This window comes from Pseudorasbora parva, chromosome 1 (genome assembly GCF_024679245.1).
Source record: "Pseudorasbora parva isolate DD20220531a chromosome 1, ASM2467924v1, whole genome shotgun sequence".
NCBI lineage: Eukaryota > Metazoa > Chordata > Actinopteri > Cypriniformes > Gobionidae > Pseudorasbora > Pseudorasbora parva.
Window position 1 is genome coordinate 3,369,774 of NC_090172.1, and position 72,089 is coordinate 3,441,862.

At 41.3% G+C, this 72,089-nt stretch overlaps 4 protein-coding genes across 4 annotated transcripts; all 4 read left to right on the forward strand.

Moving 5' to 3' along the window:
- The first annotated feature begins 8,735 nt into the window (after positions 1–8,735).
- LOC137082507 (uncharacterized PE-PGRS family protein PE_PGRS20-like) lies at positions 8,736–9,776 on the forward strand. The gene has a single exon (XM_067447729.1). It carries the CDS (start codon positions 8,736–8,738, stop codon positions 9,774–9,776), a length of 1,041 nt encoding a protein of 346 aa, XP_067303830.1.
- Positions 9,777–21,888: 12,112 nt separating this feature from the next.
- On the forward strand, positions 21,889–42,336 carry dpep1 (dipeptidase 1). The gene is made up of 10 exons (XM_067447743.1): positions 21,889–22,007; positions 22,695–22,821; positions 23,156–23,288; positions 30,590–30,740; positions 35,209–35,278; positions 37,151–37,327; positions 39,299–39,383; positions 39,493–39,568; positions 41,447–41,582; positions 42,163–42,336. Exons 1-10 carry the CDS (start codon positions 21,889–21,891, stop codon positions 42,334–42,336), a joined length of 1,248 nt encoding a protein of 415 aa, XP_067303844.1.
- A 5,228-nt stretch (positions 42,337–47,564) lies between these two features.
- kcng4b (potassium voltage-gated channel, subfamily G, member 4b) lies at positions 47,565–59,489 on the forward strand. Its single transcript, XM_067448195.1, has 3 exons — positions 47,565–47,742; positions 55,887–56,695; positions 58,542–59,489. Exons 2-3 carry the CDS (start codon positions 55,949–55,951, stop codon positions 59,364–59,366), a joined length of 1,572 nt encoding a protein of 523 aa, XP_067304296.1. The 5' UTR covers positions 47,565–47,742; positions 55,887–55,948; the 3' UTR covers positions 59,367–59,489.
- Positions 59,490–66,652: 7,163 nt separating this feature from the next.
- Positions 66,653–67,702, forward strand: LOC137082520 (beta-1,3-galactosyltransferase 2-like). Its single transcript, XM_067447756.1, has one exon. It carries the CDS (start codon positions 66,653–66,655, stop codon positions 67,700–67,702), a length of 1,050 nt encoding a protein of 349 aa, XP_067303857.1.
- Positions 67,703–72,089: the final 4,387 nt, after the last annotated feature.

Here is a 72,089-nt window from a genome sequence, read left to right on the forward strand (position 1 = left end):
ACATAATTGTACAAGAAATGTTTGAAATTAATGTGGGAACAAATAAATACTCAGAACCACAAGTGGATTTACACAAACTGAGAAGGTCAAAAAGTGTTAGGTTTGTGCCCCGCTCTCTCCTATATTAAAAGACTTATAAATTCTCTGGTTGCTTTTAAGACTTAAATACTCATTTTTATGAAGTTGTGGATTTGGATATACAGTGGGTACGGAAAGTATTCAGACCCCCTTACAATTCTCATTCTTTGTTATATTGCAGCCATTTGCTAAAATCATTTAGTTCATTTTCCCCCTCATTAATGTACACACAGCACCCCATTTTGACAAAAAAACAGAGAACTGTTGACATTTTTATTTATTAAAAAATAAAAACTGAAATATCACATGGTCTTAAGTATTCAGACCCTTTGCTGTGACACTCATATATTTAACTCAGGTGCTGTCCATTTCTTCTGATCATCCTTGAGATGGTTCTACACCTTCATTTGAGTCCAGCTGTGTTTGATTATACTGATTGGACTTGATTAGGAAAGCCACACACCTGTCTATATAAGACCTTACAGCTCACAGTGCATGTCAGAGCAAATGAGAATCATGAGGTCAGAGGAACTGCCTGAAGAGCTCAGAGACAGAATTAAGGCAAGGTATGGACCTGGCCATGGTTACAAAAAACTTCTGCTGCACTTAAGGTTCCAAAGAGCACAGTGGCCTCCATAATCCTGAAATGGAAGACGTTTGGGACGACCAGAACCCTTCCTAGAGCTGGCCGCCCGGGCAAACTGAGCTATCAGGGAAGAAGAGCCTTGAGCCCCTTTCACACTGCGATTCCGGCAAATACACGGATAATGCGACCCGGCATTTGTTCCCGGGCCGCTAGATTTGGTCCATTCGTAACGGTCCCGGATCGAGTTGACACGTGACACCCTGATGTGACGTATAACGGCGAGCGATGTCCGCTTCAGCGCGGATAGTAAGGAGCTCCGTGGTCTCGACCAGTTTGCACACATTTCTGCTTGTTTAATTTCAGTTTCTTTTGTAAACTAACACACTCTGCGTTTAAAACACAGACGAGCTCTTCTGGCACTGCAGGGTTGTGTTATTGAAAAAACAAGCTCTAGGAGTCGCACGATAACTACGTACACGTTGCAGCATTAGTTTTGGCTTTTGTTCACACAGCGCTCGTCCTGGATCGAATCCCGCAATATTACTAGGTCCCCGACCCGGGTTCAATTCGGTAATCAATGCCGGGACGTGGTTGCTTTCACACAGAAGGCGACCCGGCAATGCTCCGGGAATATTGCGGGTCCGACAGGCAGTGTGAAAGGGGCTTTAGTGAGAGAGGTAAAGAAGAACCCAAAGATCACTGTGGCTGAGCTCCAGAGATGCAGTCAGTCGAGGGGAGAAAGTTGTAGAAAGTCAGCGATCACTTCAGCCCTCCACCAGTCGGGGCTTTATGGTGGCCCGACGGAAGCCTCTCCTCAGTGCAAGACACATGACAGCCCGGATTGAGTTTGCTAAAAAAAACACCTGAAGGACTCCAAGATGGTGAGAAATAAGATAATCTGGTCTGATGAGACCAAGATAGAACTTTTTGGCCTTAATTCTAAGCGGTATGTGTGGAGAAAACCAGGCACTGCTCATCACCTGTCCAATACAGTCCCAACAATGAAGCACGGTGGTGGCAGCATCATGCTGTGGGGGTGTTTTTCAGCTGCAGGGACCGGACGACTGGCTGCAATCAAGGGAAAGAGGAATATGGCCAAGTGGGATATCCTGGATGAAAACCTTCTCCAGAGTGCTCAAGACCTCAAACTGGGCCGAAGGTTCACCTTCCAACAAGACAATGACCCGAAGCACACAGCTAAAATAATGAAGGAGTGGCTTCACAACAACTCCGTGACTGTTCTTGAATGGCCCCGACCAGCCAAAAGAGCCCCGACTTAAAACCAATTGAGCATCTCTGGAGAGACCTGAAAATGATGTGAAAAACTTGTTGCATCTTTGCAAAGGGTCTGAATACTTAGGACCATGTGTTATTTCATTTTTTTTTTTATATATAAATCAGCAAAAATGTCAACAATTCTGTGTTTTTCTGTCAATATTGGGTTGTGTGTACATTAATGAGAGAAAAAAACTTAATGACTTTAGAAAATGGCTGCAATATAACAAAAGGTGAAAAATGTAAGAAAGTCTGAATAATTTCCGTACCAACTGTATATTTAGACATTCTCAAAGACTACATTTGGTCATGGTTTAGATTTAAAATGTTGATTAATTTTACTTCAGTCAAACATAAACGCAGAGAAACTTTTTTACTCTTACAGTTTTTGCCCTTTGCTCGATCACATTTTGCAAAACTTCGCTCGTTGTGCCAAAACTCTACACACAAGTACACATGACACAACACTGGGAAATATACCATTCACATCTGTGTCAAATTGAAACTCTGCTATCAAAACCTAACATTCCTTTGTCAAAATGTAACTCTGTTGACAAAATGATACACACTTGCATCATATGAATACACTTTCACTTTAACTAAGTTGGCTGATTGGTAACTTTGTGGTTGGCTGATTGGTATTCAGTTTTGCAAGTAAGTGCCTTAAGGTGTGTATTTGAGGGGTTGCAATTGCCTGATGTGTGTTGTATTTTGGATACATGTGTTTTCCAAATGGCACCCTTAAATTTCATTTTTAAACGAAGTGTCTTATGTATGAAATAGAGTGTAGTATGCAGGACCGAGTGTGTTGCATAAAGGCGTAAGTGTGTTGCAGAATTGCAACCAGAGTGCAAAGCAGCGCTTTTGTTTAAGGAATGGGTACATGTGTTTGAGGTATGGTAATAAAAGCTTCAAGTTGTGTTACTTTAGTCTAAGCATGGGTCTATAGTGTTCAAGCAAAGGGGCAAAAACTGTAACATCAAAATTCAATAAAAATGAAACAAAACTGAACAAGAGCTTCTTCGACTGAAGTAATGGCGCTGGAAATACTAGAGGAGATTCGCCTGATATGAGGTAAAAAATAACTCAAATACTGTTGTGTTTCTGGCAGAAAGCGATCGTTTCGTGTCTTAAGACATCAGTGTGTCTCCATGAGCCTCAGGGTTTAATATGGATTCGTATGTGTGTGTGTGTTTTACTCTCATAGAAATACACCCCATTGACACGCATTATACGAGCAACGGCTGAGTTAAAAATCTTCATTTGTGTTCTCCTGAAGAAACAAACACACCTATGATGCCCTGGGATCAGCAGCTAAATGAGCCTGTGTTGTTTATCTGCTGATCCCAGGGCGTCCGAGATGTAGGTGTGTGTGTTATAACATCACAGGCTCATTTTTGGGTGAACTATCCCTTTAATAAACCTGATTTCAACCTCTTATTTGAGTCTTTTGCTCAGTTGTGCCATATTGTTACAGCCACACCAGTTAAATTGAGTTTGTGTGTGTGTGTGTGTGTGTGTGTGTGTGTGTGTGTGTGTGTGTGTGTGTGTGTGTGTGTGTGTGTGTGTATGTGTGTGTGTGTGTGTGTGTGTGTGTGTGTGTGAGCCTGTTTATGTGGTTTATGAGGACACAAATTTGTATAACTACATGGGTATTACACTGGTATTACACTATAAATGTGGTTTATGAGGACATATCAAATGTCCTCATAATTCAAATGGCCTTAAAAACATACGAAATGATGTTTTTTTGAGAAAGTAAAAATGCAGAATGTTTCCTGTGATGGGTAGGTTTAGGGGCAGTGTAAGGGGATAGGATGTACGGTTTGTACAGTATAAAAACCATTACGCCTATGGAGAGTCCCTGTAAACCACATAGACCAACATGTGTGTGTGTGTGTGTGTGTGTGTGTGTGTGTGTGTGTGTGTGTGTGTGTGTGTGTGTGTGTGTGTGTGTGTGTGTGTGTGTGTGTGTGTGTGTGTGTGATGGGTAGGTTTAGGGGCAGGGGCAGTGTAAGGGGATAGAAAATACGGTTTGTACGGTATAAAAACCATTACGCCTATGGAGAGTCCCTGTAAACCACATAGACCAACATGTGTGTGTGTGTGTGTGTGTGTGTGTGTGTGTGTGTGTGTGTGTGTGTGTGTGTGTGTGTGTTTTGTACTCTTGACGTTTTAGATCGGGGTGTCCAACCTTGGTCCTGGAGGGCTACCACCCTGCAGATTTTTCATGCAAAGCTCTTACTGGCCTCCCCCCTAAAGCTTGGTTTATATTTTTTGTAACTTTCCAAGCAGTTTCCAAGTTGTTGGTTTTAAATCCCAGGCTGAAAATGGCCACCATTGCGCATCATAAGTGGGCTGGCTGCATATCAGCTGACATAGATGTGGATAGTATGATTGTGGCTGTATATGTGTGTGTGAATAACAGCAACATCATTACAAATTGTTATCATTCACATATAGGCTGCTTTCCTCATATAATAAAATAATGATGCATAAATACCTGATATATCTTCCATCTCATTCATTATCCACATCACTTACTATAACATTATAAACTTTATAACTCTGAACATTGTAGATTGACAGATAAGCTGTTAGAACTAGCACAGGTTAATTAGCATTGTCATGTAATATTACACAGCCGACAACTGATAATAATCAAAAATCAGCGAACAAAAGGATATTATTAACAGTACTCACCTTTATAGGACGCACACGAACACAAGATTCATCAAATCTGAGGCTGAAAGGGACATTGATGTACGTCTTCAGCGCTCCTGAATTTAACTGACCCAATAGCTAGCAGTCAGGACCAATTTGCTGCCCTAGGCAAGATTTTACTGCATCGCAGCCAATCCCTGATCAATGAGATACACTGAGAAACTGATATATTACAGTTTTTTCTGAATGCTTAAGCGCTAACCGTGATTCTTGTAGCACAATTTCTAAAACTATTACAGTTTTTTTCAATCGCTAACAAGCGCTTAGCTATACTTCAGATATAAACTCTGAACTCTTAACACAGACTCACACCTACAAAACACAGTTGGCCAAATGGATAATTTTCTTCTCAAAAGAACACTTTGTTAAATATACACTAACTCTTCATTTCAAAACAGAACACATTTTTATCTGCACACACTAACTTTACCAAAACACTGGAATTCTGACTCAAAATGAAATTATTCTCTCAAAGAATAACACTTCTTTTCACTTCACAAGGTACATGCAGTCAATCAAAGTATACCAGGTTTCAAAATACTGGCTATTGTTAACGTTACCAAAATTGCATAGACTTTTATGTTTCAGTTTTACAGGTATTTGCATGAAAAACATGCAGTCCACCATTTTTACACTACATTTCTTGGTTGGGAACTGTATGTCCACATGTACAGTAATGTTCAAATTCAAAAGCATTACAGTAAACCACATTAGTTTTTCCCCCCTTTACTATTTACTACAGGAGGTAAAGTAGAAACACGCTATGATAGAACAGAAAAAGTTTTACAGAAATGTACTGTATCCAATCTCTGTGATCTTCAGGGATAGGCCACATGTTTTAATCAACATCACATCTGATTTTATCCAAGGGTGTTATGCACCTGGGATAAAACTGCTTGGTAAGTCCACCCTTGGATCCTGCACCTCTCACTGGGCCTGCTCTTCTCCTCGGCCCTTTGCTCTTACTCTTCCTTATCCAGACATTACCGTGTTTGTCTTTTTCTGTTTCTGTTTCCAAAAACATTACTCCTCAAAGTCCTCCTGTTACTGTATAAGTGTCAATGTAATATAAAAAAACCCTGTCACTGTGTCTAAGCCAGACTGGAATCAGCTGTGTTTTTAAAGCTACACTGTGTAACTTTTTTAGTTTATTCTTAGCTAAAATATATGTGCTCATTAATGTATATTTACTTCTTTCAAGTAATAATGCATTCTCGTAATTTTATAATATACCATTGAAAATACATACGTGTTGAGGGTTCGGATGGCGGTCTCCATGTTGCTCCTCCATCTTGAAAGTACATTAGCCAAAGAGGGACGTACCCGTAAATTCAAGCTTCGCCTTTCGCGTTTTTACACTCGATGGCACCGTGTCGAATGTGAAGAGGAGGATTGCTTGAGGCTGCTCTATGATGATGGAGGATCACTCTTAAGCCCCTTTCACACTGCACGTCGGACCCGCAATATTCCCAGAGCATTGCCGGGTCGCCTTCTGTGTGAAAGCAACCACGTCCCGGAACTGATTACCGAATTCGACCCGGGTCGGGGACCTAGTAACATTGCGGGATATGTATCAGAGTCGCCAAGGAAGCGGAAAAGAGAATTAAGACGGCAACGCAACGGGCAAATCAACAAGACAAAAGTAAATATTGGAGTGGCCTTTCCAAGATTGAAAGAGCTCATGAGGAGCAACGATTTTAAAAAGGACGCCGACGTTGCCTGCTTTCTTCTCGACAGGTAATATTAATTCAACCTATTTGTGTATATTGGAAGTTTTATTGTTGCTTGGCTAATTATATCATGGTGTGCTGTGCATAACACTAGAACGACGTCTAGGATAGTTTTCCTCGCGTCAATGATGAAAAAGTATTGTTTACCTTATTGCATAAATCCGTGTTCTATGACGGATAACATGAGATTAATATTTTAATTGCATTATAATTTGTTTGCCTTACGCTAGTGGTGTCGTACAATATACAGAATAACGATAGCACTGATAAAAGTTACTTTACTAAGAGCTTGCATTCGTCTGGGAACCTGATAGCTGATGTTAGCAATGAACTGGTTACTATTCAGTTCTATTATTCATTTTACATAGATTAATTTGATCATAGATCATTTGGTAAATTAAATAACTGCAAATTATAATAGTTTTCAAAAATTACCTCATCACTTGAGTTGAAGCAACACTCACCGAAGAGGTCGAACTGGAAGCCATGACTAAATCGGCCACCGTAGGAGTTGAAACGAAATCAAAATTGAGAGGAACAGAAACTATTATTCACTGGATGGTCATATACCTTTACAACGCTAGATGGGGGAAAATATCACACATTGTAGCCTTAATTATTGAATTGTTTGTTTATTATCAGCTGATATATTGTTTTTTAACTGATATCTTTGGAGAAGCAGGGTTTTTATACTGTATCTAAGGTTTGGAATATTGTTTTTTCTATTGTGGGATGTTGTGTGTTAGCATTCGTAAATGCTACAAAACAAATCCATAATTTTGTTGGGAGGTATAACTTGTCTGTTAAGAAAATGTATAAGAATTGTGGAAATGTGTTCACTAACTGCCTATTGTGTGAAAACGACATGAGATGTGTGAAAGGTATGGCCACAAAAGACTGATGCTGTGCTAATTGTGTTTAGAGTTATGAAAATGTGACAACTGATTGGACAAACGCTTGTTAGCGACTGAAAAAAACTGTAATACGTATAGCAAAACCACTCACTGAGTTTGCAAAACTAAAAGCACAAACACTGCTTTGCACTCAGTTTTCAATTTTGTAACACACTTTGCAAAACTGTAGGCACAATTCACTGCACAACACTCTTTTTGCAGAACTTTAAACACAACTCACTACTTACACTCAATTACCAACTTTCCAACACACATGTATGGCTATCATTAACACTATTTTGCCAACTGTCTGGCACACTTTCACATGTGAAAACTGTTTTAGATAATTAAAACAGCCTAAGCACTATAAATAAGAAGAGGAAGAGGACGTGGAGTTGAAGAAGCGAGAGGGTTAGAGGAAGTTAGAGGAAGAGGACAAGGAGGAGCAAGAAGAGGATGAGGAGGGGAAAGAGGAAGGGTAAGAAGAGTAAGAAATAGAATAACTGATGACTTCAGAGCTACAATAGTGGACCATGTCATCAACCATGGGATGACCCTGAGGGAAGCTGGCCGACGGGTTCAGCCTAAGTTGAGCCGCTACACTGTGGCAAGCATCGTTCGGACATTTCGAAATGACAATCAGTAAGTACTTTGTAGCACTGCCATACTCTGATGAGAAACACAACAGAACCATACATGCAAAAATACTGAAACTGTTACAGTTTTTTACGATTGTTTACACACTAAAATTAAAATTTCCACACAATTAGCAAAATTTTACTCCAATGAGCAAAACACCTCCACAGATTTGCACAACATTACACACAATGTCTGCTTCACCATTTTTGCAAAACATTACACACAGTGATTTGTAAAACTCTACACACCTTAGACACAGATAAGGATTGTGAGGTTACTTCCTTGTAATTACAAAGCACCGGATTGCCAATTACCACACTAATGAACGAATTGGATAAACACATCTACCAGGTGTGGAAGCACACATTTGCTAATTTGAAAACGCAGCACTCAGGTGTGCTATAAACAACACGATCTCATGGTCATGCGTATAAATAGTACGAGTTTGCAATCTCGTGGAATGTATACGCCAAAATTAGTTTTGGCGTGCGTATGGTACGCGTTTTTTTGCGTGCATATGAGACGCACTTTATGGCGTGCATATGACACGCTCTTGGGTAGGTTTAGGGTGGTGGTGGGGGGGGGGGGGTTCGTATGTATAATACGCCATAAAGTGCGTCTCATATGCACGCAAAAAACCGCGTACCATACGCACGCCAAAACTCATTTTGGCGTATACATTCCACGAGATTGCAAACTCGTACTATTTATACGCATTTTCGTGAGATTCGGCTCGCTATAAAAGGCAGCAGGTGAGTTCACCTGTCTTCAACAAAAATGGAAGGAGTTAGAAGAAGAAGAAAAGTGAGAATGAGAGGGGGAGCTCAAAGAGGAGATGAAGGCGGTAGAGGAAGAGGAGAAGGAGGTAGAGGAAGAGGCAAAGGAGGTAGAGGAAGAGGCATAGGTAGAGGAGAAGAAGGTGGAGGAAGAGGAGAAAGAGGTAGAGGAAGAGGCATAGGTAGAGGAGAAGAAGGTGGAGGAAGAGGAGAAGGAGGTAGAGGAAGTCACCTAGGTAGAGGAGAAGGAGGAAGAGGCATAGGTAGAGGAGAAGGAGGTGGAGGAAGAGGAGAAGGAGGTAGAGGAAGAGGAGAAGGAGGTAGAGGAAGAGGCATAGGTAGAGGAGAAGAAGGTGGAGGAAGAGGAGAAGGAGGTAGAGGAAGAGGAGAAGGAGGTAGAGGGAGAGGCAAAGGAGGTAGAGGAAGAGGCATAGGTAGAGGAGAAGAAGGTGGAGGAAGAGGAGAAAGAGGTAGAGGAAGAGGCATAGGTAGAGGAGAAGAAGGTGGAGGAAGAGGAGAAGGAGGTAGAGGAAGTCACCTAGGTAGAGGAGAAGGAGGAAGAGGCATAGGTAGAGGAGAAGGAGGTAGAGGAAGTCACCTAGGTAGAGGAGAAGGAGGTAGAGGAAGAGGCATAGGTAGAGGAGAAGAAGGTGGAGGAAGAGGAGAAGGAGGTAGAGGAAGAGGCATAGGTAGAGGAGAAGAAGGTGGAGGAAGAGGAGAAGGGGGTAGAGGAAGAGGCATAGGTAGAGGAGAAGGAGGAAGAGGCATCGGTAGAGGAGAAGGAGGTAGAGGAAGAGGAGAAGGAGGTAGAGGAAGTCACCTAGGTAGAGGAGAAGGAGGAAGAGGCATAGGTAGAGGAGAAGAAGGTGGAGGAAGAGGAGAAGGAGGTAGAGGAAGTCACCTAGGTAGAGGAGAAGGAGGAAGAGGCATAGGTAGAGGAGAAGGAGGTAGAGGAAGTCACCTAGGTAGAGGAGAAAGAGGTAGAGGAAGAGGCATAGGTAGAGGAGAAGAAGGTGGAGGAAGAGGAGAAGGAGGTAGAGGAAGAGGCATAGGTAGAGGAGAAGGAGGAAGATGAAGACACCTAGGTAGAGGAGAAGGAGGAAGAGGCATAGGTAGAGGAGAAGGAGGTAGAGGAAGTCACCTAGGTAGAGGAGAAAGAGGTAGAGGAAGAGGCATAGGTAGAGGAGAAGAAGGTGGAGGAAGAGGAGAAGGAGGTAGAGGAAGAGGCATAGGTAGAGGAGAAGGAGGAAGAGGCATAGGTAGAGGAGAAGGAGGTAGAGGAAGTCACCTAGGTAGAGGAGAAGGAGGAAGAGGAAGAGGCATAGGTAGAGGAGAAGAAGGTGGAGGAAGAGGAGAAGGAGGTAGAGGAAGTCACCTAGGTAGAGGAGAAGGAGGAAGATGAAGACACCTAGGTAGAGGAAGAGGTAGAGAAGGACTTGAAGAGGTGATAGAACCTGAACAAAGAAGACGAGGACCAAATTTGACTCGAGAAATCCGTGCAATACTTATTGACCATATTATCAACCATGGACTGACACTGATGGAAGCTGGACAAAGAGTTCAACCAAATCTCAGCAGAAATACTGTTGCGTCAGTAATTCGGACATTTCATCGAGAAAACAGGTAAGCTAACCACACAGTATACATTGAAACTGAAGCTTGTATAATCAATATTGTTTACTGTGACATTTGACAGCATATATATATTTATTTATTTTTATCTTTTTTTTTTTATTTTTTACATAGGATTGAGGGTCGAGGACACCAAGGTGGAAGGGGCCCCATGTTTAGTCGTGCACAAGAGGCCGCCATTGTGAACATGGTTTTGGCCAATAATTGTATCAGGCTACGAGAAATCCAAGCCAATATCATCAATGATGACAATATTTTCAATAACATCCAACGAGTCTCTCTGTCAAAATTAGGTCGAATCCTAAAGAAAAATCAAATATACATGAAGCAACTGTATCGGGTACCATTTGACAGAAATTCAGAGAGAGTGAAACATCTGCGCAATGAGTATGTGGAGGTATGCATTGTTCATCTGACTATGGTGTGGTATCATGCACTGCTCATAATGTTCTGTCACAAAAAAATACTGTGCTATAGATATTGAATAGCATCCTATTTTCTTTAATGTGTTTCAGAGAGTTTTGCAAATGGATGCTGCTGAAATTCAACATGAATTTATATATGTGGATGAGGCTGGATTTAACCTTGCAAAAACAAGAAGAAGAGGGAGAAATGTAATTGGGCACAGGGCAATCACCAATGTGCCAGGGCAGCGAGGGGGTAACATCACCCTTTGCGCTGCTATCACACAAAATGGGGTCCTCCACCACCATGCAAATCTGGGACCCTATAATGCAAATCTGATACTTGCATTTCTTGACCGATTGCATGAGATTGTCACAGCATTACACCAAGTGGACCAGATGCGGTACATTGTCGTTTGGGACAATGTCTCATTTCATCGGGCTGCTCTGGTCCAGAACTGGTTCCATGATCACCCTGATTTTGAAGTTTTATACCTTCCCCCATACTCCCCCTTCCTGAATCCTATAGAAGAATTTTTTTCAGCGTGGCGGTGGAAGGTATATGACCTGCGGCCCTATGACCGCCTGCCCCTCATTCAGGCCATGGAACAGGCATGTGATCTTATTGAAGCAGCTTCAGTGCAGGGGTGGATTCGTCACACAAGGCGATTCTTCCAACGGTGCCTTGCCAATGAAGACATAGCCTGTGATGTGGATGAAATCTTATGGCCTGATCCAGCCAGACGGAGAGACGGATAGTTACAGTTTTCTTGTTGCTTTTACAGTAGTTTTCTTTCATTTCTGTTTACTTTTACTTTACTTTTCTTCAGAGTTGAAGTGTATGTACTGTAATTCATGCAGTAATTTTTATTTGTCTATAGATTTTATTTGTTTACAGTAATTGATATCATTGTTGGTTGATTACTGTAACTGATTATGGTAAGAAATACTGTAAGTATTGAAATAAATACTTGAAATATTCAGTCTGCAGCATCAATTGTTGTTGAGGGCTTGGTAAGGTTATAGTAGGCCTACAGTATTTGTCTACATTCTCCTCATATCTCAAAACAAATCATGAATAATGTTGTGAGTTTCTCACTATTTTTTGTCACCTAAATTATCTCTTACATACAGTAAGAATGTCTGGCCAAAAATCTTTTTTTTTTTTTTTTTTTTTTTACAAATGTGTTTTTTATTTATCACAGCAGTGTGAAACTGGCTGCAATAGTGTATGATCATTGATGACTGTGTTGGTTAAATGAAAACAAATAGCATTTTCACAAATATGTGTATATGTTTTGACTGAAGTGTGTCATTTTGCAAACAATCTAGGAATTTTGCTAATTGATTGTGGTCTTTGGATAATTGTGATTTATATTTTGACAAAAAGAACTCCGTTTTCAAAATTGCGTGTAAACAATTGAAAAAAACGTCCCTGGTTACGTATGTAACCTTAGTTCCCTGAGAACAGGGAACGAGACGCTGCGTCAGCTGACGCTACGGGGAACGCCTTCAGCGTGACAGGTGTCTGAAATCGCTATCAAATCACAATCCTACTGACCGTCGGCAGCTGGTGATGTCATCACCGTGCGACCAGGAAGTATAAAAAGGCACCGTGCCAACATGACAACATCCGCTTCGTCTGAAGGGACTGTGGGCAGGCACCCCTTGAAGCATGGCCATGTGACGCAGCGTCTCGTTCCCTGTTCTCAGGGAACTAAGGTTACATACGTAACCAGGGACGTTCCCTTTCGAAAGGGAACTCGCGCTGCGTCAGCTGACGCTACGGGGAACGATATACCCACGCCGCCATGCTGAGGGGAGTGCACGCCCCTTACTGGCAGTGAGAACTGCCTGGACGAGTGTTCGCGGAAAGTCTGAACCACTCCCCCTCTCGCCACACCGGCTGCCAGTCACATCATTCCCTACGGTCATAGCCCAAGCTATATGCCTAAGAGAGAACCTAAACAAGTTTTAACTGAGGTTTCCTACTCTCGGCTTGCTCGAGGGCCTGGGACCTACTACTTCCGAAGGAAGGAGTCCCTTAAGGGAATGTGGCTAGGGGACCCGAGGGCGCCACCAGCCGTCACTAATTCGGGAAAACCCTTCACCGAATGCCACCAGGGAGGCCTCACCTGGCATCACTTCTGTGGGACACCCCAGCTTGGCCAACCCTGTCTGTCAAAACAGAGCCTCCGGACATCGCTCTACTCATGAGCATCCAGACTGAGGGACTGCAAAGTGGCAGTGTCCTCCTCAGACCGGAACTCGGAGACGGGAATCCTGGAGAGCAGTACTCAGCTTAGTGCTTCTTACCCTTGCCATCGAGGGGAGTCTCTTCTGCTCGATCCTAGGATCTACTGAGCACATTTATTACAGGGGTGCTCAGGAGGCCTAAAAAGGCCTATGGACTGATCTGCCCAGGAGGCCCCGAGGGGGGCCTGCCCGTCTGATCAGCCTCAAGCGGCCGTAAGCTCGCAGACGACCCTCAATGAGGGGAGCTCTTAAGCCAGCTTGGTAGGTAACCCATGCTGTAGGCTAGCCAGTCCCTGTCCTGAAGGGACTGCGCAGCAGAAACGGAGCCTCGTTGTGCTAGGGCACGAGCCCGCCACTGAGTTATACCGGCCCAGGCCGGGACCCAACGGCAGGCAGCCACTAGCTGTCAGCCAAAGCCAGTTCTATGTTCCCGCTTAGGGGAACGTTTCCCCTCCAGGGAGGCCAGGAGGCGCCTCTACCTGGCACCGCCAGTGCTAGCTGTTAAGAGCCGCAGGAAGGTGGCTTTACTGGTTCCTCAGGGGCTCATGAGGCCATAACGCCAGAAGCCACCTATGCTAATGCCGGGAAACGATCATAGGACGGCCTGAAGCGGCCCGTCCCTGATAGCAGACTATGCTAGCCGCCTGGCTAGCACCCACGCACACTGTCGCAAGACCTGGGAACCGGGGCTCACCCTACAGGAGGCCAAAGCGGCCTAGATCCTGTCAACCAATGGTCGGAACCCTAGGTCACCCCCTCAGGGAGACGCCATGTGAGGCGTGCTGAAACTCAGCGAGCCCTTAAAGTCGGGCTGACAGTGGCTGTCTGCTGGCTGATGAGGACTGGGTATCCAGTCACTACCTGGGGACTCATCCACAGGGAGGCCGTTAGGGGCCTACTTATGACGAGGTTTCTGCTGCAGCCGACATCGTTGGGGAGAACCCTCCCTGCTCACATGGGCCACGATGCCGGAACTCACCCGCAGGGAGGCCTACTGAGGCCTACCACCTGACCCAGAGTTAACTGCCCGGACTGCCTCGGCTGGCGTCTCCTGCCAGCCCGCCTTCTATTGTCGGTCCGCCCCAGCGGCCCATAGCAGCCTTCTGCGACGGCGCAGTCTCTCAGGCAGCGCCTACCAGCGTGGATCTAAAACACAATGCCCACAGCAGTGCACTCAGCATAAAACGCCTTGTACCCTCTAAAGCGAGGGGAGTACAACTTACGCCACCTGCCTCCAGGGCGGCCGTCTGGTCGTCCAGCGGTCCGCCGTCCGCGCAAGGGCGTCAGCCGTGACAGTGTTTCGACTCCAGGGGAGCATCCTACCAACCGATGCTTTCAGATGGTTGCGAAGTACAGCTCGACCCGAGCCTAAAAGGTGAAGCAGAAGACACAGAGCAAAAAGTGAAATATACTGAACACACACAACCGGCCATTTCCTGAACCAAGCCGGGGGGCCGCCCCGAAGTGGCGGCCGCACTAGCTCTGGGGGGCGGGGCTAGCAAAACCAGTCTGACTGCGCACCGCGAAGAGACGCCTACCCCGTCCCCACGACCACTGGCTGAGTCGCGATTCAATCTGCTACACACCTTTTTGCATTAATAACAACCCCAAATGCAGAAGGGGGGTGGGCATTGGCCGGACAACCCTACTACGGGGAGGCCGGGTAGGGATACAAAGCTCCTGCGGGGATACCGACAGGAGCCCGGGGCAACTGCCAGGGCGATATGCCACCGCGAGACGCCACCGTCATCCCATCAACAGCCTAGGCCAACTTGATGCACTAGCATCGGTCTGATAATCCCACAACAACGGCCCTAAGAAGGACTGGGACAGACCTTACTGTAGTTCATGCGCTAGCCCAACCTCACAAATTCATCTAGATATTTCACTAGCAGAGGTGCCACCGCTACCCAGAGGTGGCTACAGCTAAAAACGTTCGCCAGGAGAACATACGTCAGTTTAAATCGCCGCTACATGCCCGCGGCATGTGCGGTGGCCTCATCTGCTCATATTACACATATCCAGAAGAGAAGCAGCCATATAAACTACTGTTGCTACACTAGCAAACATCAGCCTACAAACACCCACTGTGTTTATACAAACATCGTTCTAGCCACCTTTGCCAGGGAACTACAGGCCCACATTTCCATCTGTTAATACTTTCCTTCGACAAAATATCCCTCAGGGAAGCATAGAGTCCAAACATACGGCATTGAAAAGAAGAATGTTTGCCCTAAAAGGGGACTCACCCGCTGTCTTCAGTGCCTCATCGCTTCATGTAACATGCATGCTTCGTCGCACTAACCTGAGGGTGGGGCGCTCTCACACACCGGCTTGGCAGGCCGTCAGAGTCTCACATCCGCTCATCATCGGCCCGCGCGGCCTGGTGTAAAGCGCGCCCGGGGAGAGAAAAGAAAAGAAAACAAAGGAGGGGACACTAAACTCACTTCCGCGCCCTCGGGGGCGGAGACTCACCACCTCCTTGCTTCCGGCGCTGGAAGCGGCTCTTCTCCCCGATGTCCCTCCTCCTGTTGCGGGTGTCCCGCCTCTTCTGCGTCCTACTCCTCCACGGAGGGGGCGCACGAGAGGCCACGCTGCTGCGTTGGCCCAGTCGGTGATCCTCGAATCCCGAAGAGCCAGGGACACCCTCCTGCCTGGGCGCCACCCCGGACCTCAGCGGAATACATGTTCTATACGCCGCTGAGCGCGCCCTCGCCTCTCTGAACTTTCCCACCACCGCCTCGACGGAGGTGCCGAAAAGTTCAGAGGGCGAGACCGGGGCATCGAGGAGAAAGGCCTTTTCTTTCCCCCCGATGTCCGCCAGGTTCAGCCACAGATGCCTCTCCGTGGCGACCATAGCCGCCATCGATCGTCCGATGGCGACTGCTGTGTGTTTGGCCGCCCGGAGAGAGAGATCCGTGGTGCGGCGCAACTCAGCCATCGCATCAGGGGGTAGGCCCTCCCCCTGATCGAGGTCCCTCAGCAGATCGGCCTGATAGGCCTGCAACACTGACATTGTGTGCAAGGCCGCCGCCGCCTGACCTGCCGACGTGTATGCCCTGCCGTTAAGACGCGAGGTCGTCTTCAATGGTTTAGACGGCAGGGCAGGAGCTCTTAGTGTCGACGGCCGCCCAGACGCGAGATAGTTCGCGAACGTCTCGTCGATGGGCGGCATCGACACATACCCTGCCTCGGCCAATCCCTCGACATCAGCGAAGTTGAAACGCTGATGTCGATGGATTCGCGCCGAGTAGGGTTTCTTCCATGCCCCCACGACCTGCTCGTGAAGGTCGGGGAGGAATGGAAGGCTCCCGGGAGCTGGGCGGCTATGGTCGGGGAGAAACCGATCGCCCAGTCTGTCAGGGCGGGCGGCCTCTCCCCTGGCTCTCTGCCACGGCAGCTGAAGTCTCAGCGCCGCGCGCCCCATCACATCTATCAGCTCCCTATACACGGGGCAGGATGGCTGGGAGGATTCAGCCTCAGCTTCATTTCCCTCCTCATCCACAGCCATCCTCTGATCGACCGGAAAAGCACGGACTGACGACGAGGAGGAGTCTCCATCCGACTCCTCCTCCGTCAGCCTGCTCTCGCGACCTGGCTGATCGTCCGCGAGAACTGTACTCTCCAGACGATGAGCCAGGTCCATCTGGGAGCCCCAGGACAGACGGCGCCGCTCAGCCTCAGCTTGAGCGGGACCGCTCCCAGATGCTGGCTCTTCCTCCCTCGAGAAGAAGGCCAAGCGAGAGCGGAGCGTCCTCAACGGAAAACGCTCGCAGTTTGCGCAGGAAGCCCCCTCGAGAACCTCCCGCGCGTGCTCTTCCCCCAGGCAGAGCACACAAAGGGTGTGTGTGTCCTCAGGTGTGAGAAACCTGGGACACGGATCAGCGCACTTCCTGTACGCTCCCTTCATTTTGCGTGTGCACTTCATCTTTTTTCTCTTTTGACTTTCCAGCGAACCAGACAAAACAGTCCCTGAAGACGAAAGGATGTTGTCATGTTGGCACGGTGCCTTTTTATACTTCCTGGTCGCACGGTGATGACATCACCAGCTGCCGACGGTCAGTAGGATTGTGATTTGATAGCGATTTCAGACACCTGTCACGCTGAAGGCGTTCCCCGTAGCGTCAGCTGACGCAGCGCGAGTTCCCTTTCGAAAGGGAACTGTATTTTACAGAATTGCTAGACGTCCAGATGCGGGGGGCAGAGGAAGAATGTTCACTCCAGAGCAAGAGACCCATAAAGTGAACATGGTGATTGCCAATAATGCGATAAGACTGCGTGAAATACAGCAGCGCATAATTGATAATGACACCATCTTTCAAAATATACACAGTGTAAGCATTTCTGCACTAAGTCGTGTACTTGCGCGCCACAGAATAAGAATGAAGCAAATTTACAGAGTTCCTCTCGAGAGGAACACAGAACGTGTAAAGCAACTGCGATATGACTATATGCAGGTAAGCTATAGTCTCATTGGTTCTGAATTTGGAAGTGCATACTGTAGTGCTGTGCATGGGCCTGATGTGTTGCATTTGTTTCGTCTTGTCCAGAGATTGATGGAACTAGAAGCAGATGCCATGGGACATGAGCTCCTTTTTGTAGATGTCTCAGGACAACGTGGTGGTAACATAACCATGTGTGCAGCTATAAGCCAAAATGGTGCTGTTCACCATCATGCAACCATAGGCCCATACAACACTGCACACATTATTGTGTTCCTGGACACCTTACATGACATGCTCACTGTTCAGAGACCAGAGCATACCCGATATGTCATCATATGGGACAATGTTAGTTTTCATAGGGCTGCTTTGGTCCGCAACTGGTTTACAGACCACCCATTCTTCATGACACTCAACCTCCCTCCATGCTCTCCATTCTTAAATCCCATCGAGGAGTTCTTCTCTGCCTGGCGCTGGAAAGTGTACGAGCGTCATCCTCATCAACAGGTAGCCCTTTTACAGGCAATGGAGGAGGCATGTGGAGATATTGACCAGGCATCATGTCAGGCCTGTATACGGCATTCAAGGAGATATTTTCCCTGGTGCCTTGGACTGGAGGATATCGCAAGCGATGTGGACGAAATTTTGTGGAATAGAAAATTAAACAAAATAACTCAATTTACTAGAGGTTCTGACAAAATGTTGATTGCTACAGTACAGTCTATTTAAAAATAATTTAAATTATATATATTTTTAATTAGGTTTGAATGAATTAATCAATGACTAACTATAATATAAAGACTTCACTTTGTTTTAAATCAGTGGCTGAATCCAAAATCGCCCCTAAACCCTCATTGACTGTTCCCTACGTTATTCCACTAATATAGTTAGCACTTGAAGGAGTGTGTGAATTCGGACAGCTGTTGTGTGTACATCAGTTGTACACTTGTTAATGCGGTGTAATGTGAGTGTGCTCGATAACGTCCACTATGGTTTCGGACACCACTACAAATGGATGTCCCTCAAATAATGCCCCATTTAAGGGTATAGGAGCATATGAATGATTCAATGACTCGCTCAAAGACTTCACTTGTTTCATTACTGGATGAATCAGTGTTTTTGAATGAATCTCTTGAGTGAATGATTCAATGACTCACTCATAAAGACCTCACTTGTTTCATTACTGGATGAATCAGTGTTTTTGAACGAATCTCTTAAATGAATGATTCAATGACTCACTCAAAGACTTCACTCATTTCATTACTGGATGAATCAGTGCTTTTGAACGAATCTCTTGAGTGAATGATTAAATGACTCACTCATAAAGACTTCACTTGTTTCATTACTGGATGAATCAGTGTTTTTGAACGAATCTCTTGAATGAATGATTCAATGACTCACTCAAAGACTTCACTCGTTTCATTACTGGATGAATCAGTGCTTTTGAATGAATCTCTTGAGTGAATGTTTCAATGACTCACTCATAAAGACTTCACTCGTTTCATTACTGGATGAATCAGTTATTTTGAGCATAACACATGTGTTATACTCAAATGTATATCATCATTTATGTGCCAGTCATATAGTACAGGTCAATGGGGTGTAATTCTATGAGAGTAAAATGGCTCGCTAACAGCTGTTGTACATAGCATTGTACAACCCCAAATCAGAAAAAGTTGGGACAGTTTGGAAAACGCAAATAAAAAAAGAAAGAAGTGATTTCTAAATTTACTTTGACTTGTATTTCATTGCAGACAATATGAACACAAAATATTTCATGTTTTGTCTGGTCAACTTCATGTTATTTGTAAATATGCATCCTTTCCTGTCATTCAGACCTGCAAGACATTTCAAAAAAAGTTGGGACAGGAGCAATTTAGGACAGGTAATGAGGTAAAAGGCTTAAATAATGATGTGATTTGAAACAGGTGATGTCAACAGGTGATTGAAATTATGATTTGGTACAAAAGCTGCATCCAAGAAAGATCTAATCCTTTAGGAGCAAAGATGGGCCGAGGATCACCAGTTTACCAACAAATACGTGAGAAAATTATTGAAATGTTTAAAAACAATGTTCCTCAAAGAAAGATAGGAAGAGATTTGGATATTTCACATTCAACAGTGCATAACATAATTACAAGATTCAAGGAATCTGGAGGAATTTCAGTGCGTAAAGGACAAGGCCGCAAGCCTAAGCTGAACAACCGTGATCACCCATCCCTCAGGCGGCACTGCATCAAGAATCGTCATTCATCTAGAAGCGATATCACCACATGGGCTCAGGACTACTTTGGCAAACCTTTGTCAAGTACCACAATACGTAGTTACATCCACAAATGCCAGTTAAAACTGTACTGTGCCAAAAGGAAGCCTTATGTTAACAGTGTCCAGAAGCGCCGTCGACTTCTCTGGGCTCGGAGGCATCTGGGATGGACCATCACACAGTGGAAATGTGTACTGTGGTCAGATGAATCAGTATTTCAGGTTTTTTTGGGAGGAATGGACGCCGTGTGCTCCGGACCAAAGAAGAAAAGGATCATCCAGACTGTTACCAGCAAAGGGTCCAAAAGCCAGGGTCTGTCATGGTATGGGGTTGTGTCAGTGCCCTTGGCAAAGGTAACTTAAACGTCTTTTAAGTGTTGTGAAAAGGAATGGCAACATTACAAAGTGGTAAATGCTTTACTGTCCCAACCTTTTTTGAAATGTGTTGCAGGTTTGAATGACAGGAAAGGATGCATATTCACAAATGACATGAAGTTGACCAGACAAAACATGAAAAATTTTGTGTTCATATTGTCTGCAATGAAATACAAGTCAAAGTAATTTTAGAAATCACTTTTTTTTTTTTTTTTTTTTTGCACATTCCATACTGTCCCAACTTTTTCTGATTTGGGGTTGTACACAAACCAATCGTTTCGTAAAAGTGCTTAAAAACAGGCGAAGCAACCGATGTGTGAACCTTGATATAATCTATTGTGCTCATACAGGAAGTCACAAAGACACTAAGAGTCCAGAAGAGTGATCAGGTTACACATTCATTTCTGTCCAAATATTTTTATGATTTTGCACGGCCTTATCAATTGCATTGCATGTTGTAAAGCAATCGCATATTAGATAACGAAGATTTATATGTTCAAATTGGTCTGTTCATTTATTTCAACAAGATTGGTGTGTAGCTTGAGACAACAGAAAGACAAATGTTTTGCCTAACTACAGAGTGTGTTTGAGTCATCAGCGGTCACACTGCATGTGCAGAAATATCTAGAACTGATAGCCTACTGTTTGTTTCCCTTATAAGATGATGGACCAGTCAGTTTTATGGAAATATTTAAAGAAAAAACTTTAAAATTCAATGATGTTTTTAATTAATAAATCGTATTATCTGCCAGCATTATTTCAAATTTCCACATTTTAAAATAATGGTGTTAAACAGTGGGATTTGTGGTGAAAAACTACATTACCCATGATGCTGTGCAAAATTCCACCAATCAGAGAGCCAAAACAAGCAAAACACACCACAAGCTTTTTAACTTCGCCCAGTTTCACGGAGCACTGCGAATTACGCGATCTCCTTAAACTCTTAAAATACTTAAATACTTGTATCAGGCATAACATTATGACCCCTGGTAGGTGAAGTGAATAACACTAATTATCTCTTCATCACCTGTTAGTGGGTGGGATATATATATATATATATATATATATATATATATATATATATATATATATATATATATATATATATATATATATATATATATATACATATTTTGCAATGGTAAACATTTAAATTAATAGTTTTATATTTCTCCATCGGTTTTAATGTGATTATGCTGTTTGCAATGCTTCATGGGATTGTAGTTCTTTCCCTTACTAAAGCCGAGATGTAAACAATGTTGTGCCTTTTTGTTGGCTTTTCAAACATTTTTTCTTTGCTTAAAATTACAATTTTGCAATATTATGATGACCTCATCTTGTTGTTTGGTTCATGGCTTATAACGCTTTAACCAATAATTAATAATAACATGTGACCTCCATCGGCCACTGGTTGATAATAGAGACTCACCATCATTAACTCTTCCTGAACGATTAACGTTATGTTGCTTTGAGCTGACCTGAAGTCTCTCTGAAGGTAACGATATGTGCCAGAGAGCACACGGGCCTCAGATGGACTTAAACAGTCACTTATGTCACTTTACTCTATCATTAAAAATAAAGACATGGCTTTTATGGGACAATTTTACAGCCCAAAATTATACATTAACTGTCCTTCAGTGCATCATGACACAGGTCTCGTTAACCCATGACACTGGTCTTTTAGCATTAGTGTAGAGATACACACAGGCAGAGGGAGAGAAGAAGAAGAATACATCTGTGGATATAAGTAGTGAGTTAAAAACGTGAGGTGAGATAAATAGGGCTGTTTGAGGAGCAGTTCATAATTAGAGTGATGATGACGGACTGGACCAGGACTGTGTGTTTAGTGCTGTGGGCTTTAACAATCAACTCTTTAGCAGACGAATATAAGGATCGCGCACTGAGCCTGATGACTGACACCCCACTTATAGATGGGTAAGTCTATCTATCTATCTATCTATCTATCTATCTATCTATCTATCTATCTATCTATCTATCTATCTATCTATCTATCTATCTATCTATCTATCTATCTATCTATCTATCTACCTACCTACCTACCTACCTACCTACCTACCTACCTACCTACCTACCTACCTACCTATCTATCTATCTATCTATCTATCTATCTATCTATCTATCTATCTATCTATCTATCTATCTATCTATCTATCTATCTATCTACCTACCTACCTACCTACCTACCTACCTACCTACCTACCTACCTACCTACCTACCTACCTACCTACCTACCTACCTATCTATCTATCTATCTATCTATCTATCTATCTATCTATCTATCTATCTATCTATCTATCTATCTATCTATCTATCTATCTATCTATCTATCATCAAATTTATTTTGGGCTGATTTTGTTCTAAATGAGATCGCACCAGTTCTTCAATTTCGCTTCAAGTATATCTCATTTGCATCTATGATAACTACTGCATATGAACATAATGTTTCATTTTACAAATGTTTTGTTGGTACAAATAGAGCAGACAGAAAGAAAAGATAAAAATAGGAAAAGAATGTGCGATTCACATGAGGGAAATTTGATTGTTTTCTCTTATTATCTGTGATTCTGTTTGAAAGTAATTTGTGGTTTCTTTTAATAACAGACACAATGACCTGCCCTGGCAGATGAGGAGCAGGTTTAATAATCAGCTCAACATGGTGGACTTATACACACTAAACTCCACACACACCAACATCCAAAAAATCAAAGAAGGGCACCTCTCAGCACAGGTACACACAAACACACACACACACACACACACACACACACACACACACACACACGCACGCACGCACGCACACACACACACACACACAGCCCCTACCCATCGCAGGAAACATTCTGCATTTTTACTTTCTAATAAAAACTCCTCCTGTGTGATTTATAAGCCTTTTGAAAAGTGGGGCCATGGGTAATTTCCTCATATTTCACCCTCTCCTGTAACCATGTCATTATACACATTTGTGTCCTGATATTTCACAAAAACAAACACACACACACAAAACATATGACCATTCAACGTCGTCAACGAACTGAACGGTTATGATTGTTTTTCTGTTGCAGTTCTGGGCCGCTTATGTCCCCTGTGATACGCAGTACAAAGACGCAGTCAGACAGACTTTGGAGCAGATCGATGTAATCCACAGGATGTGTCATGAATACCCAGAGGTTTTCAAATTTGCTGCAAGCAGTCACGGTAAGACAGTGAAGGAGCAGTAGATACATGAACGATACCTCGGCTCAAATGATGTAGCTTTTTAAGAAGCGAGAAAGTCATAAAACTTTTGAAAATATCCATAATCATACATAAAGGAGGAACCTGATGGTCTCTTTTGATTTGGGCCAGGAAACACTTGATTTAGTTTAACAGCTGCCATCTTAATCAGTGTTGGGGTAACTCATTACAAGTAACTCGAGTTACGTAATCAGATTACTTTTTCAAGTAACTAGTAAAGTAATCCAGGTAACACTTTACTTGAAGGGGTGTGCATAAGACTGACATGACACCTTCATAATCATGACATGACACTTGTCATGAATATGAACGAGTTTTTATGCATGTTTATGACAACTGTCATTAAGTGTCATTCGCTTAATTATGTAATTTTTAATGCAATGATGACATTTCGGAGTTGTCTTTGTTATGACAACTTGACATAAACCAATACATCATAACCTGTCAGTGTCTTTGTCATGACAACTTGACATTACCAAGACAACATAACCTGTCATAAACAGACATGAAATGACATAGCAGATTAATTATCAAATTTAAGAAACTACTTAGCTTTTTGGGTTTACATTACATTAGTTGCTAGGCAACGTGGGGGAGAGGATGCTGGCGTTGTCTGTTCGCCGCTTCTCCACCCACAAATCATGTTAACTTTACTATTAAATTTAGATTTTATTTTATTTTCTTATGTTTGTGACTAGTCTAACAGAGCTAATATTGGGACTGTTGCTGATTGCTGGCAGCCACTGAGAGGACGTTGTTTGCCGTTTTTTCACCGCTTCTCTTCCGTTTTTGTTTGAATTTGTGGTTGGTTTTGGTTTGAAGGACATTTGATGTTGCTCGCTGCGGCTGCTGTCTCTTCTGGGTGTCGGCTGCTCACTGGTGGTCTCCCTCGGGCTTGAACTGCATGGTGGCTGAAGTTTGCACCAGGCTAGCGTCATCAGCGTCCGGCATGATGTTGAGCTGTAATTTTTACTTGTTATTCATGTATTGTTATTTTTTCCCTTTGTTGCACTTTGAGATTCTTCGGAATGAAAAGTGCGTTATAAATAAAATCTATTACTATTATTATTATTATTATTATTATTATTAAACTGTCATGTGGTTGGTTTTGACGTTGGCTGTCATTAGGCTATTATAATGTCATGATTTTTTTTATAAATTTAATTTGTCATTTACATGTCATTAAGTGTCAATACTATGTCAAATTATTTCATAACATTGTCATGAATATATTTCTTGACCTTAACTACAGTGGTACAAGTTGAATTTGTCATTAACATGTCATTAATTGTCAATACTCTGTCAAATTATTTTATAACATTGTCATGAATATATTTCTTGACCTTAACTACAGTGGTACAAGTTGAATTTGTCATTAACATGTCATTAAGTGTCAATACTCTGTCAAATTATTTTATAACAGTGTCATGAATATTTAGCTTGACCTGAAATATGGCATCATAGAGGAAATCGTACAGAGTCATTAAATTAATTAGATTAATTATTAATAGAGTGGCATAGACATATACACCTATATGATGATGTCTATGGTGGCACCACTGGTTATGTGTACGCTGTAACAGTTGTTGACAGAGCCTCAGTCAGGTTAGTTTGTTTAGGTGTTTAATGTCAATTTAGTTTGCAGTAAGTAAAAACAATTCACAACAACGTTATTTTGGGTTTAATATACTTTATTTAAACTTTTGCTCACTCTTTAACGAATAGTTTGAGTTTATTCTTACCATTCCGTTTGTTATGGTGGAGTCTCGTGTGCTGGTGCACCGTCAAAAGGGGTTCGGGCGGAAACGTTGGCCCTATATATAATGTTCCGGCCTAGGCTCTAGCCGCAACCATTCCTTGTTCAGCCCGGGGTGGGGCTCTAAAGACTATTTCTCTTATTTTTATACATCGAAAGATAATTTATAACGTGAAGTCATTTGACAAAGTGTTATTTTTCTGTGTTTGTTTATGTGTGTATATGATGTTGATATATATATGTTTATTTTGTGTAATGGCCATTATTTGTGTACGTGTTTTCCCCTTTTTGCGTTAATTGGTGCTGGTCACCTGTGCATAAATTCATGCCTTGTGTTTTTAAGAGTCAGTTCTGTGAGAGGGCAGGTCTTAAAAATTAAATGATTGATTTTATTTCTCAAACTCCTTTTTATATTTTTAAGACATTTGAAATTGTCTATTATCTAACCTTCTGTTGAAGCTGGTGGAGCAAACTTAAAAAATAAAACAAAACATTGTGAACTGAAAAATATTAATAATGCTGTTATTAAAAAATAATTTGACAGCGTATTAACACCTAATTGCATTTTAATGACAAATTAAACTTGTGCCACTGAAAAAAATGTATGACATTATAATGGCCTCAGTCAACATCAAAACCAACCACATAACAGTTTAAGGTTAACCCTATAAGCTAAGTAAGTTTCTTAAATTTGATAATCTGTTATGTCATGTTTATGACAGGTTATGTTGTCTTGGTAATGTCAAGTTGTCATGACAAAGACACTGACAGGTTATGATGTATTGGTTTATGTCAAGTTGTCATAACAAAGACAACTCCGAAATGTCATCATTGCATTAAAAATTACATAATTAAGCGAATGACACTTAATGACAGTTGTCATAAAGATGCATAAAAACTCCTTCATATTCATGACACGTGTCATGTCATGATTATGAAGGTGTCATGTCAGTCTTATGCACACCCCTTCAAGTAAAGTGTTACTTTTAAAATTTATAACAAAATATCTGAGTTACTTTTTCAAATAAGTAATGTTGAGATAAGTCGTAAGTGTGAAGTCGTTGTGTGTAAACATGAAGGTTATTATAGTTCTAGCGTGCATTTACTAATCTCATTTGCACAAAAGCCTTTTTTGGCTCTCCTCAAAATTAATCAAATCTGTGAAATGCAAAATCAGAATACTAGGCAAACCTCTAATAATTAAATATGTTAAATAAATCAAATATTTGTATGCATTCAATCTCACTTTATTGACCGACGTCTTGCTGCTGACCGTTAATGATTCAGTTAAACCATACGCAAAAAATACTTTAGATTGTGTTTTTATAGGGGAAATAAGTGTTACCTGAGGATTATTATCTACTTTTGGTGTCAAAGGGTCTTTACATTTGCTCAAAAATATAACTTTTTGTTATATAAAAAAACGTAAAAAAGTAACGCAAAAAAGTAATGTAACGCCTTACTTAAAAAAAAAAAAAAAGTAACTAAATAACGCAATATTGTAATACATTACTTTTCAAGGTAACTTTCCCCAAAACTGATCTTAATCTTAATCTAAATAAATAATTTGGCTCTATAGGCCAGTTTACACCTGATCACTTCATGCATTTTCTATAATGGGATGGATAAGACTAGGTGTAAATACCCTCTGAAGCACTTTTGAAACAGATTTAAATTTAATCACTAAAATAAAACACTTGAATTACATTGTTACACCAGTAGGTGCCAACTTGTGACTGTTAAAAATGCATTTGTCATTGAATCATTCATTTAAGAGATTTGTTCAAAAGCACTGATTCATCCAGTAATTAAACAAAGGAAGTCTTTATGAGTGAATCATTGAATCTATCATCAAAGAGATTTGTTCAAAAGCACTGATTCATCCAGTAATGAAACAAATGAAGTCTTTATGAGCGAGTCATTGAATCATTCACTCAAGAGATTCGTTCAAAAGCACTGACCCTGCGTCCCAATTCGCATACTATCCATCCTAAATAGTATTCGAAAATAGAATTAGTATGTCCCAAATCATAGTATGTTGAAAAGAGTATTCCAAAGATTCCCGGATGGTTTACTATTTCCGGTCCGAATTCACAGTATGGATCGATGGGCACTCTAACGGCTGATATTGCCCACAACCCATTGCGAGTTGGACGAGGATTCGATTAGAACTACAAACGCGGATAAAAAGCGTTAAAAAACTACAAACATGACGGATGTGCGAGTTCGACGGTTAAGTAGAGAAGTTTAGATAAAGGGGTTTGAGTGACCAACTATCAATATTTAACCTGACAAAAATATATTTATTCAGTGTTGTCACATTATATTTCACCCGCAGCAGCATTGAGAACTTTTGAAATTACACGTTTGGCCATTAACTTTTAAATGCATCATTATATTTTTAAATACATGAGGAGAGTCTCTGCATTAAAGACACACACATGGCAGATCAACGAGCGGCTACATTTCTCTCTGATACGGTAGGAGATTAAACTGAATGTGAAGGATTTGAACTGTGACGAATCTGACGATGATTGACAGGGCAGATAAACGGTGACGGGATGCACGTAACTAAGCCACAGAGTCCGTTAAAGATGGCGAAGTAGTATGTCCCGAAGCTTGCATACTTTTCTGCTACACACTCAAAAGTATATACTTTTTCTTCACAAAAAGAGTACATACTTTTAGGACGTAGTATAAGTAGGCGAATTGGGACGCAGCATGATTCATCCAGTAATGAAACGAGTGAAGTCTTTATGAGCGAGTCATTGAATCATTCACTCAAGAGATTCGTTCAAAAACACTGATTCATCCAGTAATGAAACGAGTGAAGTCTTTATGAGCGAGTCACTAAACCAAACCCTTTATAGTAATAGTCATGTGCCCCAACAAGTAAAGTCATAACATAACGATATCTTTATAAATCATTAGCTAATGATTAATTAAAGCAGACACTGGAAGTTGAAATGCATGGCTTTGACCCATTGTGATAATTAACATGTTAATTTGCATTATTAATTAATATAATATGTTATTAAGGAGTTAATACATTATGACACATTTAACTAATAACAATTTATTGATTACTTAATCTATTAATCATGATGAATTTTCATTAGTCGCTGATGCAGTAATCATTAAATTGTCACATCTGTTCAGTGTCTGGCACTCTGTGGGACTTTTATGTTGACGGTATCTGTGTATTGTTCTGTGTCCTGTTTCCTGTGGAGTTTGTAGTTCTTGTAGTTTTTTATGTTGATTAGTTTTCCCAGGTGTTTCCCATTTATCACTCCCCTTGTTATCTTGTTAGCCTTGTTCCCTGGTGTGTATTTATACCTCTGTGATTCAGTTGTTCTTAGTTCTCTGTTCCCTGTGTTTTCTTTTCGTTTGCTCAGTGTTATTTTGTTCCTGATTTTTGATTGTTTTGGTTATTAAATTTCCCCTGCATTTGGATCCTGCTTCTCTGCCTGCCGTCTGTTTATTCCCCGTTCCGTGACAGAATGACAGACCTACTTATGGATCCAGCGGGGAGATTAGTGCGGCTCCAGAAAGGAGAGCTCAGCACCAAGGACTTTGTGTTCGAGTTCATCAAGTTGGCTCGTCTGACTCAGATGGGCGAGGCATGCCTGATGATCCTCTTTTGGAGGGGATTGTCAGAGCCCCATGCCTGACTGGGATCCTGATGGGTCTTTGGAAAGCTACGCGGCTCATGCTCTGAAGCTATGGGACTGGATGGCGGGATTCACCAAGTCAGAGATCCCGGTGGCCAGGGTCTCGGTGGAGGAGGTCCCATGTCCAGTGGTCCCGAGTCCAGTGGCTCCTGTGCCGGTGATCCCTGTGCCGGTGGTCCCAGTTCGGGTGATCCCAGTTCCCATGGTCAGGCGGACCCTGTGCTGGTGGTCCCAGTTTGGGTGGTCCCAGTTCCCGTGGGTCGTGGTCAGGCGGACCCTGTGCTGGTGGTCCCAGTTTCCGGTGGTCTCTCTGCCAGTGGATCATGTTCCGGTGGTCCCGAGTCTGGAGATCCTGAGTCCTGACACAGCCAGGAGGGCTGTGCTGGGCTTCTTTGTGGCAGCAGTACCACTTGCTTGGGAGAAACACAGGACCTCCTCTGGAGACTCAGGGCTTGTTTCTGAGCAGCCTGCGGTAGTCTTGGAGGAGTGTCCTGAGCTGCCCAAGTGCATTCCCTTGCCGTGGCTGGCCCGAGCCCAGAGTCCGGAGAGGTCTCCGGCCCGAGCACAGAGTCCGGAGAGGTCTCCGGCCCGAGCACAGAGTCCGGAGAGGGCTCCGGCCCGAGCACAGAGTCCGGAGAGGGCTCCGGCCCGAGCACAGAGTCCGGAGAGGGCTCCGGCTCGAGCACAGAGTCCGGAGAGGGCTCCGGCCCGAGCACAGAGTCCGGAGAGGGCTCCGGCCCGAGCACAGAGTCCGGAGAGGGCTCCGGCCCGAGCACAGAGTCCGGAGAGGGCTCCGGCCCGAGCACAGAGTCCGGAGAGGGCTCCGGCCCGAGCACAGAGTCCGGAGAGGGCTCCGGCCCGAGCACAGAGTCCGGAGAGGGCTCCGGCCCGAGCACAGAGTCCGGAGAGGGCTCCAGGCCCCAGCACAGAGTCCGGAGAGGGCTCCAGGCCCCAGCACAGAGTCCGGAGAGGGCTCCGGCCCCAGCACAGAGTCCGGAGAGGGCACAAGCTGACTTCCAGTCTGTGCCCCAGCCCAGCGGCCTGCTGTATGCACAGACCTATGACCAGCCTGTGCCGCCCTGGCCTCCTGAACTGTTTGGGCTGCCCTGGCCTGTCCCTCCAGTCCCGCCTGATCTGCCCCAGGTCCCCATCTCGCTACCAGTGTCCGCTCCTGACCCTCCATCCCTCCCCCTGTTCCGCCGCCGCTTCCCCTCCCTCCGTGACTGGTTCTGGAGTGTCTGGAAGCCACTCCTTTGGTGGCGGGGGGTGTAGGTAATGTCACATCTGTTCAGTGTCTGGCACTCTGTGGGACTTTTATGTTGACGGTATCTGTGTATTGTTCTGTGTCCTGTTTCCTGTGGAGTTTGTAGTTCTTGTAGTTTTTTATGTTGATTAGTTAGGTGTTTCCCATTTACCACTCCCCTTGTTATCTTGTTAGCCTTGTTCCCTGGTGTGTATTTATACCTCTGTGATTCAGTTGTTCTCTGTTCCCCGTGTTTTCTTTTCATTTGCTCAGTGTTATTTTGTTCCTGATTTTTGATTGTTTTGGTTATTAAATTTCTCCTTCATTTGGATCCTGCTCCTCTGCCTGCCGTCTGTTTATTCCTCGTTACGTGACATAAATGGGTTAGTTCACCATTAGTAATACATTAACTGATGATTATTTGTGCATTAATTAAGCATGAATTAATGCCTATTAGTGCGCCCGTATTGTAAAGTGTTACCATAAAGTGTAACCGAAGTGACAGACAAACACTGCAACTGCAACCGAGATAACGTATGTGTATTTATAATTGTATAGTTTCTAATAACCATGAAATAATCTGTTGTTATAGATATAATGGAAGCCTTTGAGCAACATAAAACAGCCAGTCTGATTGGAGTGGAAGGTGGACATTCGATCGACAGCAGTTTGGGGACTCTGCGCATTATGTACCAGCTGGGCGTCCGATATCTCACACTCACACACAGCTGCAACACACCCTGGTGAGTGTATACACTCGAGCATTCACCTCACACACACTAGCGCTTGATGTTAGAAGATAACCTGAGAAGACCAGAGGCGGATTTTTACTGTCCAAGTCATTTTGTTTTTCAAGTATATGTACTTTATCATTGTTCTTATTTGGAAAACTTTAAATTCACAACATTCAAAAACATAATTTTTTAAATTGTAAAAAGTACAAATAAAGTAAAGGTTTTCCAAAGAGACCAATGATAAAGTACATAATAAAACAGATTCACTCAAAAAATGATTCAGGCCCTTCTGTAAAAAAATATATGTTCAATAAATTATGACAACATATGTTTTTACATTGTTTTAACTGATCAAACTTTTTTTATTAGTTATACAAGATCAAGTACTGCAAAAGTTCAAAATTTGCCTTTTTTACAGTGTAGATAAGACACATTTAAATGATGTTTACTTTACTTAATTAAACTAAGTTGTGTCAAAATTAGATATGTTTGTGTTCAATCAACCTAATATATTTAAAACTGAAGTTTTCTTAATTAATTTGTGTTAAAACTACATGAAATATTTGTGCTGACATAACTAACTGGGCCGTGGATCTGTAGTTCCCAGCATGCTTTGCAAGGGACTGCGCTAGGAGAGAGAATGTATTGATTAAAGTGTTATTTTATGTGTTTTTCAGTGAAGGGAAAGATTAAGTTTTAGTGCTAGTGTTTAATGTTCAGTTATGTTGGACATTGAGGAGTTTCTGTAATTTTGTGGTTAGCATTATGCAGAAGAGTGTGTGTGTGTTTAGGCTGTGGGCACTTATACAAATTTCTGCTCTTAATTAAATATTTTTAGTTTGTCCAATGAGTTATTTTATTTGTATAAATATGCTTGTTGTTATTTAAAAGTTTTAAAGGCAAATTAAATTGAGAACAGTGTTCACGTTACATAATAAACTTTTATAAATTGAACATAACACCATTAAGTAAACGGCACATATAAATATTATGTAACAGTGACAAATTAAAATGGTTTGTATTTACTCAAAGAAATTGTGTCAGCTTTACTTAAATTTCTTATTACTTAAATAATATAACTAAATTATTTGCAAAAATTGCTCAATATAGTTGTGTGCAACCATTTGACGCATATTTTTTAAGTAAATTCAACACGTCATTTTTTGAGTGTAGACTTACATTAAAGGGGGGGTGAAATGCTGTTTCATGCATACTGAGCTTTTTACGCTGTTAAAGACTTGGATTCCCATCCTAAACATAGACAACGTTTCAAAAACTAATGTTGGCCGTTTGATGGAGTATTTCTGTGTCAGAAATACTCTTTCCGGTTTCTCACAAGTTTCGGAGAGTTTTTTCCGAGTATGGGTCGGCTTGACGATAATAAGAGCGGAAGGTCCTTGTATGGGCCGTACGGCTCTTCTCCCGGTAGGGTGCGCGCGTGTGACTAGAGCGAGAGAGGAAATGCACGCTGTAAACACTCTCAGGTGCAGATCCAGTCGTCCGTGAACACTTATGTCGCGCGCCGCGCTCCACTTTATTCCTATGGGTGACGTCGAGCGACTTCAACGCTTAAGCACAGCATTCTGGGAAGGCAGCGCTGCATTTGAACCGATTTGAACGCAGAAATGACGGGAAGCTTCACAACATCGCTTCAGTCGCGTCTCAAAGTGGATCTCCACGGTCACTGCTGTCAGGACTTTACCAAATCATACCAAAGAAGTGTGTTTTTGACAGAGCGGTCCCAGCGATAAAGGTTCGGTCCTGCTTTGGAAGCAGCCGGTGAGTAAAACTGCTTCAGATGTCTGTGCTGTCGGCTATCGTCGCGTGAGTAAACACCAGTAAACGACACGATCGCGTGCTTCGTCATTCAAATGTGCTAACGGTTACTCCATTGCTGTTCTCTGTATAACGTTACACTAGTCTGACGTGCAAAACCGTTTTGCTTGCTACTGCTAAGGTTTAGTCGCATACAATAGTCCATAAACCGAATCATGTCCTCATAAACTGAGAGTAAAGACACACAAATGTTGACAGGCAACTAAATACAGTCCATACCACAGAGACGGACGTCCTGCTGCTGCTGCTTCTCCTGTTCAATTTATTTCAGCCTCCGAATGATTCTGGATCATTATCTGTATTAGCTGAGATAGCCATGGGTTTCTCCACGCTTGAGGACGTCACCGCTTTGCGCGCTCGTCATTCTTTAGCTCCGCCCACTCGATACGCCTCCAGCCGCTCGTTTTTTTCCGGAAAGACTCGGTACAGCCCATATTTCTTTAATAAATATAATAAAACTAAAGACTTTTCGGAGATATGAAGGATGCAATACTACTCTATAGGTACTCAAGATTGACATGAGATTTACTGAAACTGAGTGTTTCACCCCCCCCCCCTTTTAAACATGTACTTTATACTTTTACTCAAGTAAAATATTTAAAGTTTTACTTGAGTACAAGTAAGAAAGTACTACATTTTTAGTGTAATTAAGTATTAAAGGTAAGAAAACAACAACTTTTATTCATGAAATGTAGTGCAGTAAAAAGTATGACATTATATATTATGCGTTGGAATGCAGTGAAGTAAACGTTTTCTAAAGAAAAACACTGAGAAAGTATATACTTAAAGGGGGGGTGAAATGCTGTTTCATGCATACTGATCTTTTTACACTGTTAAAGACTTGGAATCCCATTCTAAACATAGACAAAGTTTCAAAAGTTAAGGTGGACGTTTGATGGGAGTATTTCTTTGTCAAAAATACTACTTCCGGTTAGTCATACATTTCGGCAAGTTTTTTGAGATCATGCGTCCCCTTTGACGTTAATGGGGGCGGAATTTCCTTGTATGGGCCTTACGGACAATTCTACCGGAAGAGCGTGAGAGAGAGAGAGGGAGAGAGCGAAAGTAACAGGCTACGCCCATCAAAGCGCTGGCTCGTAGGATGCTGGACAGGTGATGTGACTTCAAGAAATTAACAATGTCACCAAAAAAGTGCGTTTTTGGTTGCCAGACCAAGACAGTCCTGCACAGATTCCCCAAAAACCCCGCGTTAAGGCAACAGTGGATGTAATTTGCTTTTCCGGATCAGCAACTGAGTTGCGCGAATGTTTATATCTGTTCGCTGCATTTCGGTGCCGACTGTTTCATAAACAAGGCCCAGCTCGACGCCGGATTTTCCAATCGCCTAATGCTGAAGGATGGAGCAGTCCCAACGTTAGAAGGGTGAGTGAGACTGCTTTTAGTCCGCTTACTGTCTACACAAACCACGCGTAAACACACAAACACACGTGCACAACTGCACTTCCCACATGTACACCTTCAAAGACAAAAATACGACGATATAATTCAAGTATAAATATGTAAATAACACAAGCCGCTAAGCATATTATATAGTTAGTGTATAACTTGTACCACATAGAGACGTCCTGCTCTAGCCGTTTTTGCTGCTGCTCCTGTTCAACTGCAGCCTCTGGGTCTGATTCCGGATCATAGATGTATGGCTGTATCTGATTAAAAGCCATATTTTTATTTTGAATAAAGTTTTTTCCCGCTGTTAGGGATGACACAGCTTTACGACGCACTCGACTCAACACAATAGCAGCAGCGAGCACACGTCATTATTTAGCTCCGCTCACACGACACGCCCCCACCCGCTCGGCTTTTTTCGGAAAGACTCGGAACAGCGCATCTTTCTTATATAATTATTAAAAAAATAAAGACTTTTCGGAGATATGCAGGATGCAATGCTACTGTATAGGTACTCAAGATTGACATGACACTGACTGAAACTGAGTGTTTCACCCCCCCTTTAAAAATGTACTTGAGTGGAAAGTAAAAATACTCCACTACTGTCCGCGAAACCATGCAGTCTCGTCTGAAAGGCACATACTGGTTGTTCCTGCGAGGTGAGGAAACTTAGTTCACATAAACCTGTCCGGGAAATGTGCCAGAGGAGCTTCCTTAATTTTGACACACACACCCACAACAGTTTTTGTTTGTTTTTTTCTCCACATCGGTAACACTTTATTTTAAGGTTCAGTTATTAAATATTAACTAGTTGCTTATTATCATGCATATTACTAGGATATTGTCTGTTTATTAGCACTTATAAAGCACATATTAATGCCTTATTCTGCATGAGCTTATTCTACAGCCCTTTATCCGACCCAATACCTAAACTTAAATGCTACAAAAACTACCTTACTAACTATTAATAAGCAGTAAATTAGGAGTTTATTGAGGGAAAAGGTCATAGTTAATAAGTGTTCCCCATAATAAAGTGTTACCTCTGAATTTTATGGGAAATGCCAGGCTTGTTCTTCAACTCTTACCAGCATTTGCTTACAGACTCATATTTCATTTAGAAAGAGAGTGGCGGTTGAAATGGTGGAACCAGCTCCACCTGGTTTCTGAAGAAAGCCTCATTAGTTCACGTGCCCATCCTTTCCCTTTACAGTACTTTTCTCTCGCTTCCTTCTAGGTCAGACAACTGGCTGGTGGACACGGGATCTGAGCCTGTGGAGCATAATGGCTTGTCTGATTTCGGCAAGGTTAGACACACGTAGAAATGCTTTTATGTCAACTAAAGCAAAAATTATACTTTGGACTTAAATAAAAAAGCCAGTTACTTTTTCTTAAAGTGTCCCTATTATGCTATTAAAGGTTCCTTTTTTTCAGTCTCCTACATTAGATTTACATGCACTCTAAAGAATTCTGTCTGAGTTGAAAAACAACCCAATGTTGGGTCAAATATGGACTAACCCAGCAGTTGGGTTGTTTTAACCCAGCGATTGGGTTGTCTTAAGCAAATATTTAACCCAGCCGCAGGATTAAAACAACTAAATCGCTGGGTTAAAACAACCCAATTGTTTTTTAGAGCAATTTTTTAGAGTGTGCATAAAAGGTCAAAAAACATTACAATTTTCTCATAATACACTGTAAAAAAAAAAAAAAAAAAAAAAAAAACAATCATGTCGCCAATTGAAAATGTTCTAGTGACGTAGTTGGCCAAAATGAGTTTCTGTGAATTGATGCAATTAAATGCACAGAAATTCAATTTGGCCAAATTAAAAATTTAGATGTGATCAGTCACTAGAAAATTTGGACCTGATTTTTTTTTTTACAGTGTACATTGCACATCACCCTACACTCTAAAAAATGTTGGGTTGTTTTAACCCAATTTTGGGTCAAATATGGACTAACCCAGCAATTGGGTTGTTAATCCTGCGGTTGGGTTAAATATTTACTTAAGACAACACAATCGCTGGGTTAGTCCATATTTGACCCAACATTGGGTTGTTTTTTACCCAGATTTTTTTTAAGTGTATTTCTTTAACCCTATAAAGCCTACAGAATCATATTTCAAAGGACTTCAAATTGTCAATTATACTTACACAATCTACAACATGCTTCCTGTAGTCTAATTTATAGTTCGTAATTTACAGTAAACGTAGAAATTATTTTTATATTGTTGGTAATATTTTAAGATAAACTGGGATGTAGCAACTTTTGTTTACTTGATTATGCATATGCATTTTTTTCTGAAAAATCATGCGAGGAAATGTGAGTATCAAATATGATCAAACAGGTTTTTGAGGATGGTTTATTTGTTCATCTCTAAAAGCTCAATCATCTTTGTATTGCATTGAATTATGTGCTTTGCACCCACAATAAAGACTACAGAGCTTTGATCATAAAACTAAGAACATCATTTATTAAGACATATTATTGGGAGATTAATGTGTGAGAGAGTGACAACTAACTGATATGAATTAAAGATGCCTTGATTGCTTCTATTGCTCTCCTCATTTTTAAGTCACTTTGGATAAAAGTGCTCACTAAAGAAATAAATGTGAATGTAAAAATCTCATTTTCATCAACAACTGCACAAAATTGCATATTTTTGCTCAGTTTATGCCTGGGGTGTTATTTTATATTCTCCATTATGAGCCATAAAAGCTTTGTCTTTTGTATGTATATATATATATATATATATATAACATAAAGCATTGAATGGTGGTGGTAAAACAATAAGTATTTACTAGACAAGCAAAAATAATAGTCTTGTTTTGGGGAAAAATAACTCAAAATGAAGAGAGTTTTTACTTAAAATGAGCTAAAAAATCTGCCAGTGGGATAAGTAAAATAATCTTAAAACTACATTATTTTTCTTACCCCATTGGCAGATTATTTTGCTCATTTTAAGTAAAAACTCTCTTCATTTTGAGTTATTTTTCCCCAAAACAAGACTATTATTTTTGCTTGTCTAGTAAATGTTTCTTAATGTAAGAATTTTATATATTTTGACTAGAAACAAGACAAAAATACTAAGTAAGAAACGCATTTTTTTCAGTGCTGACTTGCCGTCCTCTTTTAGAGAAAGCTTGGCTTATTATTGCTGTCAATCCGATTGCCCCTTCCAGCGAGTGATCCGGGAAATGAACCGCATTGGGATGCTGATTGACCTGGCTCATGTGTCCGAGGCGGTGATGAAGCAGGTGCTGGAGATCTCCCAAGCCCCAGTTATCTTCAGCCACTCTTCTGCCTACACCATCTGCAAACACAAGAGAAATGTTCCTGATGACGTTCTCATGGAAGTGGTAAGTTTACAATCTCAAGCTGTTAGATAACAAAGTTTATTGCCCAAAAAGACAAAGAGGCACTTACACTGTCATATTCATAAAACAAATCATGTGATATGTAATTGATATAAAAAGATGTAATAAAAGGTAAGTGCAGGGCAGACTTTAAAGAGAACACATAAATTATGCTTTAATTAAGCAACACCACATGCTGGTGAACTTACTGTAATATCAGCACGGCTGTGATACGGCCATACTTCCCTACAAAGGCCAAAAAACATAAAGTGTGGAACTGAGAAAAAGGACTTTACACTGTAAAAAATGTTTAGGTTGTACAACGAAAACAACCTTAGTACCAATTTCCACTAGCTTTTTTTTTGTTTGTTTGTTTGTTTACTCAAATTTTGTAAATCACAGTTATACGAACTGAAAATAAGTTGTCTGTGACATTTTTTCTGTTGTTGTGTCAACTTGACATTATTTGTTTTCTGGAGATATTCAGTAACAAATCTTTTGTAGTTGAGCCAATTCAACATTGTGTGTCTTTTGGAAACAGAAGTTCTTATTAAGAATGAACAGGTTCAGATGTAGGCTTTTTTATTGAAGATGTTTGGTTACCATTTTGGTCATGAGTGTTTCCTTTAGTTGGGCAGTTTGAGTCTGAGTGGATTGTATGTAATGGATAATGTCCACCCAGCCGGTTGTTATCGCAGAATAAACCCCTTCAGAGTGATCAGGACCCCGAGGCGAAGCGGAGCATCACTCTGAAGGGGTTTATTCTGCGATAACAACCGGCTGGGTGTACATTATCCCGCTTATTACACGGCTACTAGTCTCAAATAAATTAGACACTAAATATTGTCTTGAGATTAAATATTTTATCCGCTCTTACGCAAAGCTTCCGCAAAGAAAAACAGTTCCAACCTGCTTTAAGCCTTTATCTATTGCTGCTAAATGTTGAGAATGAATGCTGAAAGGGTTAGTTCAGCCAAAAATGAAACCAAGCCTATGATTTACTCACCCTCAAGTCATTATAGGTGTTTATGACATTCTTCTGTCAGACAAATACAATCAGAGTTATATTTAAAAAGTCAATGTCACGATGACTCAACTGAACATTTTTTTGTGTCACAGACAACTTATTTTCAGTTCGTATAACTGTTATTCACAAAAGTCTCGTCAACAAGAAAACGCTAGTGGAAATTAGTACTAAGATTTTTTGTTGTTGTTGTTGTACAAGATTTTTACAGTATGGATTTTTGCTCAACCAACACAACAAAATCCGTCTTCTCAACTTTTTTTCAAGTTGTGTTTTTTAGAGTGTAAAGATGTTTAGTTGTCCAGCCCAATTAATTATTGGTAGGACACTGGATTTAGATCGCATCGCATTTAGATGTTTTAGTAATTAAAATTATCTACATTAAAAAAATCTTTGACTTTTGGCCTGTATTTTGAAGTTACTGTACTCTGCCTTTGTATTGTCTGCAAAAAGTGAGAAGTCACACCATGGGAAACGGCAGTAACTTCCACATTATCAATATTTGGTTGCTGATCACTATTTACAAGTAACACCTGTATAAAATTTAGTGATCATGGCATTTATTTTGAAGAATTTACAACTGTTTTTTTGTTTGGTTATGTGGAGAGTTTAGTAGCCTATTCGTTGGATAGCTGACTAGCTTATTTATGGTAAATCATTTTATTTTTATTTTTTTATTTTTTTAAATTTTAAATAAATCTCCCCCCCCCCCCCCCCCCCCAAAAAAAAAAAAAAACAGTTCAGCGGAAATCCCACGCTGCAGCTAATTTGATTGGTTAAGGCTACAGTTATGGGTAGTTTTAGGTATCAGTGGTGTAGGCAATCATTTCTGTGATTGACATGACCAATCAGAGCAGAGCAGACCAATCACAACAGACCAAGCCATCTAAGTTTGGCTGGCATCCAGGATAGTATAAAAGTGTAATTTTCCCCAAATGTTTCTGTTTCAGAAAAGAAAGCAGGGGATTGTCATGGTTAATTTTTATAACGATTATGTAACCTGCCAAAAGGAGGCTAACATCTCGCATGTGGCTGGTGAGTTACCTCAAAGCATCCTCAGTTTCTGCTACCCCTTCATATAGCACTCCTTAAGATACGAGGCCAGACGTTAATATGTGACTTCACTTCTATATATGACATTCAGATCACTTTGACCATATCAAGAAAGTGGCTGACGCTAGTATCATTGGATTTGGAGGAGATTATGATGGTGTGTCAAGGTAAGCATGCCTGCTTTCTAATTGAAATGGGGACCTATTGTGCAAAATTCACTTTTACATGGTGTTTGAACATAAATGTGTCTACACTACTCTATAATGGTAAAAATCCACCCACTCTTTTTTTTTTAAATCCCCATAAATTATAAACAGTGTCTCAGAACAAGCCGTTTGCAGATTCTAGTAGTGTGATGTTACATATGCTTAGGCCCTGCCTACGACTGCTGACAGTCTCCGCCCTAAAAGCATAGACTCCGCCCTCAACCACTAACAGACTCCGCCCTAAAAGCATAGACTCCGCCCTCAACCACTCACAGACTCCGCCCTAATAACATAGACTCCACCCTCAAACACTAACAGACCCCGCCCTTATAGCATTGACCCCACCCTCAAACACTAACAGACTCCACCCTTATAGCATAGACCCCACCCTCAAACACTAACAGACTCCACCCTAATTGCATGGACTCCGCCCTCAACCACTAACAGACTCCGCCCTAATAGCATGGACTCCTACCTCAACCACTAACAGACTCTGCCCTAATAGCATATACCCCACCCTCAAACACTAACAGACTCCACCCTTATAGCATAGACCCCACCCTCAAACACTAACAGACTCCACCCTTATAGCATAGACCCCACCCTCAAACACTAACAGACTCCGCCCTAATTGTATGGACTCCGCCCTCAACCACTAACAGACTCCGCCCTAATAGCATGGACTCCTACCTCAACCACTAACAGACTCTGCCCTAATAGCATAGACCCCACCCTCAAACACTAACAGACTCCACCCTTATAGCATTGACCCCACCCTCAAACACTAACAGACTCCACCCTTATAGCATAGACCCCACCCTCAAACACTAACAGACTCCGCCCTAATAGCATAGACCCCACCCTCAACCACTAACAGACTCCACCCTTATAGCATAGACCCCACCCTCAAACACTAACAGACTCCACCCTTATAGCATAGACCCCACCCTCAAACACTAACAGACTCCGCCCTAATAGCATAGACCCCACCCTCAACCACTAACAGACTCCACCCTTATAGCATAGACCCCATCCTCAACCACTAACAGACTCGGCCCTAATAGCATGGACTCCACCCTCGACCACTAACAGACTCCACCCTTATAGAATAGACCCCACCCTCAACCACTAACAGACTCCGCCCTAATAGTATAGACCCCACCCTCAACCACTAACAGACTCCGCCCTAATAGCATGGACTCCGCCCTCGACCACTAACAGACTCTGCCCTAATAGCATAGACCCCACCCTCAAACACTAACAGACTCCACCCTAATAGCATAGACCCCACCCTCAACCACTAACAGACTCCACCCTTATAGCATAGACCCCACCCTTAACCACTAACAGACTCTGCCCTAATAGCATAGACCCCACCCTCAAACACTAACAGACTCCGCCCTTATAGCATAGACCCCACCCTCAAACACTAACAGACTCCGCCCTAATAGCATATAATCCTCTAAAAAAAAGGACTGCAGTGTCACGTGAGCCTGATGGAGATGATCATCAATACCAAACAGATGTTAGTATCCGAGGCATGAGCTGTACAGGCTCCACCCTCTTCTGGATAAAGAGGCGGGAAGAAGCAGCTAATTTGCATTTAAAGATACATGCATGGAATCAGCATGTTTTTCCTTCCACTCAAATTTACAACATGGTATAATGTAAATTATCAGTGGGGTGTTTAGAGCTGAAACTTCACTCTCCTTTTAATGCATTTCACATTTGTAAAGCATGTGTAGGCTATTCTAACTTGCCTTTAATTGTTTAAAACATGGACAAGTAAACAGGACTCCATACATAACCGTTAATGAATAATGTGATGGTTTTGAACAGGGTCCCAGTTGGTCTAGAGGACGTGTCAAAGTACCCAGACCTGGTGGCCGAACTGCTTAGACGTCACTGGTCAGATGAAGAGATTAAAGATGCTTTGGGACGAAACCTGCTGCGAGTCTTCAGAGAGGTGGAGGCGGTAAGAGCAGGACACACATCTGCATCAAAAACTAACTATAAAAATGCTCTTCTTACTTAGTCATTTTGTCTTTGTTTTCTAGTCTAAATATCTAACAATTCTTAGATGCATTTACTAGATAAGTAAAACGACATAAGATATTTTTCCTTGTTTTCTTAGGAAAATAAAATCTGAAATCTAAAAAGTAAGTTTACTTTTTAAGTTGACTTTTTATCTAAAAGAGTTTTTGCTTAAAACAGGCAAAATGATCTGCCAATGGGGTGAGAAATAAAATCTTGTTTCTGATTGAAATCTTGTTCCTTGTTTCCGTCCCAAACAGAAATAAGATTATTTTTCTCACCCCATTGGCAGATCTTTTAGCCTGTTTTAAGCGAAAACTCCCTTCATTTTGATTTTATTTAAGAAAAAATATCTAATGTCATTTTACTTATATAGTATATGCATCTTGATTTAAGAAAATGTAGATATTTGGACTGGAAACAAGGAAAAAATACTAAATAAGAAGAGCATTTTTTGCAGTGCAAATCTCCTGCTCCGTTTGCTCACTGAAGATTTCTAACAGTAATGTATGTTTGATTAGGTAAGAGACCGCCTGAATGGAGTCAAAGCAGATGATGTACCCATCCCTCTTAAAGAGGTCCAAAACCCCTGCAGGACAGACTATGGCTATCCTGATAAATCCAGTTCAACACACGCACAGTCTTTTAAATCACTTTTCTTGGGTCTGACACTGCTAAACAAGTTATTATTGTAGCGTTCTCAGGCAATAACGAGGCGTGCTGGTGGAGAGGGGTGTTTATTTGGGCTGCTGAAGGCCATAACCGACAAATAAAGTGCAACTTAAACATTAAACTCCTTGTCATCAACACAATAACATTTAGAACGTTACAGTATTTATGTCTTGTTTCCAGTCTAAATATCTAAAAACTAGAAGTAAAATAGCGGGACCTCCTGTCGCTTCGGGTGTGTGCGCACAGAAAACCATCAAAAGTTTAGACCGATACGGCTTTAAAATGCATGCAGATCATAACCGTTCACGATGAAGAAGAACTGCGATGTCACGTGAGCATGATAGAGATGTTTTAATATCTGAGACATGAGCTGTACAGGCTCCGCCCTCTTCTGGGTAGGGGGGCGGGGCATCATTGCATTTGCATTTAAAGATACGTGCATGAAAACAATAAATGATCTGTGGGGTGTTTAGAGCTGAAATGTCATAGACACATTCTGGGGACACCTGAGACAATATAGGTCTCCTTTAAATGCATTTCAAATCCCAAACAAGATTTCAATCAGAAACAAGATTATTTTTCCATTGGCAGATCATTTTGCTTGTTTTAAGCAAAAACTCACTTTATTTAGATTTATTTTCCAGACAATAAGAAAAAATATCTTCTGTCATTTTACTTATCTAGTAAATGCATCTTGATTTTATATATATAAAAGAGAGAGAGAGAGAGAGAGAGAGAGAGAGACAGAGACAGAGACAGAGACAGAGACAGAGACAGAGACAGAGACAGAGACAGAGACAGAGACAGAGACAGAGACAGAGACAGAGACAGAGACAGAGACAGAGAGAGAGAGAGAGAGACAGAGAGAGAGACAGAGAGAGAGAGAGAGAATGCATGACTCATTTGACAAGAACGAAAAGACTAATTGGACTAATTGCCTGAGAACGCTACAATACTAAGTAAGAAGAGCATTTTTGCAGTGTGGTCCTGTTTGGGACCTTTGATCAAGAGTTGGCCTGATTTTAAAGAATTAAGTTTAAAATAAGCATTTTTAAGAATGTAGACTATAAAAGCAAATAATAATAACAATAATAATCATCATTGGCATGCAATTATTTAAAATTTAGCTTTTGACTTTTGAATGAAATGATACCACTAGCCTAAATAACAGATTTTAAATAACTCTGACCTGTTTGGACATGCCTGTTCTTTATCACCATTCTTTTCCTTATTGTGTGTAAAAACTGTACAAATGTCCAAGCCGAAAGCTCCACCTAGTGGACATGCAGTTGAATATCCTGAGAGATGAAAGACACTGCTTACAGAACAACTAAACTCTCTCTATCTTTTGTAAACAATGGCAGAACTGAGTATTATTTTTCTTCCTGTTATCTAATTCCAGCCATTATAATAACAAACATAACAGTCCTCAGGAAATATATTGCTGGATGAGATGAATGTTTAGGCGTCTTTGAATGCTGTGAATAAAAAAATATAAATAAACAAACATGGATGCATACATAATCCACTCAAAATAACTAAAAATGACCTAAATAATTACTCTTGATTTCTCAGGCAAGGCTTAAGCCCAGTCCCAGACTAAAATGCATGTTTGAGCTGTTTTAAATGAAAGTAACTTGCATATCTTAAAATATGTCAGTGCCATTGCTTGGTCTCAATATGCACATAGGTATTTTTTTCTTAGGCCTATATAGTTGTGAATTAATCCATTTAAACTTTTTGCAAATAATAGTGTTTTTTTGTTTTTTTCCAAATATGCACACATTCACTCTTGTTTGTATTTCTAATATGTCAGACGTAAAATGAAATAAATAAATAACAATGTTTCTTGTTTCGTCACATTCAGTTTTATTTAAATGATTGCATATTTTCCATTTAAAATTACGAAATTACATTTGAAAAGTTGGTTTGTATCACTGTATGTTACTGTGGGCTGTAAAACATATCTATTGTAAAATGGTTAATTGTCAAATATTAAATGTTTAGCTACTTATACCTTACCACGCATGCACTCTTTCACTTTAAAAAGTAAAATCGTCGTTCTGGAGTTCTCTATCATCTTCAGTGAACATTAAGCCCCGCCTTCTTTGAGCTGATTGGCCATCATTTTGAAATAGACATTGATGGGGGGAGGGATAATAACACTGATGATCTCTTCATCACGGCTTCTGTTAGTGGGTGGGATATATTAGGCAGCAAGTGAACATTTTGTCCTCAGAGTTGATGTGTTAGAAGCAGAAAAAAATGGGCAAGCGTAAGGATTTGAGCGAGTTTGACAAGGGCCAAATTGTGACGGCTAGACGACTGGGTCAGAGCATCTCCAAAACTGCAGCTCTTGTGGGCTGTTCCCGGTCAGCAGTGGTCAGTATCTATCAAAAGTGCTCCAAGGAAGGAACAGTGGAGAACTGGCCACAGGGTCATGGGCGGCCAAGGCTCATTGATGCACGTGGTTAGCGAAGGCTAGCCCGTGTGGTCCGATCAAACAGACGAGCTACTGGAGCTCAAACTGCTCCAGAAGTTAATGCTGGAAGATAGAATAGAATCACAGGAAACCCTACTTTTAAAAATATATGGTTATTGCTACTGAATTATTGGTACCCCTGGAAAATATGATCAGTGATATTTCATTGAAGTAAAACATTAAAAAAGTGGGGGAAATCACATATGAAATAAATATTTTTCTCCAAAACACACCAGCCACAATTATTGGCACTCCTCAAATTTTTTATGAGTAAAATATCTCAGTAGTATATTCATTAATATTTACATTTTTAGCACACCAGAGAGACTAGGATATTTTGAGTGGACAAAGACTCTCAAATGATCACAGATGGAGAATCACAGAGATCTGTTGTGTCTTGGGGTCAGAAAGCCTGTATCAAACCCCAACATCACCACATGTTGTTTGGGAGTGATTCAAGAAAAACCCTTCTCGCTCATCCAGAAACAAACTCCAGTATATTCTGTGGTCGGATACGGGACCTGGTTCTGTGGAGCTTTTTGGAAGAAAACCCACCAGATAGTACAAACAGGGATAAAAAGTACCCAATGTCCACAGTTAAATATCCCGCTGGATCTTTGATGTTGTGGGCCTATTTTTGTTTTTGCTGGAGGTCATGGACTTCTTGTTTAGATCTATGGAATTATAGATTTTAGCAAATACTAGATTAAAAAATCTAAACCTGACGCTTCTGCTAGAAATCTTATAATGGGCCATGGTTGGGACAATTTTTTTCCACAAAAAAAAAAAAAAAAAATCCAAATCAACACATAAATGTGTCAAATGAGAAAACTCTGAACAAAAGGAGGTCCCCCACACACTTTCAAATATTTTACTTCAATGAAAGGTTATAGAGTTCTGCATATTTTTGTTAATGAAAAATCTAAGGGACTGTTGCTTGACTGGTTACTCTTTCCTTTCCTTATGATTTGTCTGCCCTCTAGGGGTCAGGAATGCTTTTTATCTTGTCATGAGCAGATACCCTACACCTGCAGACCTCTCGAATTTGGATTTAACGAGCTTTGTTTCAACAGCTGGAAAGCAGGACTTCAACTTTGTTATGATTATTTTCTTTAAAAATTACCCTACATTGTAAAAAAGAAAGAAAAAAAAAGTTACACCCTGAAATGTCAAGCACAATCGACTTGGCTGTTTAAGTTATTTCAACTTAAATTATGTTAAACGGACATTTAAAAATGAGTTGCATCTTGTATAACTAAAAAGTTGAACATCTCTTAACTTATTTTGATGAGTTAAAACAGTGTAAAAACCCATGCTGTCATAACTTATTGAACATATAATTTTTTGACCAACTAAAATAGGACTTAAGCAGGCCTACATCTTTAGATGTAATTTCATAATTCTGTCTTTTGAAGTGTAATACTGGATATACTGACAAGCATTTATTATAAACGAAAATGCAATTTATTGTCATTTCTATTGAAACGTATGTCATGCATTTAAATAATTCCTCACATTTGTAAAGATTAAGTTGCAATTTAATAAATTTAAAATATATTAAACAGTTAAAACACAACAGTTGTTATAACCAAAGTTGTTGACATATGTGAGTTGGTGTAGTAAGCATATTAAAATTAGTGTACTTTAAAGCATGACAAAAGATCATTAAATTACAATGGTTTAAAGTGTACTTCATTGTTAAGCTCATTGAAGTGCACTTTTTTTAAAGTCATGAAAGTCTATGGTGCACTACACATAAGTAGGCTACACTTACTGCCATTTAATATTATTAATTAATATTATCTGCAAGTAGTTTTTTTTAAATATACTTTTAAGTGATGAAGTAGGCCTACACTACAAGTGCACATTCAATTAAGCACACTTCTTTTTAAGCAATCCCCCAGAGTTTTACACAGCATTTATATTTCTTCGCCTACTGTGAATAAATATGAGGTTTTCTTGTTTTTCAGAAAGGACAAGCGAGACAAGAGATGCTGAATGTAAGGCGACCTGATGTCAAAGCACTTAATAATAAGGCTCTCCTGTTTCTCTCAGTTCATCCAATTACATGTAACCCGAGAGCTGCAGGTTTAAGAACAGGTTGAACATAACAAACAAACTTGATTACTGAAGAGTAAAGACATCTTCTAGACACCAACTGTTCACTAAATCTCTCTTGATAGCATGTTGCTGTTTATTTTAGGTGGTACGTAAAGGGTCGACACTAGTTCAAGCTCACCATCATCTGACTACAGGAGATTAAAGTTAAGCCCTGATATTCATTAGTCTGTGGATCAGGGGTCGCATGAGTCCCATTCTATATATTACAATCATGGAAGATCTTACAATATGGTTTTAAGTATGATTCAGGATCATGTTGTGCCTAAGAGCACCCCTTTTTATCTAAGACAGTGTTCAATAACTATAATTTAATAATAGGCTATTCTGCGAAGTAATATAGTTCGTTAGCCTAGTTTTAGGATGTAGCCTATTATGTTGGAAAGAAATCCAGCAACTGAATAAAGTTCATATTTAATGGCGCCATATTTAATTTGTACACAAATGAAATCTTTCACGCGTTTTGTGTACTATTTGTTGTGACTAAAAGCTGAAGCGGGGCGTGCGCGCGCAGCCGGTGGTGTTTAATATCGGAAAAGCAGAGGGATAAACAACGCCAGACCTTCGGAGGACAGCGGTGTTAGATAATCGGTTTTTATATTTTATATTTATGAGACAGGCAGATTATTCCTGTCCATCTGACCAGAGAGACGCAAATGAACAGCTCATGGCAACATACCGCTTCCAAGATGGGACGAGGAACTTCATCCCATCGACTTTTTAAACTGATGATATATTTTCTTAGCTGAATAATATAATAATATTGTGACAGATGAGTAAATCTAGGGCTATTAGGATGACTGAACCCTTAACATTTCATTCAAAGCAGGTAAGTGCTGAAACTTTTGTTTTTAAGTTATATCACCATGGTTTGCATTGACAGACAGTCATTGTGGTAAGTTATTTATTGTCGTTGTGAATGTGTTGATTAGTAAGTGACTTGAAGTTCCATGTACACTGTAAAAAACTTCCTGATAATCTTGAATGTGCTTCATTTGGTAATAGTTAAATTAAAAGACCTTACCAATTAACTTGGTCATTTATAAGAGGAAGAAGAGGTGAGTCAACATATGTGAATGAGAGGACACTTAAAGGTATAGTTCACCCTAAAATTAAAATTCTGTCATCATTTACTCGCCCTCATGTCGTTTTACACACCCGAAAGAACCTTTGAAACTGAATTTAAGCTATGTTAATAAGTTTCTGTCACTGTAGTAACCAAAACTGAAAAGATCCAAAAATGCTGTCATAAAACCAATATGTATAAATTGAGCTAAAAAGATGTGTTTGATTTATATGATGAAATAATATAATTTAGGCTTTTATTCACATAAATAGAGCACATCACATATGGTAAACACCTAAACCAATGAGATTTGTTCTGGAATGTGGCGCATGAACAAGCTTTCGTGTTTCTCAAATGCATATGTGTGTCGATTAGCGTTTAGATGTAAATAGCTGTTCATCATAGAGCGATTGTATCTCTTCTCAAGACTTTAATTAAAACACTGGATGGATTAGTAACCAATGGTTAAAGTCACCTTTATAACCTGGTTACCTTTCAATGAAGGGGCAGAAACCTCTCAGATTTCATTAAAAATATCTTAAAGGGTTAGTTCACTCAGAAATTCTGTCATTACTCACCCTCATGTCGTTCCAAACCCGTAAAACTTTTGTTCATCTTTGGAACACAAAGGAAGATCTTTTTGATGAAATATGGCAGATTTCTGTCTCTCCATTGACAGCTACGCAACTACCACTGTGACGCTTCAAAAAGTGCATAAAGTGCATCTAATGAAACTCAATCGCTTTATATGATAAATAGATTTAATTTGGTCTGTTATTCATATATAAACATTGATCAGCGAAAATAAACAGTAGCTCAACCGAACCTGCTTGTGCACGAGAACAAACCTCTTGCTGAAGCTCAAACGTGCTGCGTAACATGAGAATGAACCTCATTGGTTCTTGCTGAAGCTCAAACGTGCTGCGTAACACAAGAATGAACCTCATTGGCTATTGCTGAAGCTCAAACGTGCTGCGTAACACAAGAATGAACCTCATTGGCTATTGCTGAAGCTCAAACGTGCTGCGTAACACAAGAATGAACCTCATTGGCTATTGCTGAAGCTCAAACGTGCTGCGTAACACAAGAATGAACCTCATTGGCTATTGCTGAAGCTCAAACGTGCTGCGTAACACAAGAATGAACCTCATTGGTTCTTGCTGAAGCTCAAACGTGCTGCGTAACACTAGAATGAACCTCATTGGTTCTTGCTGAAGCTCAAACGTGCTGCGTAACACGAGAATGAACCTCATTGGTTCTCGCTGAAGCTCAAACGTGCTGCGTAACACTAGAATGAACCTCATTGGGTCTTGCTGAAGCTCAAACGTGCTGCGTAACACGAGAATGAACCTCATTGATTCTCGCTGAAGCTCAAACGTGCTGCGTAACACAAGAATGAACCTCATTGGCTATTGCTGAAGCTCAAACGTGCTGCGTAACACAAGAATGAACCTCATTGGTTCTTGCTGAAGCTCAAACGTGCTGCGTAACACTAGAATGAACCTCATTGGTTCTTGCTGAAGCTCAAACGTGCTGCGTAACACGAGAATGAACCTCATTGGTTCTCGCTGAAGCTCAAACGTGCTGCGTAACACTAGAATGAACCTCATTGGGTCTTGCTGAAGCTCAAACGTGCTGCGTAACACGAGAATGAACCTCATTGGTTCTCGCTGAAGCTCAAACGTGCTGCGTAACACTAGAATGAACCTCATTGGTTCTCGCTGAAGCTCAAACGTGCTGCGTAACACTAGAATGAACCTCATTGGGTCTTGCTGAAGCTCAAACGTGATGCGTAACACGAGAATGAACCTCATTGGTTCTCGCTGAAGCTCAAACGTGCTGCGTAACACGAGAATGAACCTCATTGGGTCTTGCTGAAGCTCAAACGTGCTGCGTAACACGAGAATGAAACTCATTGATTCTCGCAGAAGCTCAAAAGTGCTGCGTAACACAAGAATGAACCTCATTGGTTCTTGCTGAAGCTCAAACGTGCTGCGTAACACGAGAATGAACCTCATTGGGTCTTGCTGAAGCTCAAACGTGCTGCGTAACACGAGAATGAAACTCATTGATTCTCGCAGAAGCTCAAAAGTGCTGCGTAACACAAGAATGAACCTCATTGGTTCTTGCTGAAGCTCAAACGTGCTGCGTAACACGAGAATGAACCTCATTGGGTCTTGCTGAAGCTCAAACGTGCTGCGTAACACGAGAATGAAACTCATTGATTCTCGCAGAAGCTCAAAAGTGCTGCGTAACACAAGAATGAACCTCATTGGTTCTTGCTGAAGCTCAAACGTGATGCGTAACACAAGAATGAACCTCATTGGTTCTTGAGAAGCTCAAACGTGATGCGTAACACAAGAATGAACCTCATTGGGTCTTGAGAAGCTCAAACGTGCTGCGTAACACAAGAATGAACCTCATTGGTTCTTGAGAAGCTCAAACGTGCTGCGTAACACGAGAATGAACCTCATTGGTTCTTGAGAAGCTCAAACGTGATGCGTAACACAAGAATGAACCTCATTGGTTCTTGAGAAGCTCAAACGTGATGCGTAACACAAGAATGAACCTCATTGGGTCTTGAGAAGCTCAAACGTGATGCGTAACACAAGAATGAACCTCATTGGTTCTTGAGAAGCTCAAACGTGCTGCGTAACTCTAGAATGAACCTCATTGGGTCTTGCTGAAGCTCAAACGTGCTGCGTAACACGAGAATGAACCTCATTGGTTCTTGAGAAGCTCAAACGTGATGCGTAACACAAGAATGAACCTCATTGGTTCTTGAGAAGCTCAAACGTGATGCGTAACACAAGAATGAACCTCATTGGGTCTTGCTGAAGCTCAAACGTGCTGCGTAACACGAGAATGAACCTCATTGGGTCTTGCTGAAGCTCAAACGTGATGCGTAACACGAGAATGAACCTCATTGGTTCTTGAGAAGCTCAAACGTGATGCGTAACACGAGAATGAACCTCATTGGCTATTGCTGAAGCTCAAACGTGCTGCGTAACACGAGAATGAACCTCATTGATTCTCGCTGAAGCTCAAACGTGCTGCGTAACACGAGAATGAACCTCATTGATTCTCGCAGAAGCTCAAACGTGATGCGTAACACAAGAATGAACCTCATTGGTTCTTGAGAAGCTCAAACGTGATGCGTAACACAAGAATGAACCTCATTGGGTCTTGCTGAAGCTCAAACGTGCTGCGTAACACGAGAATGAACCTCATTGGGTCTTGCTGAAGCTCAAACGTGCTGCGTAACACAAGAATGAACCTCATTGGTTCTTGAGAAGCTCAAACGTGATGCGTAACACAAGAATGAACCTCATTGTTTCTTGAGAAGCTCAAACGTGATGCGTAACACAAGAATGAACCTCATTGGGTCTTGCTGAAGCTCAAACGTGATGCGTAACAGAAGAATGAACCTCATTGGGTCTTGCTGAAGCTCAAACGTGCTGCGTAACACGAGAATGAACCTCATTGGGTCTTGCTGAAGCTCAAACGTGATGCGTAACACGAGAATGAACCTCATTGGTTCTTGAGAAGCTCAAACGTGATGCGTAACACAAGAATGAACCTCATTGGCTATTGCTGAAGCTCAAACGTGCTGCGTAACACGAGAATGAACCTCATTGATCCTCGCTGAAGCTCAAACGTGATGCGTAACACGAGAATGAACCTCATTGATCCTCGCTGAAGCTCAAACGTGATGCGTAACACGAGAATGAACCTCATTGGGTCTTGCTGAAGCTCAAACGTGCTGCGTAACACAAGAATGAACCTCATTGGTTCTTGCTGAAGCTCAAACGTGCTGCGTAACTCTAGAATGAACCTCATTGGTTCTTGAGAAGCTCAAACGTGATGCGTAACACAAGAATGAACCTCATTGGTTCTTGAGAAGCTCAAACGTGATGCGTAACACAAGAATGAACCTCATTGGGTCTTGCTGAAGCTCAAACGTGATGCGTAACACAAGAATGAACCTCATTGGGTCTTGCTGAAGCTCAAACGTGCTGCGTAACTCTAGAATGAACCTCATTGGTTCTTGAGAAGCTCAAACGTGATGCGTAACACGAGAATGAACCTCATTGGGTCTTGCTGAAGCTCAAACGTGCTGCGTAACTCTAGAATGAACCTCATTGGTTCTTGAGAAGCTCAAACGTGATGCGTAACACGAGAATGAACCTCATTGGGTCTTGCTGAAGCTCAAACGTGCTGCGTAACACGAGAATTAACCTCATTTGTTCTTGAGAAGCTCAAACGTGATGCGTAACACAAGAATGAACCTCATTGGTTCTTGAGAAGCTCAAACGTGTTGCGTAACACAAGAATGAACCTCATTGGTTCTTGAGAAGCTCAAACGTGATGCGTAACACAAGAATGAACCTCATTGGGTCTTGCTGAAGCTCAAACGTGATGCGTAACACAAGAACGAACCTCATTGGTTCTTGAGAAGCTCAAACGTGATGCGTAACACAAGAATAAACCTCATTGGTTCTCGCTGAAGCTCAAACGTGATGCGTAACACAAGAATGAACCTCATTGGGTCTTGCTGAAGCTCAAATGTGATGCATAACACGAGAATGAACCTCATTGGTTCTCGCTGAAGCTCAAACGTGCTGCGTAACACAAGAATGAACCTCATTGGGTCTTGTTGAAGCGCAAACGTGATGCGTAACACGAGAATGAACCTCATTGGGTCTTGCTGAAGCTCAAACGTGCTGCGTAACACGAGAATGAACCTCCTTGGTTCTTGAGAAGCTCAAACGTGATGCGTAACACAAGAATGAACCTCATTGGTTCTTGAGAAGCTCAAACGTGATGCGTAACACAAGAATGAACCTCATTGGGTCTTGCTGAAGCTCAAACGTGCTGCGTAACACGAGAATGAACCTCATTGGTTCTTGAGAAGCTCAAACGTGATGCGTAACACAAGAATGAACCTCATTGGTTCTTGAGAAGCTCAAACGTGATGCGTAACACAAGAATGAACTTCATTGGGTCTTGCTGAAGCTCAAACGTGATGCGTAACACAAGAATGAATCTCATTGGTTCTCGCTGAAGCTCAAACGTGATGCGTAACACAAGAATGATCCTCATTGGGTCTTGCTGAAGCTCAAATGTGATGCATAACACGAGAATGAACCTCATTGGTTCTCGCTGAAGCTCAAATGTGATGCATAACACGAGAATGAACCTCATTGGTTCTCGCTGAAGCTCAAACGTGATGCGTAACACAAGAATGAACCTCATTGGGTCTTGCTGAAGCTCAAACGTGCTGCGTAACACGAGAATGAACCTCATTGGGTCTTGCTGAAGCTCAAACGTGCTGCGTAACACAAGAATGAACCTCATTGGTTCTTGAGAAGCTCAAACGTGATGCGTAACACAAGAATGAACCTCATTGGTTCTTGAGAAGCTCAAACGTGATGCGTAACACAAGAATGAACCTCATTGGGTCTTGCTGAAGCTCAAACGTGATGCGTAACAGAAGAATGAACCTCATTGGGTCTTGCTGAAGCTCAAACGTGCTGCGTAACACGAGAATGAACCTCATTGGGTCTTGCTGAAGCTCAAACGTGATGCGTAACACGAGAATGAACCTCATTGGTTCTTGAGAAGCTCAAACGTGATGCGTAACACAAGAATGAACCTCATTGGCTATTGCTGAAGCTCAAACGTGCTGCGTAACACGAGAATGAACCTCATTGATCCTCGCTGAAGCTCAAACGTGATGCGTAACACGAGAATGAACCTCATTGATCCTCGCTGAAGCTCAAACGTGATGCGTAACACGAGAATGAACCTCATTGGGTCTTGCTGAAGCTCAAACGTGCTGCGTAACACAAGAATGAACCTCATTGGTTCTTGCTGAAGCTCAAACGTGCTGCGTAACTCTAGAATGAACCTCATTGGTTCTTGAGAAGCTCAAACGTGATGCGTAACACAAGAATGAACCTCATTGGTTCTTGAGAAGCTCAAACGTGATGCGTAACACAAGAATGAACCTCATTGGGTCTTGCTGAAGCTCAAACGTGATGCGTAACACAAGAATGAACCTCATTGGGTCTTGCTGAAGCTCAAACGTGCTGCGTAACTCTAGAATGAACCTCATTGGTTCTTGAGAAGCTCAAACGTGATGCGTAACACGAGAATGAACCTCATTGGGTCTTGCTGAAGCTCAAACGTGCTGCGTAACTCTAGAATGAACCTCATTGGTTCTTGAGAAGCTCAAACGTGATGCGTAACACGAGAATGAACCTCATTGGGTCTTGCTGAAGCTCAAACGTGCTGCGTAACACGAGAATGAACCTCATTTGTTCTTGAGAAGCTCAAACGTGATGCGTAACACAAGAATGAACCTCATTGGTTCTTGAGAAGCTCAAACGTGTTGCGTAACACAAGAATGAACCTCATTGGTTCTTGAGAAGCTCAAACGTGATGCGTAACACAAGAATGAACCTCATTGGGTCTTGCTGAAGCTCAAACGTGATGCGTAACACAAGAATGAACCTCATTGGTTCTTGAGAAGCTCAAACGTGATGCGTAACACAAGAATAAACCTCATTGGTTCTCGCTGAAGCTCAAACGTGATGCGTAACACAAGAATGAACCTCATTGGGTCTTGCTGAAGCTCAAATGTGATGCATAACACGAGAATGAACCTCATTGGTTCTCGCTGAAGCTCAAACGTGCTGCGTAACACAAGAATGAACCTCATTGGGTCTTGCTGAAGCTCAAACGTGATGCGTAACACGAGAATGAACCTCATTGGGTCTTGCTGAAGCTCAAACGTGCTGCGTAACACGAGAATGAACCTCCTTGGTTCTTGAGAAGCTCAAACGTGATGCGTAACACAAGAATGAACCTCATTGGTTCTTGAGAAGCTCAAACGTGATGCGTAACACAAGAATGAACCTCATTGGTTCTTGAGAAGCTCAAACGTGATGCGTAACACAAGAATGATCCTCATTGGGTCTTGCTGAAGCTCAAATGTGATGCATAACACGAGAATGAACCTCATTGGTTCTCGCTGAAGCTCAAATGTGATGCATAACACGAGAATGAACCTCATTGGTTCTCGCTGAAGCTCAAACGTGATGCGTAACACAAGAATGAACCTCATTGGTTCTTGCTGAAGCTCAAACGTAATGCGTAACACGAGAATGAACCTCATTGGGTCTTGCTGAAGCTCAAACGTGCTGCGTAACACGAGAATGAACCTCATTGGTTCTTGAGAAGCTCAAACGTGATGCGTAACACAAGAATGAACCTCATTGGTTCTTGAGAAGCTCAAACGTGATGCGTAACACAAGAATGAACCTCATTGGTTCTTGAGAAGCTCAAACGTGATGCGTAACACAAGAATGAACCTCATTGGGTCTTGCTGAAGCTCAAACGTGATGCGTAACACAAGAATGAACCTCATTGGTTCTTGAGAAGCTCAAACGTGATGCGTAACACAAGAATAAACCTCATTGGTTCTCGCTGAAGCTCAAACGTGATGCGTAACACAAGAATGAACCTCATTGGTTCTTGAGAAGCTCAAACGTGATGCGTAACACAAGAATGAACCTCATTGGTTCTTGCACGCAAAGGGAACAAGCTTGAGCTTCCGTTTACCAAAACTGATGTGTGAGTTGATTAAGGCTGAGCAATTTTATCGATTCTGCTATATACATCGATATTTTTCAATTTGTAGAAATTTTTTACCTGCATTATTATGCCATTATCATTATTTTAGATGAAAATGGTCTCAGAACGACAATATTCAATTATTTCTTGGCCAATTTATCGTCCAGCAAAATTTGTTATCGTGACAGGCCTATGACAGACCTAGAAACAATGCATCCTGCATGTTGATATTATTGATGTTGCAATAAAATAATGCTCTTTGTTTGCAGTGCTCCGCCAGCTCCGGTGCTTAAGCTTACACATACTCCTTTCAGATCATTGACATGCCACCATGCCCATCATCAGCAATGCCAACCATGACTTTAGCAATCTCTCAGTCAGCACAGACGACAGCAGTCTTGACCTGTTTTTCACAGAAATTCCAGAGACCGAAACCATCAAAGGTGTGTACTTTCAACGGGCCCAGCGACTGCATGGCATCTCGACCCTCAGAGATGTTGACCACAGTAAACTAGCCCTAATAAACGTCGGAGGGGATCGCTACACCTTTCCCTGGAGCACATTGGAGGATTTCCCGCTCTCTCGTTTGGGACAGCTTCGTCAGTGCAGCAGCCCGGAGGATATCGCCCAGATTTGTGACGACTATGATGAGGTCCGGCGAGAGTTTTTTTTTGACCGCAGCTCTGTGGCCTTTCGGGTCATCCTTAACTTCCTCGCTGCGGGCAAACTCAGGCTTCTGCGGCATGTCTGTGCCGTCTCACTGTCTGATGAACTCACCTATTGGGGCATCGACCCAATTCACATGGAGCGCTGCTGCCGACGCAAGATGTTGTCCCGTGTGGAGGAAGTTGGAGAGAAGAAAAAGAGGGAGGAAGAGAGGAGGCAGAAGCGGCTAGCTCTTCAGAGGCCTATGGCACAAGAAAAGGGCTATATCGGGCTCATGAGCCGGCTGCAGGAAATAGTGGAAAACCCTCATTCTGGCTGGCCTGGCAGGATTTTTGCATGCTTCTCCGTTGTCATGATTGCCGTGACGGTTATCAGCTTGTGTATCAGCACCATTCCTGATCCGGATGACAAGGTTAGTGCACAAGATCCCTCTTTATATATACATTGTGTTTGTGTTTTTTCTTTTTTAAGGGGATACCGTACCATGATACTTTGGTAATGCACTATAATAGGTATGGCTTAAAGGGTTACTTCAGCGATTAGCATATGGCTTTGTATTAGTAGAAACCCTGGAGTATATTCAAATGATTGTGCTTCCCTCCCTCATGTCCCTCTGAGACAAGAGATTCATGCATTTTAATTCTGGAAAAAATCCTCTGATGATGCAAATATCGTCAATTTGCATCATCTGAGGAATTTTTGGCCAGAGGCTAAAGACTATAGCCAGCAGAGGGAGCCATTTCCTCATGTTTTCAAGGGTGGGAGATCGCACTCACAGCTCAGCTCGCAGCTGCAGGCATTCTTGTAAATGGAGCTATGCTGAGCAATGTAAGTGTTTTAACTTCTCAAATTAATTCCTTTGAAAGTTAAGCTTCCAAAGGCATACACTGAAAGCGTGCCAGACTGAACACACGCTGTGAACGACTGCCGCGAGCGCGGACACATTTACCTCAGCTCTCATCACGAGAGCTCATCAGCTCATCAGGAATGTATGTAATTTGACTCCTGCTGCGTTTGTGCTCACACTACCTCAGCGGCTAAATCACATGTTGAACACACGTTCAGTTTTAATTGTAGTGTCTGTTCTCTAACTGAGCTGATTTTATGAAAATGAACGCCGTCCCGGTGGGAAAGTGAAAGTGATCCAGAAATCCAGTAGCGTTGGCTTTGGGAGTGGCCTCGTAGGGCAGTGAAGCATTCTGGGAATTGTAGTCTTTCATCTCCATGAGACTCACATGAGTACTTCAGCTCGGTGCAGTAAAAAGTCTCAGCTGAAAAATCCTCCCTCACATCCCCCCCTCCCTCTCTCATTTCTGTCAATCAGGGAGCGGGGACTTTTTACATATTCTCGAAGTACTCGAAGTACTCTCAGAAGTGCTATTCCGCCATACATTATAGTTCTCCATCTTCATCCGCTAAGAAAAGTGCCTCGTTTTATTTTATGTCATCATACTTGATCGTTCAACTATTGGTGTAACTGTATTTAAATAGGGAAAACGTGGAGGTGTTTGTTCGCTTCTAAGTGGATCTCTGTTTGGTACCATAGTGAATGAACTGGGCTTAGTGGGCTAAGCTAAATGCTATCAGATCGTCACCGTGTGTCAGAGAGATTAAGTGCACGCACTGAGACGAGAGAGGTATGTATCAACTCGTTTTAGTTAAGGGAATAACAGTTTAAAATGAAAAAATGGTGACGTATCCCTTTAAGCGCAATAAGACATGAAAGAGAACTTAGTTTAATACTTATGGGATGCTCCGTCTGACGTCCAGCTTTCTGTCCCCGTGCTTTGGCTGTGTGTGTGTGTGTGTGTGTGTGTGTGTGTGTGTGTGTGAATGTGTGTGTGCGTTCAGAAAACCATCAGAAGTTTATACTGGCTTTAAAACGCATGCAGATCATAAACGTTCATGATGATGAAGATCTGCAGTGTGACATGAGCGCGATAGAGATGATCATCAAAACCAAACAGGTTTTTTTTAGTGTTAGTATCTGAGGCATGAGCTGTACAGGCTCCGCCCTCGTCTGGAAAAGGGGGCGGAGATCAATAGCTCATTTGCATTTAAAGAAACATGCATGAAAACGGCATGTTTTTCCTTCCACTCAAAAATTGACATTTACAACATGATATAATAAATGATCTGTGGGGTGTTTAGAGCTGAAACTTCACACACACACACATTCCGGGAACATGTGAGACTTATGTTAGATCTAAAATTAAAATTAAACATTGATCTGATTTCTGCTTATTGTTCTTTTCTAGGGTGAATGCTCAGAAAAGTGTCGCAACATATTCATCGTGGAAACGGTGTGCGTGGCTTGGTTCTCCATGGAGTTTCTGTTGCGATTCCTGCAGGCCCAAAACAAACTGCAGTTTGTTCGAAATCCACTTAATGTCATCGACGTCATAGCCATCCTGCCATACTACATTTCTCTGGTTGTCGATAGTGAAGACGAGTCTGAAGAAGCTGAGCGTCATGGATATTTGGATAAGCTGGGTTTAATTCTGCGGGTCATGCGCGCCCTGCGGATCCTGTATGTGATGCGATTGGCACGACACTCGCTCGGCCTTCAGACGCTTGGTCTTACGATGCAGCGGAGCATGCGAGAATTTGGACTCCTGCTTCTCTTTCTCTGCGTGGCCGTGGCTCTTTTCTCACCTCTTGTCCATTTGGCGGAGAAGGAATTCACCAAGGGCAAAGTCACCGGCCATCACAGCTTCAGCAGCATTCCTTCTTCCTATTGGTGGGCTATCATATCAATGACGACCGTTGGCTATGGGGATATGGTACCGTACAGCATACCTGGCCAGGTTGTGGCCTTCAGCAGCATACTGAGTGGTATTCTCATAATGGCTTTTCCAGCTACATCTATCTTCCATGTGTTTTCTCGTTCATATCACGAGCTGAAGCGCGAGAATGAAATGATTTGTAAAGAAGAGCGAGTGGCCATCCTGGATGCCAGTGCTAAAGAAGACGCCCAGAGGGTGTTGGAAAGACGCTCTTTGACTTTGTTATACTGTAAAGATCTATGCAATGGCACAATTGATCAGCCGACCCTCACTGCGATGCAGTGCAATGATATCTGATCCATTGATTCTTATTGTCTTCATGTGATTCTAAACCCCTGGTTTTCACAGACAAGGCTTAAAGGGTTAGTTTACCCAAAAATGAAATTGATGTCATTAATGACTCCCCCTAATGTCGTTCCACACCCGTAAGACCTCCGTTCATCTTATATTTAGTCTGAGAGCGTATGCAAGTGTATGCACACTATACTGTCCATGTCCAGAAAGAGAATAAAAAAATCAGTGGGTTAATTAGATTCAATTCATGATACAATTAGATACAATTCACGAATCATGAATCAATACGCTGATTCACAACCGTTTGAATCTTTATTTGAGGATTGAAAACAAACCCGGAAGAGAAGACAATGCTGAATAAAGTCGTAGTTTTTGTTATTTTTGGACCCAAATGTATTTTGGATGCTTCAAGAGACTCTAATTAACCCACTGATGTCTCATATGGACTACTGTGATGATGTTTTTATTCCCTTTCTGGACATGGACAGTATAGTGTGCATACACTTGCATACGCTCTCGGACTAAATATAAAATATCCTCAACTGTGTGTGAAGATAATGTTTACAAGAGGAGAATTGAATAATGTAATAAGTAAATCAGGAAAAACAACACCGGGGAGTGATCAAATATGTTATGATAAAGTATTTAAGTGATAAGAGTAAAGAAATGGTAATACATTTATATAATAAGGTATGGGAAGGGAGTGTGCCAAAACTGTGGAAAGAATCGGTTATTGTCCCAATATGTCAGCCAGGTAAGGATTCGAGTTGGGCAGGTAGTTATAGAGCGATTGCTTTGACATCCCATGTAGGGAAAATTATGGAAAAAATTATAAATCAAAGATTAAAGTATTATTTTGAGACAAAGGTAATATTAAAGGATTACCAGAGCGGATTTAGAAAGGGACAAAGCACAATAGATCCGGCTCTATGTTTAGAGAGGGAAATTAGAAAAGCTCAAATTAATAAAGAAAGTACAGTAGCTGTATTTTTTGACGTTGAGAAGGTGTACGATATGTTCACTGCAAAAAATGCTTTTCTCACTTGCAAATGTCTTATTTCTAGTCCAAACATCTAAAAATTCTTAAAACAAGAAGTGTTGACTAGACAAGCAAAAGTTATTGTCTTATCATAATTTAAACAGAAAACAAGATAATTTTTCTTACCCCATTGGCAGATTATTTATCTTATTTTAAGCAAACACTCTCTTAGTTTTGAGTTATTTTTCCCCAAAACAAGGCTATATTTTTTACTTGTCTAATAAATGTTTCTTAATGTAAGAATATTTAGATGTTAAGACTAGAAACAAGACAAAAATACTAAGTAAGAAAAGCATTTTTTGCAGTGTGATTTTTAGCCAGAACTCACACGTTAAACACATTTAACTAGCTTGACACAGATAGATCACTCAAATCAGAAAGAATGTGCAGGTTTATGGTGACGGCGATGGACATGAACGGGAAGTTGTAGTTTTTTTGTACCTTCTACAAACAGGTAGCTCTTATTCACACATGCAATTGTTCTCTCTAATGCATTCAAACAAATGTAATCTCACAGTGCTTTTCTGCTCACAGTTATCTGTATCTGATTTTGAATGAGCAGAAATCTGTAATGTGACCTGTAGATAAAATAACTGATGAAAACATACTATTTTCATCTTTCTAAACTGAATTTGCTCTGCAAAAACCAGCAATGATATTTAACTTTTAATGCTGATAAAGCCTAATAAGCTTAGCATGTCGTAGGATGTTTGTTTTTTTTGCTCACTAGTGTTGTAATAAACCACGTTGAAACTATCTCCTATTGTATTTTTCTTTTTTTATTCATGTAATGTATGTTATAAACCAAAACTTTTGTGATATTTCAAGCTCAGGGAAATGGTGAACCTGGGGCCTGTACCATGAAGCCGGTTTAGCTGGCTAGCCAGATTTGTTTAAGCTTAGTTTGTGCCAATTATAGGTTTTAGGCATTAAAGTTGTCTGGCTTTTAGCTGTGTTCATCGCCATAGTAACTTAGTAACATAGTAACACTCCACGGCTAATTGGACCAATCAGCTGTGAGCAAAGTGACACACCTCTGATGCAATAAAGCCACTCCCCTTTTTTTCTGCTCTAAATTAAAGGTCATGGCATTGCAAATGGATTTTAAAGACTAAAGCGTCTGGCTTTTAACAATATTTTTTATTAAAACAGAAACTGACCAATGAGATCATCAGGACGGGCTTTAGCCGATGACGGACAGATGATCAACAGAAACTGACCAATGAGATCATCAGGACGGGCTTTAGCCGATGACGGACAGATGATCAACAGAAACTGACCAATGAGATCATCAGGGCGGGCTTTAGCCGATGACGGACAGATGATCAACAGAAACTGACCAATGAGATCATCAGGGCGGGCTTTAGCCGATGATGGACAGATGATCAACAGAAACTGACCAATGAGATCATCAGGGCGGGCTTTAGCCGATGACGGACAGATGATCAACAGTAACTGACCAATGAGATCATCAGGGCGGGCTTTAGCCGATGACGGACAGATGATCAACAGAAACTGACCAATGAGATCATCAGGGCGGGCTTTAGCCGATGATGGACAGATGATCAACAGAAACTGACCAATGAGATCATCAGGGCGGGCTTTAGACGATGATGGACAGATGATCAACAGAAACTGACCAATGAGATCATCAGGGCTGGCTTTAGACGATGACGGACAGATGATCAACAGAAACTGACCAATGAGATCATCAGGGCGGGCTTTAGCCGATGATGGACAGATGATCAACAGAAACTGACCAATGAGATCATCAGGGCGGGCTTTAGACGATGACGGACAGAGGATCAACAGTAACTGACCAATGAGATCATCAGGGTGGGCTTTAGCCGATGACGGACAGATGATCAACAGAAACTGACCAATGAGATCATCAGGGCGGGCTTTAGACGATGACGGACAGATGATCAACAGTAACTGACCAATGAGATCATCAGGGCGGGCTTTAGCCGATGACGGACAGATGATCAACAGAAACTGACCAATGAGATCATCAGGGCGGGCTTTAGCCTATGATGGACAGATGATCAACAGAAACTGACCAATGAGATCATCAGGGCGGGCTTTAGACGATGATGGACAGATGATCAACAGAAACTGACCAATGAGATCATCAGGGCTGGCTTTAGACGATGACGGACAGATGATCAACAGAAACTGACCAATGAGATCATCAGGGCGGGCTTTAGCTGATGATGGACAGATGATCAACAGAAACTGACCAATGAGATCATCAGGGCGGGCTTTAGACGATGATGGACAGATGATCAACAGAAACTGACCAATGAGATCATCAGGGCGGGCTTTAGACGATGATGGACAGATGATCAACAGAAACTGACCAATGAGATCATCAGGGCGGGCTTTAGACGATGATGGACAGATGATCAACAGAAACTGACCAATGAGATCATCAGGGTGGGCTTTAGACGATGATGGACAGATGATCAACAGAAACTGACCAATGAGATCATCAGGGCGGGCTTTAGACGATGACGGACAGATGATCAACAGAAACTGACCAATGAGATCATCAGGGCGGGCTTTAGACGATGATGGACAGATGATCAACAGAAACTGACCAATGAGATCATCAGGGCGGGCTTTAGACGATGATGGACAGATGATCAACAGAAACTGACCAATGAGATCATCAGGGCGGGCTTTAGACGATGATGGACAGATGATCAACAGAAACTGACCAATGAGATCATCAGGGCGGGCTTTAGACGATGACGGACAGATGATCAACAGAAACTGACCAATGAGATCATCAGGGCGGGCTTTAGACGATGACGGACAGATGATCAACAGAAACTGACCAATGAGATCATCAGGGCGGGCTTTAGACGATGACGGACAGATGATCAACAGTAACGTAATCATCACGTCATCAAAGGGGCTTGGATTATATTTGTTCAAATCTTAAACAGAGATTGTTTGTATGCATTCACCTTCACTATTTCTCTCAAAAATGATGATCATGTTGGGTAAGTGCTCTGTGTATCCTCGGTTTCAGGTTTTATTTGGCAGGAGCGCTTTACTCTTGGCAGTGTGAACAAGTGAACGCACGGAGTAACGTCTTAACATCATTTTCAACACACTTAAATGTATCTAATATGATAAACAGAGCTGCTTTACCTCATAATCATAACCGGAAGAGCGGAAATACTGCGAGCGCCCGGTGACTGTGTCCCGTCCCGTCATAATAAAAGTCCCGGTGTTTGCGAGGCGTGTGTTTGTGTAACAATCGCTTCAGCGGCCGTGCTCAGCTCCACAACACTCGGTCCTGCTCTGCTTCACTACAGTAACGTTAATAACCGCATGCATGAACGTGATTTCTGCCATAGTCCTATTTTCCACCGGCTGTGAGGTGAAGACCACATCTCCCAAGATGCTGCGCTCACACTTGGCGTCATCAAACTGCACCTTTGTTTAGAATAGGCGCCCTCCAGTGGACGGAAAGTTGCATAGTGCACCTTTAATTGAAGTCATCCTTTATTTTAAAAGCAGACTAATTTAAATAAATGCGGCCCAGTCATTTGTGAACAAAACATTATCATCTCAGGGACTTGTACTGTGATAATCATCTCAGGGGGTTTGAACTATAATGATCATCTCAGGGGAGTGATAACCTATGGCTACCAAATGTAAAGCACAAAACAGCCTACGATTACTGCTTCAAAAGACACACCTATATTCCTATGTTTCAGAAGATTTGCTTCTGTCATTTGTCATGATGGTCAATGTTGGCTGCTTATTGTCCATGATGTGGCAAAGGGGTGGATCTGGTCATGCAAAATAATTGACTCATGATGTACTTCACACTGCAAGTTTGTAATGGCATATAGCAGAGCTTGACAATGCATCTGAAATTCTACTAACAGCAGAAATATGGAGCAAGGCACTCAAGATCGAAGGTAAACTCCCAGTACGATATTATTAGCTCGATGTGTGTAACTGATCTCTCATGTTTTAATTTGTGTATTGAAAGTTACAATTCGCATTGTAGGAAATGTACTGTTAGTTAAAGCTGCAGTCCGTAACTTTTTTGGAGTTAAAAATTATCCAAAATAAATTTAAGCAAGTGAATAACCAGCCAGTCTTCAAAACTACAGCTCTGGAAAAAATTAAGAGACCACTAAACATTGAGAAAGCAATGTTAAATGGTCTCTTGATTTTTTCCCAGAGCTGTATGTGCTGACCTTCACTCCATATACAAAGGTAAGCTTGTAATAATGTTCTAAATTCTAGTGGTACACTGCAAAAAAATGAATTTCTTACTTAGTATTTTTGTCTTGTTTTTAGTCTAAATATCTATCATTAAGAAACATTTTCTAGACAAGTAAAAATTATTGTCTTGTTTTGGGGAAAAATAACTAAAAATTAAGAAAATCTTTGCTTAAAATAAGCTAAATAATCTGCCAGTGGGGTAATAAAAATAATAATGTTGTTTTAAGATTTTTTTTTGCTTACCCGACTGGCAGATTATTTTGTTTATTTGAAGCAAAAAGAGTTATTTTTCCCCAAAACAAGACAATTTATTTTGCTTGTCTGTAAATACTTCTTGTTTTAAGAGTTTTTAGGTGTTTGGACTAAAAAACAGTCAATCAATCAACTTATATAGCGCTTTTACAATGGCAATTGTTTCAAAGCAGCTTTACGGTTTTAAACAGGACAATATTGCAACATAATTTGATTCGGTTAGTTTATAGAATTAAATATGACCTAACTAATACATTTTATTTGTATATTTATTTGAATAACTTGGATCATAATTTTAGTGTCCCCAACTGAGCAAGCCAAGCCAAAGGCGACAGTGGCAAGGAGCCAAAACTCAATCAGGGCGTGATGGAGAAAAATAAACCTTGGGAGAAACCAGACTCAGTCGGGGTGCCAGTTCTCCTCTGGCCTAATATTAAACAGTGTATAATTATTATTCTGGCAACCCTGCAAGTCAAGACGAAACAAGATGAAAATACTAAGTAAGAAATGCATTTTTTTTTGCAGTATACTGGTGGATTTCTGCTGGAAATTCAAGCATATATTCTTGTCATTATGTCACATCTTTACACATAAAGAAGGAGTCCTGGTGAGGATGTTGGGGATAGAGATTTATAGCCTTTCTCACAGCTCTTGATATAATTAAACTTATCAATTTAATGGCGGATCCAGAAAGATTCAAACGACAATCACCGGTGACAACTGGAGATTCATCCGTTGTAAAATGCAAAAGACTTCGGACTCAGAGTGGTTACAGAAAAAAAGAGACTTTAACCAATGTCATTTCCTCTCTCAAGACCCATAAAGGCACTAAAGACGTCGTTACAAAGCCCATCTCACTACAGCGGCTCTACAATCATTTATGAAGACAAAACAAAGCTTCAAACCGTTATGAATCAGTGAATCGATTCATGATTCGGATCACATGTCAAACAGCTGGAATCAGGTGACTTTGGCGATCCGAATCCCTAACCGATTCACTGATTCATAACGGTTCAAAGCTTTGTTTTGAAATCAACCCATCACTATGTAAGCCGTTATTTAGTTTTTTTGCACACAAAAACTATTCTCGACGCTTCATAAATGATTGTAGAGCCGCTGTAGTGAGATGGGCTTTGTAGCGACGTCTTTAGTGCCTTTATGGGTCTTGAGAGAGGAAATGACATTGGTGTCAATGAAGGCCTTTCTGAGCCATCGGATTTCAACACTAATATCTTCATCTGTGTGTGAAGATGAACGGAGGTCTGACGGCTGTCCAACCACATTATGGTAAGTAATTATTGATAGAATTTTCATTTTTGGGTGAACTAACCCTTTAACATTAACAACTTGAAAACAAAGTATAATCAGCATGGTTTGACGTGATAAGCAATCTTTAGATTTAATCATCGCGATTTATTGTAATGCTTTTTTCCCCCAGTTGGTCAGAACAAGAGTGAATGTTAGCTACTCACTTGTTCAAATGCCATTCTTATATCGGTCATACTTTCAATCAGTCTAATGTGTTATTCTGAATGAGCGTATCCAGACCTGCAATTGCAGATTTCTAACAGAGATGGGGACAAAGAGGAAAAACTACAGACTGCAGCTTTAACTGTTCAAATAGTTAAACAAGAAATCTTTACAGATTTAGTTTTTATCCACCTTGTTGTAAAACATTATTTTTATTGTTGCAGCTCTCATCAGGATTACCTTGTGTGTATTGTTTGCCAAATGTTCCTTTACCTGAATGCATCATTACACGTTGTCTCTTTTTAGTCAAGTGCAATCAAATGGCGGATGCAGATCTCTTCGTTCATTTATCATATTCACCATTTTTCTGATCCTGTTCCTGTGTTACATCCTCGCCTATGAAAGCTCACAAACCTGGATGTCAACAGTTGGACTATATCTTCCAGAGACCGCCAATTGGACAGAGATTTCTGCTAAACCGTGGAAGCCTCCAGAACCATATTATGTGGCTTACCCATACAATTATACTTTCATTATGAATGAGCCAGAGAAGTGCCAGAAGGAAAATGCTTTCGTGGTTTTGATGATACCAGTAGCTCCAAGCAATGTGGCCGCTCGGGACGCCATCCGTTCAACTTGGGGTTCGGAGAGGTTAGTAGGGGATAAGATAGTGAGCGTTTTGTTTCTTTTGGGTCTGCCCACTTCACAAGACAGCGAAAAGCTTCAAGAGGATTTGTTGCAGGAAAGCGAGAAGTATCATGATATTTTACAAAGTGATTTCTGGGACAGTTACTACAATCTCACCATTAAGACAATGGTAATGCTAGAATGGCTGTCGGCTCATTGTCAGAATACGTCCTACGCAATGAAGGTCGACGCGGATATATTTCTCAACGTGGAAAACTTAGTGACTATGCTTCTGTCGGCACCAAAGCAAAACTATATGACTGGACTTGTGGCCAGGGGTGCATGGGTATTGAGAAACCCCCTTTCTAAATGGTATCTTCCAAAAAAAGTATACGCCCCAGCTCGATATCCTCCCTACGCTCTGGGATTGGGATATGTGTTCTCTCTGGACCTGACAGGGAAAATTGTGGAAGCAGCACAACTTGTCAAACCGGTTTACATAGAGGATGTATTTGTAGGTTTATGCATGAAGCATTTAGGAATCGCTCTGACTGATCCGCCTGATGGAAGCTTATTCAATGTCTTCCCTGTCAATTATAACCGCTGTCGCTATTCGAAACTCATCGCCACAACCACACGAAACTTGAGAGACCAAATCCAGTTTTGGAGGGATTTACAGACACCTGGTCCATATTGCTAACAACAATAAACTGAATTTGTGTAATGGTCAGATGATGTGACCAAACAAAGCTTGTCAGTCCTTGTGACAAATTAAACACTGAAAACACAAAACCTGCATGGGTACAGCTAAGATGTGTTATGGCCAAATGAATGATTTAAGACCTTTTTTTTTTATATTTTGGCATAAACAATGGCTCATCATTTTGGGTACCTTGTTTCAGAATCACTGGCCAGGCCAGCTGATCAGCTCTTCAAAAAAACAACAATAGATTCAGTATGCAAAGAGGAGGGTAAGATATTTGTTAAACAAATTATATATCGATATGGATTTGAAAAGAAGTGATGGATTTAATGAAGCTTTCAATGGCTACAGTTTTTAAAGCCTAAGTGTAAAATGCATGTATATGCAAATAAATGCTCTGAAACCTAAAAGATTTTCAAAGTGACTCTTCAATGGTGTTTCAATTCTTTGATAATAAGTAAAAGTCCTATTTAATTCTAATTGTAGAACAGCATATTTACACATACACTATAGGGGCAGCATTTTTGGAATGCCTTGCACATGAAGTTTAATGACATCCCATTCTTAATCCGTAGGGTTTAATATGGAGATGGCCCACCCTTCACTGTTATAACAGCTTCAACTCTTCTGGGAAGGTTTAGGAGTCTGTTAATGAGAATTTTTGTTCCTCCACACCAAACTCACTCATCCATGTCTTTATGGGCCGACGCTTTGTGCACTGGAGTGCAGTCATGTTGTAACAGGAAGGGGCCGTCCCCAAACTGTTCCCACAAAGTTGGGGGCATGAAATTGTCCAAAATGTCTTGGTTAACTGAAGCATTAAGATTCCTTTCACTGGAACTAAGGGGCCAAGCCCAACCCCTGAAAAACAAACCCACACCATACTCCCCCCTCCACCAAACTTTACACTTGGCACAATGCAGTCAGGCAAGTCCTGTCCTCTTTGCAACCGCCAAACCCAGACTCGTCCATGGGATTGTCAGACTGAAGTGTGATTGGTCGCTCAGAGAACACGTCTCACTGCTCTGGAGTCCAGTGGCGGCTGCTTTACTCCACTGCATCCCACGCTTTGCATTGCACTTAGATGAGCTGCTCGGCCATGGAAACCACGGTGCGTGCAGTAAGAATAAATGATATTTAGAATACAAAAATGAAAATAAACAAGCAATTTTCGGACAAGCAACTTTTTTAAATCTAACAGATGAATGACCGACTTACCTGTCCAAAAGACAAGCACATGACAAGACTTAATGTCGAGCCCTGCTTTAGACTATGAAGGAAACAGAGACAGCAATAGGTCTGCGGAGGAAAAGTTCCTGGGACAAAATTTTCTAGGTAATTCCGGTGGAAATGTGGCTATAGATGCCAGCCTTTATTTTCAAAATGATGTTCATGTCTGCTATTTATATTCATAGTGTGGACCAGATCCATTTGGATTCCACGCGGACCAGATATAGGCCGGAACTGGGCAGACACTATGTTGCTGTCTGGGATATAATGCCAAATTATACGTTATTTCAAAGGTCCTTATAGCCGACAACAACAAAATAACCAAAACCCACAACGACACTGACCAAGCAAAAAAAAAAAAAAAAGAAGGATAAAAATGATCAATTATTTCCATGTTTTTTTGCTACAAAATTACATTTTATTATGGACGGAGAGCACATACTCTGTCTCCCGCTCTCTCTCTCCCACTCAAACACACACACAACAGACACAGATTGTCATGGATATGGTTTGTGTGTGTGTGTGTTGGTGTATCCTGGGGCGTGTCCAGGCTCTCCTCTCTGTGGCTGATTGCTGAAACTCACCTGCTTGGCTCAAATGACTGCAGTATTTAAAGGGATAGTTCACCCAAAATTGAACACACCCTCATGATGATCCAAACCTCTATGAGTTTCTTTTTTCTGCTGAACACAAAAGAAGATATTTGGAAGAATGTTTGTAACCAAGCAGAGAGAGCAACCATTCCCTACCATAGTAGGGAAAAATATTCTGTGTTCAGCAGAGGAAAGAAACTCATAGAGGTTTGCAACATGGATGAGTAAAGGATGACAGAATTTTCATTTTTAAGTGAACTATACATTTAAACCTTCTTCAGCAGCTATTCGTTGCCTGAACATTCAGTCTGCTTATGTCTACTACACCAAGGCCTCTCAGTGTCTTAGACCAGTTTTATATGCTTTGTTGGAATTCTGTGTTTTAAAGACAAAAACCTGACAAATGGTGGCGAAATGAAGCCTCATGAAGCATTGAAGCTTTTCATCCAAGTGGTTCACAAAAGGGTTCATTTCTCAAGGCTTCATTTCCTTACAATACCACCTGGTGGTCAAAGAGTGTAAAACAAGCAGATACATTACAGATGTGATCTGTGATACACTGTATTTTACAGTTTAGAAATAATGGTGTAGAAAAAAATAAATTTCCTCATAGACTAATCTATTGATATGAGTTTAATGTGTATTTTCTAGTGGTGTATAATTATTGTATAACATAACTGTGTAATAAACACATTGGCTTTTAATTAATGGGGCTATCAAACGTGTGTAAATCAATTCTTTGGACATAGGCAAAAGGGGCAATATTATTCTAAAACTGGATATTGGCTGGGTTATCTGGGCAGAGGGCAAGATTCAAACTGCTTTCTGAACTAGTCAGGTTATGGTTGTCCTAATACAATATCTGAATAATGTCTCCAGGTGTGGTAACAATAGTATAAGCAGAATAATTCACTATAAATGATGGTCTGATGAATTAGGCTATTAGAAGTTAATGCTTTGTGGTGAAAGAACACGTGATTCCTCAGACCAGGCCACCTTCTTCCATTGCTCCGTGGTCCAGTTCTGATGCTCACGTGCCACTGTTGGTGCTTTCGGCAGGGTCAGGGGTCAGAGGTCACCCTGACTGGTCCATACGCCTCAAACTGAGCTGCTCTGTGTATTCTGACAGCTTTCTATCAGAACCAGCATTAACTTCTGGAGCAGTTTGAGCTCCAGTAGCTCGTCTGTTTGATCGGACCACACGGGCCAGCCTTCGCTCCTCTCGTGCATCAATGAGCCTTGGCCGCCCATGACCCTGTGGCCGGTTCTCCACTGGTCCTTCCGTGGAGCACTTTTGATAGATACTGACCACTGCAGACCGGGAACAGCCCACAAGAGCTGCAGTTTTGGAGATGCTCTGACCCAGTCGTCTAGCCGTCACAATTTGGGCTTTATTAAACTCAAAAACTCCCTTAACCATTTTTCCTGCTTCTCACACATTTTTGCTTCTTTAATATTTAGATAAAAGAAGTGGAGATATGAAGTAGACTCGAAAAATCGAGGGAGCGAGGTTGCCATATCAGTTGTTATGGTTACCTTCAATGAACACACATGCAGTCATTTATCTACCCATTGTTCTGCGTATTTAAGGTCATGGTTTTCAATCATGGTTTGCTGGTCGTTAATTGTATGTATCTGGATGTTCTGATTTGTTTTCGTTTGTTTTATGCGGTTCTCTGTTATGGATCGTGTTCTGATCTGATGTCTCTGTACTTTACTGTGGAGTGTTGTAATTAAAGCGTGCGAGTGAGTGGATTCCCTCTCAGCCTCTTCCCTCAGCAATCCATATTCTATACTTTATGAATTCTATAGAGAAACTATGACAAAAGGTGAATAAATTGAGTCAATGTTCAGAATGTATTAATTATTATTATGTTTTTAACTATGCTGTGTAACTGTGTTTTGAGGTTTGTTTGTTGTCAAACTCAATTAAAAATTATATATACTTTTAATGATTAAAAAACGGCCACTATTTTATAAAAAAAAAAAAAAATTGTATTTTGAAAAAAATATTTTAGTTTGCCTTGTATATTTTTGATTATATCAGATAACAATTTTAATCTGTCATATGGTCATGTTACCCCACCTATGGGGCATGTTGTCACATTTCACTTCTGTTCTTTCGATCTAAATCAAGAAAAAAGTATACACTGTATTAATGAAACAAAACCACGTACTAGACGTGTGAATTTAGTATGGGGAAAGAAAAAAATAAATACTCTGAACCACAAGTGGATTTACACAAACTGAGAAAATCCAAAAGTTTTAGGTTGTGCTCTCCCCAATGAGATTAGAGGGTTAGTTCACCCAAAAATAAAAATTCTGAATTTTTTGGGAGGAACAGAAAGCTCTCAGCCTAAATATAAAATATCTTAAACTGTGTGCCAAAGATGAAAGGAGGTCTTACAGGTGTGGAACGACATTAGAGTAATTATTATTCTATGATATGAGACTGCGTAGCCTACTAGCCTATAATAAAAGATAATGAATTTCAAACCTGAACCAAATCTTTATTCAAAGATCAACAGTCTGTTAGTCTTTAGTCTGCCACAAAAAACACT

Excerpts from the sequence above, each read along its gene's own strand:
- LOC137082507 (XM_067447729.1), top strand. The coding sequence starts at position 8,736 with ATGAGAGGGGGAGCTCAAAGAGGAGATGAAGGCGGTAGAGGAAGAGGA.
- dpep1 (XM_067447743.1), top strand. The coding sequence starts at position 21,889 with ATGACGGACTGGACCAGGACTGTGTGTTTAGTGCTGTGGGCTTTAACA. Across the intron at positions 23,289-30,589 it reads ATTTGCTGCAAGCAGTCACG|ATATAATGGAAGCCTTTGAG; the intron begins GTAAGACAGTGA and ends CTGTTGTTATAG. Across the intron at positions 35,279-37,150 it reads GCTTGTCTGATTTCGGCAAG|CGAGTGATCCGGGAAATGAA; the intron begins GTTAGACACACG and ends TGCCCCTTCCAG.
- kcng4b (XM_067448195.1), top strand. The coding sequence starts at position 55,949 with ATGCCCATCATCAGCAATGCCAACCATGACTTTAGCAATCTCTCAGTC. Across the intron at positions 56,696-58,541 it reads TTCCTGATCCGGATGACAAG|GGTGAATGCTCAGAAAAGTG; the intron begins GTTAGTGCACAA and ends GTTCTTTTCTAG.
- LOC137082520 (XM_067447756.1), top strand. The coding sequence starts at position 66,653 with ATGCATCATTACACGTTGTCTCTTTTTAGTCAAGTGCAATCAAATGGC.